The sequence below is a fragment of the Stegostoma tigrinum genome, chromosome 25 (genome assembly GCF_030684315.1).
Source record: "Stegostoma tigrinum isolate sSteTig4 chromosome 25, sSteTig4.hap1, whole genome shotgun sequence".
Classification (NCBI taxonomy): domain Eukaryota; kingdom Metazoa; phylum Chordata; class Chondrichthyes; order Orectolobiformes; family Stegostomatidae; genus Stegostoma; species Stegostoma tigrinum.
In genome coordinates, this window is record NC_081378.1 from 49,580,364 (window position 1) to 49,652,452 (window position 72,089).

At 41.5% G+C, this 72,089-nt stretch overlaps 2 protein-coding genes across 2 annotated transcripts in view; one reads left to right on the top strand and one right to left on the bottom strand.

The window, feature by feature from the left end:
- The first annotated feature begins 4,465 nt into the window (after nucleotides 1-4,465).
- LOC125463347 (diphosphoinositol polyphosphate phosphohydrolase 2-like) lies at nucleotides 4,466-54,506 on the top strand. Its single transcript, XM_048554550.2, has 5 exons — nucleotides 4,466-4,545; nucleotides 39,285-39,395; nucleotides 45,235-45,279; nucleotides 47,445-47,529; nucleotides 52,395-54,506. The coding sequence occupies exons 2-5, from the start codon at nucleotides 39,342-39,344 to the stop codon at nucleotides 52,595-52,597; spliced, it is 387 nt and encodes a 128-aa protein (XP_048410507.1). The 5' UTR covers nucleotides 4,466-4,545; nucleotides 39,285-39,341; the 3' UTR covers nucleotides 52,598-54,506.
- A 6,447-nt stretch (nucleotides 54,507-60,953) lies between these two features.
- The window catches only part of ube2na (ubiquitin-conjugating enzyme E2Na), a 22,556-nt gene continuing 11,420 nt past the window's right edge, over nucleotides 60,954-72,089 (bottom strand). Inside the window, exons 2-4 of the mRNA XM_048554370.2 lie at nucleotides 63,238-63,484; nucleotides 62,987-63,127; nucleotides 60,954-61,719 (exon numbers count right to left, since the gene is read on the bottom strand). Of these exons, the coding sequence (XP_048410327.1) occupies nucleotides 61,670-61,719; nucleotides 62,987-63,127; nucleotides 63,238-63,484 (438 nt within the window). The 3' untranslated portion in view covers nucleotides 60,954-61,669. The remainder of the gene's footprint in view (nucleotides 61,720-62,986; nucleotides 63,128-63,237; nucleotides 63,485-72,089) is intronic.

Below are 72,089 nucleotides of genomic sequence, written 5' to 3' on the forward strand. Positions count from 1 at the left end.
TAAGACTACTGCCCCCCCCCCCCCCCCCCCCCCCCCCCCCCCGCGCACGCACACGCACGCACACAATCCCATCGTCCATATGCTTATCCAAGGACTGTTTAAATGCCCCGAACGTGGCAGAGCTAACTACATTGGCAGGCAGGGTGTTCCACGCCCTTATTACTGAGTAAAGAACCTGCCTCTGACATCTGTCTTAAATCTACCACCCCTTAATTTGTAGCTATGCCCCCTTGTACAAGCTGAAATCATCATCGGAGGAAAAAGACTCTCACTGTCCACTCTATCTAATCCTCTGATCATCTTGTGTGTCTCTATTAAATCCCCTCAGCCTCCTTCTCTCCAATGAGAACAGACCCAAGTCCCTCAGCCTTTCTTCATAAGGCATTCGCTCCAGACCAGGCAACATCCTGGTAGATCTCCTTTGCACCTTTTCCAATGCTTCCACATCCTTCCTGTAATGGGGCGACCAGAACTGCACGCAGTATTCCAAATGAGGCTGCGCTAGCGTTTTGTACAGTTGCAGCATGACGTCATGGCTCCGGAACTCGATCCCTCTACCAGTAAAACCTAACACACTGTAAGCCGCCTTAACAGCACTATCAACCTGGGCGGCAACTTTCAGGGAACTACGTACGTGGGCACCAAGATCCCTCTGCACATCCACACTACCAAGAATCTTTTCATTGACCCAGTATTCTGCCTTCCTATTATCCTTCCCAAAATGAATCGCCTCACACTTATCCGTATTAAACTCCATTTGCCACCTTTTCAGTCCAATTCTGCAGTTTTTCCAAACAGCAGTGGTCCCAAAACAGATCCTTGAGGCTCATCACTAGTAACTGGACTCCAGGCTGAATATTTTCCATCAACCAACACTCGTTGCCTTCTTACAGAAAGCCAGTTTCTAATCCAAACTGCAAAAGCTCCCTCAGTCCCGTGCCTCCGTATTTTCTCTAATAGCCTACCATGTGGAACCTTAGCAAAGGTTTTACTGAAGTCCATGTACACCACGTCAACTGCCCTTCCCTCATCCACGTGCCTGGTCAGCTTCTCAAAAAACTCAGTGAAGTTTGTGAGACACGACCTGCCCTCGACGAATCCATGCTAACTATCTCCAATCAAATTGTTGCTCGCTAGATGATTATAAATCCTATCTCTTATAATCCTTTCCAAAACTCTTCCTACAACAGATGTAAGGCTCGCTGGTCTATAATTACCTGGGTCATCCCTACTGCCCTTCTTGAACAAGGGCACAACATTTGCAATCCTCCAATCCACTGGTACTAAACTTGTAAAAAATAGCCTGTAACTGAGTCTTCTCTACATTATTCTCCCTTTTCCATGACTGAAAACACATGAGAAATATTCATTTCGCACCTCTCCAATCTCCATAGGGTCCACACACAACTTCCCACTTCTGGCTTTGACTGGCCCTATTCCTGCCCTATTCATCCTCTTATTCCTCACATACCTATAGAAAGCTTTAGGGTTCTCCTTTATTCTACCTGCTAATGTCTGCTCAAGTCCCCTCCTTGCTGTAACTCTTTAAATCCTTTCTAGCTAATCTGTAACTCTCCATCGCCTCATCTGAACCATCTCATCCCAACGTCACAAGCCTCCCTCTTCCACTTAACAAGAGATACAATTTCTTTAGTAAACCACGGTTCCCTTACCTTATCACTTCCTGCCTGCCTGACAGGGACATACCTATCAAGGGCATGCAATATCTGTTCCTTAAACCAGCTCCACATTTCGATTGTCCCCATTCTATGCCTCCTAACTCTTGCCTAATTGCATTATAATTGCCCTTCCCCCATCTATAACTCTTGCCCTGTGGCATGTTCCTATCCCTTTCCATCGCTAAACTAAACGTAACCAAATTATGGTCACTCTCTCCAAAGTGCTCACCTACCACTAAATCAAACACCTGGCCTGGTTCATTACCAAGTACCAGATCCAGTATGGCCTCCCCTCTTGTCGGCCCTTTGATATGCTGAGTCGGGAAACCCTCCTGCACACATTGGACAAAAACTGATCCATCTGACATACTAGAGTTACAGCATTTCCAGTCAATGTTAGGGAAGTTAAAGTCTCCCATAATGACAACCCTGTTCCTTTCCTTTCACTCCTGCCCAGAATCGTTTTCCCAATCCTCTCCTCCACATCCCTGGAACTTTTGCAGAGGCCTACTTTTAAAAACAAAACTGGCCTGTCCTGTTTCTGATCTCAGCCCGTACCATCTCAGTAGACAAGTTCTCATCAAAAGTTCTTTTCAGGCACTGTTATACTATCCTTGACTAACAAAGCCACACACACACACCGTCGTGCCCCCCCCTCCCTCCTTTCAATATACCACCTCCCTTGATCTTAATGAAAGATCTTAACCCTGGAACCTGCCACATCCATTCCCGACCCTGCTCTAGCCACTTCTCCGAAATGGCCACAACATCAAAGTCCCAGGTAACTATCCATGCTGCAAGCTCACTTACCTTATTCCGGATACTCCTGGCGTTGAAGTAGACATGCTTCAAACCAGCTTGCTGTCTGCCAGCACACTCCTGTGACAGTGAAATCCTGTCCATGTCCTCCCTACTTTCATCCACCTGTGCACTGGAACTACCCCACAGTTTCCTGTTCCCCGGCTGAGCTAGTTTAAATCCACCCAACCAGCACTAGCAAATTTCCTCCTTCGTGCTTTGGAGTAACTACTTCCCTGTAACTCTTACCTATCACAGACTCTGCCTCCTGCATGATCCAGAGTTCATCCAGCTCCTGCTCTAGTTCCCTAATGTGGTCTTGGAGCAAGATTTGGGTGCACTTCGTGCAGATGTACTTGGATGGGACACTAATGGCATTCCTCATCTCAAACATCATGCAGGAGGAACATTCCTCTATCTGCACTGCCATCCCCACTAGTCCCCTTATCAGCAGGCTTTTAAAAAAAGTTCTAGGTTAGGTTCGTGGGTTTAGGCATCTTCAGGATTCCTACTGATACCCTGAGTGAATATTAAAATTAGGGGATAAGATCGCCATTGACATCACAAGGACCAAAGGAATTAAGTCTTTCATTTGTAGAAATCTTCAAAATGCAGTAGGAGGCCAATTGAAAGAAAAAGGCAAGTGAAGAAAAAAGACTGCCTTTGGGTTCTTAGTCTTGAGGTTGATGTATTTGGGCAGTGAGGTGAATGTGTGTCTTGGTTGTTTGTGTGTCTTGGGGAAATGTGGCCATAATCGTGAATTTGTTACTGCAGTGAAAAAGTCACAGGCAAGTTTTTGACTTGTGAAAGACAAGTTATAGGGCAGTGAGAATAATTTTGGAGAAAAGGTTTACAGTGACTAGTTTGCAGATTTACTGTATTTAATAGATGGGCTGATTATGGTAAAGGCCTGTACGTGATACCTGGGCTTAAGATGAAGACATTTAATGCATAGGAACAAGGAAAATTCCAAGATTGGCTGTTGGAGACTCTAAATTGGTTGTGTTAACAGATTTCCATGTGCTTGAGGAAAAGGAACTGACAAACTGTATGCTTGGGAAGTAGGAGGCCTTTAAGAATGAGGTTGAGTCCAGAGGCAGTATGTTCCGTTATTTTGAAGGGCAAGGCTGGTAGGTGTAGGGAATGCTGGACGGTCAGAGATATGGAGGCTCTGATCAAAAATTACGAGGCATATTATCATGCATGGACAGCTGGGATTGAGTGAAATTCTAGAGAAGTTTAAGGGCAGTGGGAGTATAAAATGCTGCCACGTGGGACTAGGTCACATTGGGATGTCTGGACAGCATAGACACATGGGACCAAAGGACCTGTTTCTGTGCTGTATGACTGTAGCTCTGGTGTTTGGTTATTTGTGGGATGTCACAGGCATTTGCTGCACGTGTATCTGCCCATACAAATCGGTGAGCTGCCAAGCACCACTGCAATATACTTTTTGCTGCTTTACCTCTACATACACATTACTCTTTTGTAGAGTGGTTTGGAAGAATAGTTTGCTAGGGCATTTAAGAACCACTGACTTGAGCAATGCTTCACCACCCATTCCTGGTGTAGGCTGAGTTTGCCAGGGTACGATATGAGTTTTTTTGTTACTTGGTTAGTTTCAGTGACTGTGGAATTGAGCTTTATTTCAAATCCAGTTTTATAAATACATTACTCAACAAAATTTGAACCTGTCCCTTGACGATGGCCTGAATTTCTAAATTGTTCGTACCATGCCCACCCTGAGGAACCTCCCGCTTTGTGTTTGTTTTTTTGAAAAGTGCTGTTCTAACAGAGGAGAAAGTATCAGTAATAAAAAGATTCGTGAAGGAATACGTGTGGGGTTTGGCATGAATGCTGAAGTTGTAATGACATACAAATGCTATTGAGTTCTGAGAATTAATTGGCTCAATGTTTAAAAATAATAGCAAGGGCATGTGGGCACATGCTTGAAGTTGCATTGGATTATGATGGAAGATAGCCCTTGTATTAACACAAGAGGCTCGTAAGCAGTAGAGTCATGTTATAACTTTATCTTTGGAGAGAACTGCCACATTGGTCAGAATAGGTAAGTATTTGGGAAATCATAGTGATTGGGAAGAGTCAGCTTAGTTTTGCTATGAAAGATGAATTATGTGTGATGTATTGTTATGGTCAGTAATCAAGAATGCTCAAATGATCCTGGCATCTTGGAAAATTTCTTGTGTTGGTTTCCTCATTTGAGCTTTTGAGTTTTTAATAACTGATTAAGATTATGTAACATTGTGAATATGTAATGTTCTGGAATACTGTGGTTTTAATAGATTTCTTTTAAAGTGCATTCCTTTATCAATGTGCTGAATTTGTATTAACTCATCTAGTATTTTGTGGGCTGTCTCCCAGGTTCAGGTTTGTTTAATTAACATTTGATCTGGTAGTTTTGATTTTAATAGAAGTGGTGAATGTGTCTCAAAATGGGTGAGGAGCAGAGTTCTGCAGAATATTGGGACCTGAGCTTAGAGCACCATGAGTTCTAGAAGCATTAAGTGTGAGACCCTTTTGGCCTGGAGATCACATAGGAGGAAAGAATGGCTTAGTTTAATTTTTCAGTTACAGCAGAAAATTCCTGGGAGTGTTAATAGCACTGAGGAGGTGTGTAAAAAGATTCCCTCCTTTACCACGAAAGGATGGCTGTTGAAAGGGCTCGAGTTTTGAAAGGTGTTGATGTCACTTGACATAATTTCACTGTAGTATTATCAGAACTCAGTCCCAGATGATCAGTTCCAACCAATTGTCTGTAATCTGAATACAAGCCAAGTTTGTGACCTGAGCCCTTGATGCTTGAAATCCTGTTATTCCAGTAATGCTGAGATAACAAGATGTAGAGCTGGATGAAGACAGCAGGCCAAGCAGCATCAGAGAAGGCTGACTTTTTGGGCCTAGACCCTCCTTCGGGGGGGTGGGGGGAAGAATGCTACTGTCTCCACTTAAAATAAAATCTTTACAATTTCAGAAGGCAACTGTTAGAATCCATGTTTATTATGATCCCTTTAGTCTAAATCACCGTTTGTCTGTACTTTATTCAGAACTGTGCTTTTGGAATTTTTTTAGACCTGAATCTATTCAGTCATTCGGAACTACGGATAGTGTTTTCTATATATCTCAGCATTTGCTCAAGGCATACCAGGAGAGCAACTTCCCTGTACTGTTTGCATTATGCTAAAATACAAGTCTTTAGATATGGCAAATGAGGTACAGGCATGTAAGGACTTATCTAGTTGATGTTTCAATTTTTTTTTGCAACAATGTTCTTTGTTTCCTGTATTTAGCTGAGATGACTTTTTGTACCAGATCAAGATAGCATTGTAATGCTGTTGTTGCTGGCTTGAACTTGACAGTATTGAGGCAAAACTCCTTTGGACATAGTCCAGATTGAGTCTTCCACTGCACAACATAACTGCTAAGAGGCCTGCTTTTCATCTGTTTTAAACATCAATGGCCTCGCATTGCGTTTCTAGTTGCTGATTGGAAAGATTGCACAAGGCTGTTTTAAAGCCCTGTGACTATCATTTGCCATCTATATAACTGCAGCGTGCATGGGTTTGAGGATATAGTTATACTATTTTACATAGTGGTGTAGTATATGGTGTAATAGTTCCCTTGAGGCTGCCAATATAATGACCAGGCTGGCATATCAAATATCACTTGATTAATTGTAAATCCCGTAATGGCTTTTCCCTGATCTTTCCTAACCTTTTAGTGCTATTTGTATGCTTGTCTTATTCTTGACTAACTGTGTAGACAGTTATCAAATCTTCAAACTGAAGCTTGAATGGCAGCAGTTTTTCCAAAAAAACTTACAAAATATTTCTACTTAAATTTGAATAAAATTCAACTTCTCTATACAGCTTATCTCTGGCTCCAAACTATTTTAGTCTTTAGTATTAGCAGTATACACTAAATTTCAAGCAGATGTTTTTCTTTTGTTTTTACCAGCTTCCTTGACAAAGGGAGCTGAGATTTAAAATAAGGTGCAGAAGGTTGAGATGAGACTTTTTTCCTTTCACTCCGAGGGTGCTGGCAGTCTGGAATTCTTCCTGTTAGGGTGGTAGAGGCAGAAACCCTTGATTAGGTGGTATTTGTGATGCCAAGGCATGTGAGGATACAGACCCAAGTATTGAGAAATGGTGTTTAAATAGTATTGTTTTTGAAAAGCACAGACATCCTTGGCCTCTTCTGTTGTGTGCCTGTGCTGTAGACTAAGGCTCAGTGCTGTCTAAGGGGAAAGCATTCAGCTTTTTTAAATCCAGAAAAATGTAATAGAAATCAACGTTTCTCCCTACCCCATACTCACTCCAGTTAGAGATGTTTCAATACAAATTTGTTTCCAACCAATTTTCTTCAAGTCATAAAGCCCCTAGGGTTTTAGAGCCTCCAAGTTTCTTGGAGTATTATGGCTTGAAGACATTGCAAATGTCTATAAGAGAAACGAAGTAGGAAATGTAAATTTGCATGTTTTTGTTGCATGATTATTTGTGTGGGGAAACACCCTTCATAGCTTGGCAGGTACGCAGCCCAGACTTAGTAAATGCATTGCTAATGACACCATTTTTAAGGTTGCCTAATTTTTTGACGTTGAGTGATTTCATTCGTGTTTGGCATCATAGGATGGTCAGTCTTTTAAATGACAATTAAAGTGGGAAACCTAGGAAATCCACTTACACCAGTATAGACTGTCGGGAAACTATCTTGGCAACAATCCCAGTCAGAGGTGTGTAGCACAGAAACAGATCCTTCAGCCCAACTTGTCCATTCTGACCATATCCTAAATTAATTTGGCCCCATTTGCCAGCATTTGGGCCACATCCCTCTCAACCCTTCCAGTTTATGTGCCTATCCAGATGCCTCTTTAAAAGTAATGCCAGTGCTGTGACCTAAACTTGAGACCAATGCAAGTTGGAATGCCATTGAACTTGGGCTTTGGGTGTGCTTGAGGAGAGTTTGTTGACTTGTGATTACCATTAAGAATGGCTGTCTTTGCTAGAACACAGCTGGCAGTAACTGGTGCCAAATTTCCAAACAGGTAAAAGGTGGGTTGCTCTCTGAAGAGGCAGCTGTCTATCCCCAACTTGAGCGAGTCCTAGATAGGCTATGATTTCTTTTTGGGTAACTGGGTGTTTTGTTTCAAAAATAACTTGCCTTGTTATGCAGTCTAAACTGATTTTAAAGTACATGAATGTGGGTAACTTTTATTAAACTAGATATCCAATTCTGGTCTTCCAGTAGAGTAAATGATAACTTCACTTTTTAAAATTATTTTAACTTGCTTTTTTAAGAAATACTTTTTTGGTTTTAGGTTCAAATTGTGGGTTTAAAAAGTTAATCTGTTCTTTTAATCCTCAAAATAGGATATTTGATCAGGAGCCATGGATGATTTCACTTCCAACAACACACTGTTTATTCTGTACCCTGTGGTTTTAACTGTCTAAAGTGGATTCAGTGACATTTTACTGAGATACACTGCCATCATTCTTCTTTATGGTGTACTTCTAAGTTATGTCTTGTAATTTGGAAATTTGAATGCCCTTTATGTAGCTTATTTTGGTTCATAATGTAAGACATGTAGTCTACAACTTTTAAACAGCACCAAATAACAAATGGTTTTTTGACTGATCTGTACTGCTAGTCAAAACTCCACTATACACTTTTAGGATTATACTTTGCAATTAAAACCATGATGGGTACAATATAAATTCTTTGAGATATGAAGAGCTGAGCTTGTTTGCAACCTCACTTACAAATGTTTAAATAAACAGCACAATGCACTGAAATGCAGGTGATTAACTCACTTTTCCAATTTGGTGTCATTTTGGAGTCTGGAGACCTACCTGTCTCTCTTAGTGGTGTTGATTTTATAAGAGAATATGGACAAAATAAGTTTAATTGGCTTAGATAATTGAGCTTTTAGTCTCTAATGTATTTTGACGCAAAGCACAAAGTTCATGTTTGCTATTGTGGCATAAATATTGCTTGCCACTGAAGTGCCAGGCAGTGATCATCATCTTTTATTCATTCTTGGGGTGTGAACATCACTGGTTCAGCCAGCATTTTATCGTCTGTCAAAAAAAGTTGGTGGTGAAGCTCAGCAGGTCTTGCAGCATCCGTGAAGTGGGGGGCGGAAAACATTGTCTGTCTCATGTTACCGTTAAGCTAGTGGTGAGTTGCCTTCTTGAACTGCTGCAATCATGTGGTAGATTCCACAATGCCACTGGAAGGAATTCTGGGAGTTTGACCCAGTGACAGTGAAGGAACAGTGATATATTTCCAAGTCAGGATAGTGGCTTGGGGCACTTTCAGATGGCAGTGTTCCGTGTATCTGCTACCCTTTCCTTCTAGGTGGAAATGTTCATGGCTTGGAAGGTGTTGTCTAAGGATCTTGCTGAATTTCTGCAGTACATACCACGACTTAAGTATTGTGGATGTGGTGCCAATCAAGTGGGCTGCTTTGCCTTGAATGCTGTCAAGCTGCATGTGGTGTTGGAGCTGCACATAACTAGGCTATTGGGGAGGATTCCATCACGCTCCCGATTTTTGTCTTGTAGATGGTAGACAGGCTTTGGGAAGTCTTGAGGTGAGTTTCTTGCCACAGTATTCCCAGGCTCTGCCCTGCTCTAGTAGCCACTTCCTTTGGGTCCTTTTGGAGTTTCTAGTCAATCATCACTCCAAGGATGTTGACTTTAGTGAGGGATACATATCATTTCAATGTTGAGGGGCAGATTAATTTGGTCTGTCTGTCTGACCAAGCATGTGGATGAGGGAAGGGCAGTTGACGTGGTGTACATGGACTTCAGTAAAACCTTTGCTAAGGTTCCACATGGTAGGCTATTAGAGAAAATACGGAGGCACGGGACTGAGGGAGCTTTTGCACTTTGGATTAGAAACTGGCTTTCTGTAAGAAGGCAACGAGTGGTGGTTGATGGAAAATATTCAGCCTGGAGTCCAGTTACTAGTGATGTGCCTCAAGGATCTGTTTTGGGACCACTGCTGTTTGTTGTTTATAAAAATGACTTGGACGCAGGCATAAGTGGATGGGTTAGTAAGTTTGCAGATGACACTAAAGTCGGTGGACAGTGTAGAAGAATGTTGCAGGGCGACTTGGATCAACTGCAGAATTGGGCTGAAAGGTGGCAAATGGAGTTAATACGGATAAATGTGATGTGATTTTCTTTGGGTGGAATACTAGGAAGGCAGGATACTGGGTCAATGAAAAGATTCTTGGTAGTGTGGATGTGCAGAGGGATCTTGGTGTCCATGTACATAGTTCCCTGAAAGTTGCCGCCCAGGTTGATAGTGCTGTTAAGAAGGCTTACGGTGTGTTAGGTTTTATTGGTAGAGGGATTGAGTTCCGGAGCCATGATGTCATGCTGCAACTGTACAAAACGCTAGCGCAGCCTCATTTGGAATATTGCGTGCAGTTCTGGTCGCCCCATTACAGGAAGGATGTGGAAGCATTGGAAAAGGTGCAAAGGAGATCTACCAGGATGTTGCCTGGCCTGGAGCGCAGGCCCTATTAAAGGCTGAGGGACTTGGGTCTGTTCTCATTGGAGAGAAGGAGGCTGAGGGGATTTAATAGAGACATACAAGATGATCAGAGGATTAGATAGGGTGGACAGTGAGAGTCTTTTTCCTCTGATTTCAGCTTGTACAAGGGGGCATAGCTACAAATTGAGGGGTGATAGATTTAAGACAGATGTCAGAAGCAGGTTCTTTACTCGGTGATAAGGGTATGGAACGCCCTGCCTGCCAATGTAGTTAACTCTGCCACATTAGGGGCATTTAAATAGTCCTTGGATAAGCATATGGACAATGATGGGCTAGTGTAGGAGGAGGGGCTTAGATTAGTTCACAGGTTGGCGCAACATCGAGGGCCGAAGGACCTGTTCTGCGCTGTGTTGTTCTATGTTGGAAATTGTCATTGGCTGGTTACCTGTCAGCTGAAGCCTTGTCCAGATCTTGTTAGATTTTTGAACATGGACTGGTTTTAGTATGTTTTGAGCCTGAGGAACTTGTGCAGAGATATTTATGGAGTTGAGATGACAGTTCTGTTTGGAGATCAATCTTAAGCCCCAGGTATGACTCAAACCAGCAGAGTTTTCCCCAGTACCCATATTCCAGTTTTACTTGGGCTTCTTACTTCAGTAATAGGCTAATCAGTAGCATGAAAAGGTATACAGTGAGTGTGGCTAGTAAGTGAAGTCCATCCACATCTGAAGGGAGGTTGAATTTGTTTTGAGGACTTGGATAATTAAAAACTGAATCAACTTTTGGATTTAGTTCAGCGGATTCTGAGGCGAGCAGTAGAGCAAATCACCTTAGCACTTATAGCTCCAATGGCATTTACTTTTGGCATACAATATGAAGTGGTCCTTATTGCATTCAGTAAGATTGACCAGTGAGGCTGTTAGTTTTGTGTATATGCTTGTAAGCATGCATCTGCAGAACCTGGCACCCAAGTGTTTCATAGCCTGTGGAATAACTTTATGTATTCTGCTGTGAATTACAATCTGGGTACCTATTCTTGACCTGTTCTACAGCTGATGTCAGTGCTTACTGCTTTCATGGGTTTTATTTTTGTTTGACTGGCCATTTATTGAGCATCACCTGTCATTCTTCACCTGAGCAGCTGTTTTACTGAGCCACAAGTTTTAAATTGGACTAAGGCTAATTGTGGCAGTATGAGGCAGAACTTGCAGAAGTGGATTGGGAGACCTTCAAAAATGACAGTCCGGAGGAATTGGTAGTCCTTTTTTTTTAGATGCAGGAAAAGCTAGCTGACTAGAGAAATTTTGAAGCTCTTGTCAAGGGGGGTGGAGGGGGAAAGGATACATAAGAGGGAAATCAGGGGAACAAAAATGAGACATGAGATCGCTTTGGCAAATAGTGTTAAGGAAAATCCAGAGAGATTTGACAAATGCATTAAGGATAAGAGTAACTAGAGAAAGAATAGGGCCCCTTTAAAGATTAACAAAGCTACCAATGCATAGAACTACAGGAGATAAGTGACATACTAAATGAGTATTTTGCAAGAGAACTTTATCTCAGTCTCTGTATTACAGATGAGGTGCTGGGGTCTTAATGTATAAACATGGACAAATACCCATGACCTGATCAAGTGTATCCCAGAACTTTATGGGAAGCTAGGAGAGTAATTGCTGGGCTCTGGAAGACTGGAGAGTGGCTAAAGTGGTGCCATTATTTAAGAGGCTGTAAGGAAAAGCCAGGGACCTGCAGACCGGAGAGCCTGACATCAGCAGTAGGTATGTTGTTGGAGGGGTTTCTGAGGGACAGGGCTTACATTTGTTTGGAAAGTCAAGGACTAATAGGGATTGTAGACATGGTTTTGTGCATGATAAGTAGTGTTTCACTAAACATGATTTTGGAGTTTTTTTTGTGGAAGTGACTAAGATTGAAGGGAGAGCAGGAGATGCTGCCTATATAGACTTCAAGGTATTTAAGGTTCTGCAGGGTAGACTGGTTAGATTACATGGAATCTAGGGGGAGAGAGCCATTTGGAGACACAATTGGCTTGAAGGTAGGAGATGGGATGCTGGTGGAGGATTGTTTTCAGGCTGGAGGTCTGTGACCAGCAATGTGCTGCAAAGATCAGTGCTGGGTCCGCTGCTTTGTCATTTTTAAAATATAAAATGACCTGGATGTGAATACAAGAAGGTATGATAACTAAGTTTGCGGCTGGTAACAAAATTTGGGCGTAGTGGGCAGTGATGGCTAACTGACTGCATGGGGAACTTGATCAAATGGGCCAAGGAGTGGTAGATGGAGTTTAATTTAGATAAATGTGAGGTGTTGCATTTTGGTAATGCAAATCGGGTCAGAGCTTATACTATGTGCAATTCCAGTATGAATGATGTTAACTTGAGGGTTCAGAAAAGATTTGCAATGGGGGCCAGGCGTTGAGACTTCGAGAGAAGCTGAATAGGCTGGGGCTGTTTTCCCTGACGTATTGGTCACCCATCAGCCTCCTTTTTTTAGAGGTTTATAAAATGACTGGCAAGGTCCTTTTTCCCTGGGGTGGGGAAGTCCAACACTAGAGGTCTTAAGTTTAAGGTGGGAGGGGTAGTTGCTTTAAAAGGTCCTTCTAAAGGGGAAAAGTGTTTTTTTTTCTCAGGGTGGTGCGTGTGAAATGAGCTGCTAGAGGGACTGTTGGGAGACTGGCACAGTTACAAATTTACAACGCATCTGAATACGTACATGAAGAATAGGGAGGGTTTAAGAGGGAATTGGGCCAAATGCAGGCAAATGGGACCAGATTAATGTAGGATATCTGGTCAGCATGGATAAGTTGGTCCAAAAGGGACTGTTTGCATGCTGTACAGCTGACTCTATATAGTGATGGTGCTTTAACAATTATTTTGGTTGGAAAATTAAAGAATGTTAACCAGTGGCAGTGAAAGAATGACTGACTATATACAGTCAAATATGAAGTGATGCTCCCTGTATTACTGAAAGGGTTGGTATTATCTTGAGTTAAGAGTGGTGCTTCACAGCCTTTTTGAGGTAAAGTCATTGTGTAGTAAGCATCAATGGTAGTGAAAGGTGTTTCTTCAATTTTTAATGGGTACCTGGGTGCCAAGGCAACCTGCTGACTGCATTGAGTTCCATACAGAAATTAGCTATTGAGATTTTAACCAATTATTAATTGTACAAGTTTTGAAGCTTCTTAGATCAATCAAGGATTTTGAATTTAGCTTTGCCTTGAAAGGAGTTTCCCTTTTTTTAGCAAACACCTAGATTGTCACTTAGTGTGCCTATGAATTTATTTGAGGATTGACACGAAGGTTGGTGGAGCTGTCACAGCATAAAGGGCAGTTGTAGGCTGCAACGGGACACTGACAGGATGCAGAGCTGGGAAAAGAAGTGGCAGATGGAATTCAACCCAGTAAAGTGTGAAGTGATTAATTTTGGAAGGTCAAATTTGAATGCAGAATATGGGGTTAATTGCACAATTGGCAGCGTGGGAGGAACAGAGGGATTTGGCATTCACATCTGTAGATCCCTCAAAGTTGCTACCCAAGTTGATAGGGTTGCAAAGAAGGTGTATGGTGTGTTGGCTTTCATTAGCAGGGGAATTGAGTTTACGAGCCAGGCTGATGCTGCAGCTCTTAAAAACCCTGGTTAGACAACACTTGGAATATTGTTTTACTTCTGATCCCTTTTATTATAGGAAGAATATGGAAACTTGAGAGGGTGTCGAGGAGATTTACCAGGATGCTGCCTGGACTGGAGGGCAGGCCTTGAGGAAAGGTTGAGAGAGCTAGGGCTTTTCTCAATGGATTGGCGAAACGTGGGAGGTGACTTGAGAGGTGCTCAAGGTGATGAGAGGCGTAGATAGTGAATAGCCAGAGACACACTTTTTTTTTCTCCCCAGGGCAGAAATGACTACGGGGGAACATAATTTTAAAGTAATTGGAGGAAGGGAAAGGGGAGATGTCAGATGTAGGTTCTTCATGCAATGGTGGGCATATGGACTTCACTGCTGGCAGTGGTAGTGGAGTCAGATTAGGGACTTTCAAGTGACTGTTGGAGAGGCACATGGAGGATAGTAAAATATAGGATATGCAGGGTGGATTGATCTTAATAGGATAATAGGTCAGCGCAACAGAGTGGGCCAAAGGCTCGGTACTGTTTTATACAATTCAAACAAATAGTTGATTTTTAATTAGTATGCTAAAATTAGTCATTGAATGTAAAAATTAAGCTTTAGAATAAATTAATTGTAACAAAACTGAAAGGAGAAAATGCTTTTCTTTATATATAGTGACTTGTGACAGCAGGTTATTGGAAAGATAAGTCACCTGACAACCAATAACTTGATCATCACAGTCTCAGGTTAAGTGAGTGATTAAATATTGGTCAGTACTTCCCCTGTGCCTGGAAATAGTGCCATTAGATCTTACCATGTGCCCAGGTGCTTTGAGCTTTCCAGACAATGTACCATTCCAAGATAGCACTTCCAGGAACAAAAAGAAGTGGCTGGAGAAGTCCAACAGGTCTAGCAGCATCTGTGGAGATTAATCAGTTAATATTTCAGGTCAAGTGACACTTCATCAGAACTGATGGACACCTAGGAAGATGTTGGTTTATATGCAAAAGATAGGGGCTAAGGAGTAAATAATAGGTAGGGGGTGGAGCCTAAAGAGTGAACAGCAGGTCCATAGATGAGTGGATAGCAATCTGGCGAGGAGGGTAAAGTACGATTAATGGGCGCATAGTGGTTAACAGTAGGTTGTGTGGAATAGCAGACTGTGATAACAAGGCCTAATGTGTGGAGATGGGGGTAAGGACATGGGAGAGCTTGATTTGATTGAGCTCATGCCCTAAAGTTGTAGAAATCAATTGGTAGACTCCAAAAGACAGCAGGGTTATCAAAGGGAAAAGTGAAGTGCCTTTCTTCCAGCTTGCACTGACCTTCAGTGGAGCATTGCAGCCTGCCTGAGACGACATGTTGGCCATGGAACAGGGTGGTGTGTTGAAGTGGCAGACAACTGCAAGCTCAGATCTTTGCTTCATTTGTGCACAGAGCATAGAACACCATCACCCAGACTATGCTTCGTTTCTGTGACTACACTGTGAACAGTGCATGCAGTAGACTAGGTCGCGGGAAGTGCAAGTAAAGCGCTGCTTCATCTGGAAGGTATGCTTGGGCCCTTGTGTACAGGAAGGAAGTGTTATGTTTCCTTGCAGGAGAAGGCATTGGGAGTGAAGGAAGTGTTGATTAGGGTGTCCTGGCGGGAACAATCCCTGCAGAAGTGTGACGAGTCTGTGTCTGTGGACAGGATCTCGGAGGTGGCAGAAATGGTGGCTAATGATACTCCTGGATGTGGATGCTGGTGCCTGGTTTGAGAGCATAAGGGCCTCCGTCGTAGATGTAGGAGGGAAGGAATTGGGGCGGGGGGGGTGGATGTTGGCAGTTGAAGTGTGGGAGATGGGTCTGTTCCAGCCAAGGTCCCTGTCAATAACAACAGGACTGGGGAGTCTTCGGATGGCAGAGGTGGATATTTCGGTGCTCCAACAAGGGAGCCGCCTCTAATGCCATAATTGGAGGCTCAGATTTGCTTTTTGTGTTTAAGTTCTGGAAAATGTTTAAACCATAACTTGCTGACCAATTGTGGGGAGCGCTGCCATAATAAAACCAAATACTCCACATGCTGGAAATCTAAAGCAAAGCCATAGGAGAGAAACCCAGCAGATCTGGTAACATCTGATGTGAGAAACGGTTGACATTGAGTTGAGTCCTGTATTATTCTTGGTTCTGAAGAACTCATGTTGGACTCGTTTAATTCAGTTTGTTTCCAACTTTAGCCATACCTGCTTTCTCCAGCAGCTTGAGTGCTATCAATTGAGCCACAGTGAACAGTGACTTCTAATTCATTTCAGTCTGTGGTTTATAAACTCGAATTCATCATACTACAGTAGAATGATGTAGAGCCAATTGTTTGCATTTATTTGGTACCATTTTAACATGGCCAAGCTCAAGAGCGTGGTCAGTGAGCAAATGTTTAGTGTAAAGCAAGTATTTATCTTTTTAAAAGGGGGAAGTGCCAAGGCGCAGAGAAAATCAGTTTAGGGGATACTTGCAACTTATCCTATTTGAGGTTTGGTCAGATAAAATGCTTTTTTTACATATTTTGATCACATTATTGTTTGGTAATAGCTTGTCTGCTGAAGAGTTTATTTTTCTTGACATTTGTGGCCTTATCAACAAGAATGAGACTGTCTTGGAAACAACTGTTTTTGACATGCCGTAGAAAGTTGGATTGTTACATTGGCTGACTGCTCTCTTAACCTGGGATTCCAAACCAACAAGAAATCTGAATTGTGAATAACTCAAACTAAACGGCCTCCATTCTTTTTTGGCTTGATTTCTAATTACATAAGATTTCTTGCCTCTTTGCACCCCAAAATAGCTGTGGTACTTGATTCAGGTACAGACACATTCAGGTTTGGAAGAGATTTTTTTTCATCGAGACTTGTACTTCAACTAAGACATGAATGCTCCAACTGCTATTTGCATATTAAAAGGCCTAAGGGTTGAAGTTGTCTGAAGTAACGGAATTTGCTCTTTTTTTTTGTGGTTTTGCTATTTGTCTTGTTAGAATGTTACTTCGTAGGACAGTTTGGCTCTGGTTTTTGTTTTGGGAGGAAACTGCGGCACCCAGTAGCAACCCATGCAGGCACAGGGAGAATATGTAAACTTCACACAGTTGCCTGAAGGTGGGATCAAATCTGGGTCTCTGGCGAGTAGGGGTGGCACAGTGACTGTGGTTAGGACTGTTGCCTCAGTGCCAGGGACCCAGGTTTGATTCCAGCCTCAGGTGACTGTGTCTGTGTGGACTTTGCACGTTCTCCCCGTGTCTGCGTGGGTTTCCTCCCACAGTCCAAAGATGTGCAGCATAGGTGGATTGGCCGTGCTAAATTACCCTTGGTGTCTAGGGACGTGTAGATTAGGTGGGTTATAGGGGGATGGGTCTGGGTGGGATGCTCTAAGGTTCATTGTGGACTTGTTGGGCTGAAGGGCCTGTTTCCACACTACAGATTCGGTGATTCTGAGACCTACCATGTGAGGTTGATCAGATGCTTCTGCTCTTCAAATCTCTAATACTGCAGTATATAAGTGACTGACTGACTTGCTTCTGACCACACTCTCTTTTTGTATTGTGTGTTCCTGAACTTTTACTCTCCAAGCTATACTTTTTAAAGCAATTTTTGTGGGTCTTCCTTTGTCTGTAGATTCTATAAGGTGTTGTATCATGTGTAGTGTTTTGTTTTATTTTGTGTTTTTAATGTAAGATTTTCCATTGTCCACCCAATGTTCAATGCACACGTAGTAGTTAGTCTTCATTGACTTCATCAAAATCCTTTCAGAGGGTGGTGGGAGACCATTTGGCCCAACAAGTCCACACTGACCCTCTGAAAAGCATCCCCCACCCTATCCCTGCATTTCCCATGGCTAACATACACATCCCTGAATACTATGGGATAACTTAACATGGCCGATACACCAAACTTGCACATTTTTTGGACTGTGGGAGGAAACTGCAGCAGCCAGTACCAACCCATGCAGGTACCAGGAGGATATGTGAACTTTACACAGCCGTATGAAGATGGGATCAAACCTGAGGCTGCAGTGCTAGTCTCCATGCTGCCCATAAACTGTGTCGCTTTTCCTGGGATCAAAAACTGTCAAGGGCCTGAATTCTACACATGCCTCCCCTATGCTGCTGCTGATTTTTATTTTTTTTTGAAGGATAGAATTGAAACAATTTTATTTGCTTTGATTGCTTAGACTTTCACTGTAGAAGAGTGAGATTGAAACAGGATTGACTGCCAATCCCTCTTTGAGACCATAAACCTGGAATGAGTCACTATCCTCAGAAGAGGAGGAAACTGCGGGGGAGCTGCAAAAATTATTAGTCTTTTATCTGGATGTTTTGTTGACAGGATCATAAAGAAAGGGCAGAACCTGGTGACTCATCAGTCAAAAAACATGTTACACAGCTTGTCAAAGGTTGTCTCACCTGGATATTCATACTAGTGTAGCTTTAAATAACATGAATGTTTTCTGGCATCACAATGAATAGCTGATCATTTTGGCAAAGTTTTTGCATGATGACTTCATGAAAGTGATAAGTTTGTGTAGTTAGTTGTCATGGATAGTGTTTTCATATCCTCTCGGCCATTACACTGTCTGTCTGTGCATGTAAGGTATGTTGCCACTGATGTATTATGGTAACTTGTCCCCTATGGTTTTAGGGCTATAAATCATACTGTGTACAAAATGGTTGCTAATTTAGTGATTGCAACACGTGCAAGGATCTTTTTAGTTTTAGGTTATTGCTCATGGGCTAACTTAAATGTGCAAAACATGAGGCATTTTTTAACAAACAAGATGCCAAATGGCCTCTACAGATTTGGGGCAGGAATGGGCGAAGAGAAGGTCAGTTATCAAATTTGGTATAACGTTTGTCCATCGATTTTTGTGAATGAAATTAACTCTTGCTCTTGATATTCCCTGAATTTCATGTCCAGGAATATCACTGATCTGTTCTGAAGCAGCAGAAGTAATACTTGGCTGTCCTGAGAGATGCTTCCTGTAATGCTGTCTTCAGAAATGATCAATGCCTGGCTTTTGGATGATTCAGCCCAAGCCACACAAAACTAAGTTAAAATTAGTGAGATCTGATGACCAAGTGAAGTTGAATCTTGGATCATTGCTGCAGGAGTGGGTGGCTGAAATTGATGCTTGGGTGTATAATGATTAGCTATGATTGTATGTCTTAGCGAGCTAAGATAGAACCCCTAACAAAAGTTCTTGTTTAATGGATGGATTCAGCTATGTCATAGTTGTTGTATATTTTGTTCTGTCCATCCTGTTGATGGTTTTTCTCCGTATTTGCTTGCTTTCCTTCACTTATCCATTTGGATTTGTCTCTTTTTTCCTGTTTTCTGTTTCGGTCAGAAACTGCAAACTTGAGCATGTATTTGCTCCAATGCTGAGCATGGTTCTTTGTTTTAAACAGGTGATTCACTTACCCTTTTTTTGAATTGTTTATTGTGACCTATTTGCATAGTTCCTCCTTTTTTAAAATCCCTTTTTTTTGTGGTGCAGTTACTGCTCTGCTGATGGTCACAATTTAGTGACCAGTTAATCTGCTTCAGTGGTGAAGGTTGAGGGGGAGATTTATTTTTGGTCCATGCTTTGGGTTTTCATCTCCACTGGTACGGTCAAATTAACCTTTTTTTTTTCAGAAAGCGGGAGCATCTGCCAAAACAGCACCTGGTATGGCACTGTTTAGTTTTGGCTTATGTGCTGGAATCCTGGAGTTTGGCTTGAAACACAGTCTAATTATTTGGCTGAAACACGTGATACAAGGAAGAGTTCCTTTTTTTTCTTGTTCCCTTTCCTGTCTAGTGCTGGTAACTTGCATTCCTGAAGAATTGTGAAATATCCTATTGTTCACTCCAAGTCCTTTCATGCTCTCTAATGCAGTTTTAGGAACACTACAAATTAGCCTCAGTTCCTTTGGGTCAATCAAATCAGCCAGGTTCTTGTGTTTTCTCTAAATTGGATGTGGAGCATCATGCATGTTACCAAAGGCTTGTGTAGCAACTTAAGCTACATGTTGGTGTGGGGAGGAGAGTGGGAAATTTTCTGGGGATATCGTTAAACTGGCATTTATCATGCTACAAACCCTTAGTTTTGTCTTAATATCTAAAAGACCTGATTTTTGTGCTGAATTTGAGCAATAGTGAACGGTATGTTTTCCCCCTTAAGATTTTGCATGTACACGCAAACATACAAGTGGTAGGAGCAGATGCAGACTCTGACTCTCCCCTTCAATCCTCCTCTGCCATTCAACAAGATCTTGCTGATCTAAATACTCCACGGCCCTGCCAATCCTCAAACGTCTAATCTGTTTTTAATTCCACCTTGACGACAGTGATTCTTTAGTGCAACATAATTACTCTGGCCCTAAACCTGAACAGTGAAATTAATAAGGTCTTGCATCTGAAAAAAAATGCACTTTTGTAGGCTATTGTGACCAAGATAGGAGGAATGCGTTGTCTCTGTCTTAAGTTACGAGACTCCACATTTCACAACCTGAATGTAATTGTAATTGTTTTAACCACTTCCTATGTGTCTACTGGTATTCTTTCTCTGCGTAAAACCTTTTTTGGCCAGAAAGGATTGTCTTCCATAATTTCTTTAAACACTTAATTATTCTTAGTTACTTCATGATACAGAATTTGTTAGCACTTCGTAATATGATGTATATGTTCACCTCTAACCAAGTGTTTACACTTTTTTAGATTTAGATTCCCTACAGTGTGGAAACAGGCCCTTCTGCCCAACAAATCCACACCGCACCTTGGAGCATCCCACCCAGAGTCATCCCCCTATAACCCACATACCCCTGAACACTACGGGCAATTTAGCATGGCCAACCCACCTAACCTGCACATCTTTGGACAGTCGGAGGAAACCCACGCAGACACGGGGAGAATGAGCAAACTCCACACAGACAGTCGCCCGAGGTGGGAATTGAACCTGGGTCCCTGGTGCTTTGAGGCTGCAGTGCTAACCACTGAGCCACCGTGCCACCCCAAGTAAAGAGAAAATAAATTAATTTCTTTCTGCAGAGATGGCCTTTCTCTCAAAGTGGGTAAAAGCACAGTCATTCAACACAGAAACAGATCCTTTAGTCCAGCCAGCCTGTGCTGACCATCATCTGAAACAAGACTGGTCCCGCACGCCCTTGGCTGTACCTGTATCCACCACTTTTTCTGGAAGTTCATTCCATGCACAAGGCTCTCATGCTCTTCTCCCTGTCTTTCTGCTTTTTCAAATCTTCTCACCTGAAAAATATGCCTCCAGTCCTGAAATTGCCAACCCTAGGGAAAAGACACCTGTCACTCACCTTTTATCTGTGCCCCTCATGATTTCATAAACCTCTAAAGTCACCCCTCCACCTGTTTGTGCTCTAGTAAAAAAGTTCTAGCCTTTCCTTTTATAACTCAAATCCTCCATTCCTGGCGACACCCTGGTAAAAGTTCACTGACCCCTCTCCAGCTTAATATCTGATAACTAACAGGGTGACCAGAACTGGACGCAGTACTCCCAGAGAGGTCTCTCCAACATCCTGTACAGCCTCTATAACATCCCAAGATGTGAGCAATGAACGCAAGTGCGCTAAACCCTTAACCGCCCTATCTATATGTGATGCAAACTTGAAAGAATTACATATCTGAAACCCTAGATCGCTGTTCTACAACAATACCCAAAACTGTACTTCTAATTATGTAAGTCCTGCCCTTTTGTTTATATTACCAAAATTTAATGCCACTCATTCATCCAAATTAAACACCATCTGCCACTAGCCTGTTGACCCAATTAGTCAAAATTTCTTTCTAATCTTCAGATAACAACAACCTTTTTCACTGTCCACTATACCACCCATCTTGGTGTTATCCACAAACTTACTAACCATGCCTTCTATATTCTCATCCAAGCATTTCTATAAATGACAGACTTATGTGGACCCTGTACTGAGTCAAGAAATGTAGAATTGGACAAACACAGCAGGTCAGACAGCATCAGGGAGCAGGAAAGTCAACGTTTCAGGCTAAAACCCTTCAGGACTGGGGAGGGGAGCCCAAAAATAGAGGGTGGGGTGGGGCAGGGGAAAGGTAAGTAGGATGGTGATAGACGGATGCAGATAAGTGTTTATAGTGATTGATCAGGGTGGAGTGTATAGGTGAGTAGGAAGATGGAAGATGGACTTGTTCGGACAGGTCAGGGAGGCAGGGTACGAAAGGACATAAAAAATGGCTAGGGACAGAAGGATCTTTGACACTGATGTCAACATTCAGGCCCTTGGGCTGTAAGCTCCCAAGTGAAATACAGGAGTTGTTCCTCCAGTTTATATTTGGCCTCACTGCTCATGGAGGTAGCCAAGAATGGACGTGTTGCCAGGGGAGCAGGAGCGGACTTTAAAATGGATGGCAACCGGAAGGTCTTGTTGGTTGATGCATGCAGAGCGCAGGTGCTCTGCGAATTGTTCCAGGAGTCTGCATGTGGTTGCCCTGATTATAGAGGAGACCACATACAGCAACAGATGCAAATGATCTGGTTGGATGAGGGGAAGGTGAATCTCTGCCAGATGTGCAAGGGCTGTTTTGGCGCCTGGGATGGGGATGTGGAGGTAAGTGTACCACCCTCCTGCGCTTGCAGGGAAAGGTACCAGGTGTGGTGGAAAAGTTTGTGGGGAGCACAGAGCTGACAAGGGAATTGTGGACAGGGGTGGGGAAGGAAAATCTCTTGGTGATGGGATCAGATTTGTAGGTGGTGAAATGTTGGAGGATAATGCGTTAGATTCGGCGACTGGGGTGGTGCATGAGGACTTACGGGGACTCTATCCTTGTTGGGAGAGTGGGTTTGAGGGCAGAAGTGCAGGAAATGTGGGAGATGCGGTTGAGGGCATCATTTATATAGAGGAAACGATCAGGGAAGTTCTGAAGCAGATAGCTGGAGGATTTGAGTATGGGGTAGATTCTTTGCAGGGTGGGTGAGAGGGATGTAGTCGAGGGAGTTGTGGGAGCCTGTGGATTTGGAAATGGCTATCACTTGTGAGTCAGTTACTGGCGATTTGAGTGGCCCAGGAAAGGGAGGGAGGTGTCAAATAGTCAAGATTAATTCGAGAGCAAGGTGAAAGGTGTTGAAGTTGATGAATTGTTAGCATTCCTCAACGGCACGAGGCAGCACTGATACCTCTCTTCGCTAGTGACGACTGAGAGGGATGGTGCTGGTGTAGTTGTTGGAGAACAGTTCCACGACACCTACAAGAGGTGAGCATAACTGGGGCTTATGTGGGTGCCTGTACCCATCCCTCTTGTGGGAGGTATTGAAGGAAAATTTGAGGGTGTGGACCAGTTCGACCAAGCAAATGAGTGGCAGTGGAGGGGGACTGAGTGTGCTGACAAAATAGGAAGAAGTGGAGGGCTGTTGGGGCATGTGTCAGCTTCAAAATCTCCATTTCCCAATCTGCCCATCTTCCTACTCTTCTATCTGCTTCACCCTCCCCAGTGACCAACCACAATCCACTACCTGCATCCACCTATCTCCACCTCTCATACCCTCCCCAGTCCCAATGAAGCGTTTCTGCCCAAAGCATTGACTTTCCTGTTCCTCTGCTGTATAACCCCCTGTGCTTTTCCAGCTCCACACTTACACGCATATTCAAGCACTATTCAGTATTGGTCTTTTCGTTGCTTCATAAAAGGGCAGTGTGATTCATGCTGGATTGTAACAAGGGTACTTCAGAAACAACTGAGTACTGTCATTTGGGGTTCCCTCTTCTGAAAGCCAGGACCTCCAGTTGTTTGGATAGAGCCTTCCAGGCAAAGTTGTCAAACCAGTCGGGTGACCTGCACGAAACAAATTGAACTGCCAGCTGAAACCGTGCTGAAAGGAATTCCTTTCTTCAAGAAGTTCCAGTGTTTCTGTTCACTAACTTTTTTTCAAAAAAAAATCCAAGTTTCTCCATAGAACTAGAAATTGATCCACTTTACCACAGTCCTTGAATTCAGTTCATTATGTAGCCTTCATGACACCTGTTCCTTGAAATAAACTCTCAAGTTTAAGGCACACGTTCACTCACTTTCTTTCATTCTTTACATATGAGCTATACATTTATCTCAATTCCTTCGTAATTCCAAGTTACATGCTTAGCAAAGCATCAGCAATTGTGCTGTGTCTCCCCACAGTGTGAAGTCTGTAAGCATTAACACAGTACTATCAAACTCCCTACTGAAATAAATGTTGTCCTGCCTTTGTTTTGAATTTTTTCTTTCACAAAGGCTAATGGATATGGGCTTAACTTACTAGTGTCACTGTCACTCTAGGCTATATATAATCTCGAAGAAGAAAGAACAAAGAAAAACTACAGCACTGGAACAGGTTCTCCAAGCCTGCGCTGATCCAGATCCTCTATCTAAACCTGTCGCCTATTTTCTAAGGATCTGTGCCCCTCTTCTCCCTACCTATTCACGTATCTGTCTAGCTACATCTTGAATGATGTTATCGTGACAACCTTTACCACTTCCACTGGCAATGTGTTCCAGGCACTCATCACCTTCCTGTGTAAAGAATGTTTAAGAGCCAGTGGCAGCCTCCTGGGGTTTGTTTTAAGCCACAGAGGAGCTCTTTATTTCAATTGTAACTCCTTGCAGAAGTACTTTACTGGTTTCTCTGTCTGACTCCTTGTTGTGAATTAAAATTTGGTCAAATTAGGGGTCTGACACTAGTTCATTGATCTGAATGATTTTTCAGCACCTCAAACCACTGGGCACTCGCCAGTTTGAATTATCTTGGTTTTCTGTTATATTAATTCTGTCAATGGGGTACTGAAATTGGTTTCTATCAAGTTTGCACCAACATTCCAAAAATCATTTCTCGCTTTGGGGCAGGAGTTTTGCTGTTCTTGGCAGCACCACTTCTCTCACTTCCAGATGCTTTAGGTGAACTGTCCTTCTGCAAAGTGATAATGGAAACTGCAGATGCTGGAGAATCTGAGATAGTGTGGAGCTGGACGAACACAGCAGGCCAAGTAGCATCTTAGGAGCACAAAAGCTGACGTTTCTCCTGTTTGAGCAACATTTATCACCAAATCAGCTGATTTGAACTGGGTCTATTTAATAAAAGATTACCAAACTTATCTTCACCACTGATCTCATTAGTTTTATTGTTGTGACTCTACCAGAACACCACCCCCCCCCCTTCAAAAACAGAGAATATGGGGACCTGTTAGAGAGAAGGTGGTACAGCTATTAGAATTCTATAATTTCCATGGTAGCTATTGCTGCTTCCAAGCATGTCGACCTACTTGTGTTTCCCACCCCTACTTGGGAAGCCCAGTTGTTTTGAGGTGCTGTACTGTGTCTTTGAGCTCTCTTGCAGATTTCTGAGCAGCTACCAGAACACATTTATATTAAAGTCTAGCATGGGTTCATATCTCTGCTTACGAAACTAATGCTGAACTACTTGCAGAGAGGCGCTCTTCTTTTTTTAAACCACTTCAAAAAGAACCAGCACTGGATTCCTTGGTGTGAATGTTGGATGTCAAACAAATATTTTTGTTCCAGTTATGGTATTTATGACCCTCGCCATTTTAAGGGTTTGAGTGCCATTTGAAAGTGCCTTGTGGTTATGGATGCTGGGTTAAAGATCAAAATTTATACTGAGCCTATTCAAACTTGCAAGATTTTGTACATAATTGGAACATTAATCTGACTGGGTTTCTACCAGTAATCAATTATTGAGCAATAACTAGGTTAATTTCTCTGTTAGCAGTAATTCTTGAGGAAATAGCTCTGGGTTATAAAATCTCCAAAATGGTAAGGATATACCTGTGTCCCACAGTCAAATAACTACCTACTAAATGGCACCTGATTTTGTTTGGGAATGAGCGATGCTGGTTCGACTTGCAATTTGTGGTTTTCTATCTATCTAACATGTATGACAATTGTTACAAAACTCATGAATACCTGGCCAAATGAAAATGTTAACTTTGTATGTGTTTGGACCCTCTGGATTCCTGTGAGAATCCTCCCTGCAAAGAATTACCTTGGAGAGGTGCTTGACTAATTCTGCTGTAAATGTAGAATGTGCAGGTGGCTGATGATCTAGTGCATGTAGACAGGTCATTGAACAAGGCATAGATGAGTATGGAGCTGGAGGAACACAGCAGGTCAGGCAGTATCAGAGGAACAGGAAAGTTGACGTTTAAGATCAGGACCCTTTTTCAGAAATGGGATCCCAATCCAAAACGTCAACTTTGCTCCTTTGTTGTGTGGCCTGCTGAGTTCCTCCAGCTCCACACTTGTTTCTGACTTCAGCATCTGCAGTTGTTACTATCCCTCATGAGACAAAGTTGTCTTTGCAGACTAGGTAGACTTTTTTGGTTCAGGCATTACAAGATTTCTTCATTGGTAATCACTCTTCAAGAGGATAGTTGAGATTCACAGTGAGGGAGCTTCAGAAACAGGAGTGCAGACCTAAGCAGCCTACTCTTCTTCCACCTCACGCTTGCTCGCTGAGAAACAGTAACCATTTTTAAATCACCACTTGGCTCAACCATGTGGTTTAGAAGAAATGCCTTCAAAAGTAAATCTCTCCGGAATATAGTAGCCAATGCACTCGGTTACTTGACAAGATCTTATGCTGTTACTATGAATCTTCTCTATTTGGTTAGCAAAACTCATTATTTCTTACAGTTTAACAATGACTTGCCCTTCAAATTTTTTCCCCATTCCTGTTTGATTTTTAAGTTATGACATAATGAATGTTATTTCTCTGTAGACTGGTTTAATAATAGGTAGAAGACTACCCTTTTAAGGTACACACTAACCTTCTAAGATTTTAGAGAACATGATTTTCTAACACTAAGCTAGTAAACGAAACCTACACTTATTGCTATTACCAACTCTGGCAAACTGCCTACCTCCAATCTCAAAAGAATACAGCAGTATCCCGGAGTGATCCTTTGATCTTTATTTATTCCTATAATAAGGTCCATTTTATTTTTTAGCCTTTTTTAACTTCATGCAGAAGGCATTAAAAAAAATGTTCCTATCTACTTTCAAATCTCATTTCAGGATGCAAGATCACACTTATACTACCTAGGTAACTAGCTTGTTGAAAGCCTGTCAGCACTTCCACATGATACATAAGATGGACAGGGGTATGGGATTCATTTAGTTTATGGCTGACCAGTCTAACCACAAGTCAACAGTGAAATCTTTTCGGATAATTTTACTTTGGGCAGCGTGGCAGGGGATTTCTGTCTCTTGTTCTGTGTTTCTTTCAGGCCATGTGTCTTTGTGACGTGAAGAGCTGAGAGCATTTTTAGTTCTGATAGTGTAGTCATTCTGGTTGCCAGCAACTGCTTATGTTATTCCCTTGCTGCTGCTTGTATGTCAGTTGAAATACCCTGTTCCATCAAGTAGATGTTTGAAAACCAGATTCCAGGGCTGTTTGTTTGTTTGCTTAAGATCCTAACTATTTTTTCCGCTTTCTCATTTCAGATCTAGCTTGTTTGCTGTGACATGTAAAATTTACACTGGGAAATCCATCAGTAAAACTGGGTGTGAGCTACATTTTTATGTACTACGTATGGGCACATACGATCTTTCAAATTGGCAAATTTTTTTTCAGCTTTTTGAAAGAAACTTTTTAAAAAAAAAAAATTAGATTTTAAAATATATATCAAGCATTGTTTTAAATGTGTTTGCAACTGCTTGATATAATGCTCCCTGTCCTTGTACTGTGAATGGTACAGCATGGTATGAATTTTTCCCGCCTGTTGGACTTGTGTCCAGTTGCTAATTAGAAGTGGTATTCCAGTGTATGTGTTCCACTGTGTTGAACCAGAGAGTGGAAGTATGTTGTTGCCATGCATGGCTCATGTTGTTAGCACACTGATGTGGGTTTTCATGAAATGTGCTTCTCCATGTAATGCCAAGAGAATATGCTAGGGCATGCTTTTAAAAATCCCCAGTGGGGTACTGTGATGTACCTTAGACCAGAAAGTGGTGTCCCTGCCTGGAAGCTAGGCTTAAAATTATTTTGATTTATTGTAATGTACTGAGATACAATGAAAAGTGTGTGGTGTTGTGTGACACAGCTTTAGAGTAGCTGAACAGTGTGCAGGGGACAATGTCACAAACACAGGTGCAGAGAGATCAGAATTAATGTTTTGAGAGGTCCATTCAAAAGTCTGAGAAAAATGGGGAAGAAGCTGTTCTTCATACATATGAATGGATTCAAGACTTTTAAACCTTGTACCTGACAGAACAGGGTGGAATAAGGCAATATGTTAAATAGTTCTAAAAGCCTGTGAAGCTTTCCTTTTGCAATCTACTTGAAAACCCAGGAAAACTCATCAAGATCACTTGATCCGAATTATGAATCCCATCACTCTGGATAAGAGATAAGTGTGGGACTGGATGAACAGAGCAGACCAAGCAGCATCTTAGGAGCACGAAAGCTGACGTTTCAGGCCTAGACCCTTCATCAGAAAAGCTGGGTGTGAAGATGGTTCTGAAATAGGCGGATCGAAGATGGATGGAGGGGAGACAGACAAGTTAAAGGGGCGAGGATGGACCCTGTAGAGTTGAGTATAGGTAGGGAGGGGATAGGGCAGTCCAGGGAGGACAGATAGGTCAAGGAGGTCGGGATGAGGTTAGAAAGCAAGAAATCGGGGTGCAGCTTGAGGTGGGAAGTGGGGATAGGTGAGTGGAAGAACAAGCCAGGGAGGCGGGGACGAGCTGGGCTGGTTTTGGGATGTAGTGGGAGGAGGGGAGATTTTGAAGCTTGTGAAATCGACATTGATACCATTGGGCTGCAGGGAGCCCAAGCGGAATGAGTTGCTGTTCCTGCAACCTTTGGGTGGCATCGTTGTGGCACTGTAGGAGGCCCGGGATGGACATGTCGCCCAAGGAATGGGAGGGGAAGTTGAAATGGTTTGCGACTGGAAGGTGCTGTTGTTTGTGAACAGAGCATAGGTGTTCCGCAAAGCGGTCCCCAAGCCTCCGCTTGGTTTCCCCAATGTAGAGGAGGCTACACCATGTACAGCGGATGCAGTAGACCACATTGGCAGATCTGCTTGATGTGGAAAGTCTTCTTGGGACCTGGGATGGGGGTAAGGGTGGAGGTAAGGGGCCAAGTGTAGCACTTCCTGCAGTTGCAAGGGAAAGTCTAGATAAGAACTTCTAAAAAAATTCATATGCATCTAATTCAATTGCTGTTGCGCAAGGTCCAGAATTTGGATTCCTGTTATGTTTTCAGCATAATATCCAAGTTTTTGTAGTTGGGAAGGGTGTACCTGCAACACATGGACTGCAGTTCAACAAAGCAGTTCACAATGACGTTCTCAAAGGCAACTAGGGAAGGCGCACACCTCTCAGGAGCTAATTGCTAGAGGTCCTTCTGCCTTTTGAACAGTTGTTTTGTAACCAAATGAAGTAGCCTACTGCACTAGATGTTAGTTATTTTAGATGATGATCATGGTGCTTGTGTGATGGGTTGTGGCCAAACAAGGTGGCTTTGTATCACGATCGTATTATGAGAATGCCATGGACAATCTTGGTGAGATATTTCTGCATGACGTTGGGCAGAAACTCATTTCGAGCAAATGAGTTTTGACTTGAGGGAGTACACCAAGGGCCTTGAAGGCAAAACTAAGATTTGTTTGTTTGGAATCTTGTTTTCTTTTAAGTAAAATGAATTACTAGCATCTGTATGCTACCCTTGTTGCCTGCTGTATGTTATTTAAGAAATGGCCAACCTTGTGTGGAATTCATCCTAATTTCTTGAACAAAAAAGATGACCACATTATTGAGCTTAACTCTGTTTTTTTTATTTATTTAAAGTTATTAAAGCATACAATATTCTTTGGGACAGTATGAGAACCAGGAAGTTTTTGTTTGTAGAGGACGTCAGTTTGATCCCAACTGGAATGTCCAGTTCTGGGCATCACACTTTTAAAGAATTTGAAAGGGTATTGAAAAGATGATACAAGAATGGGGGGAGCTTCAGGCATGAGGACAAATTGGAAAAGCTGTCTCTTTTTTTTTTGGGAAAAGAATGTTGATGTTTAGTAATGATTTCTTCAGACCTCATCTTGATTTTGAATATGGGCACCATGGATAGAGGGGTGGAGAAGCTATTCCTACTTGTAAAAGAATGAGAGGGCACAGATTTTAAGGCTATTGGCTACAGGACCAACAGCAACATGAGGAAAATCTTTTGCAGGCGGCTTGTAACTTGTATCTTGAATGCACTGCCTGCTGTGGTGGAGGCAGGTTGAATTTCAACTTGAGGGGAATTGGGGTTACTGTCTGAAACGTGTAATTCCTAGACCAGTTGCGAGAAAATGGGGGTGTGGCAGGAGGGGAATTGCTCTTTCAGAGCTGGTGGAAATATGACCGTGTGACTTTGTGTTGAAACAACTCTGAACTTATTTGTGGTGTGCTTATTTGCAATGCATAACATACCTCAGCACGTGTGGATTGAAGTGCTGATTGCTGCCTATAAACAGAAATACTATTTTTGTGCATCTTCTGACGCATCCAGTACAGTGGCACAGCTGGTGCAATTAATACTGCTATGCTATAGGTTGCATTCTGTTTCTATTAACCATTGCTAACTTGGTTTCAGTGGTTGAAGGGAGTTTGGTGAAATAAGCAGTGGAATACTGACAATTTGTGACTTGCATGACTGGGATTTCCTCTTGTGGGTATTAGGGCCAGTTTGACTGACTAAACCAGCATGTGCCACTACCTCACTTCCACTAGCCTGCCTTGTCCTCCCTTCCTCCGTCCACTCCTTGCCTGCGTGTTTATTTTCCTCCAAATTTGAAACTAAATTCCAGTGTCTGTAGTTGGGGGCAAAAGTAGCACTGTTTCCTGCAGCAGAGTGAGATATAACAGATGTTTGCTTCTGATACTTTTTTAAGGTTGTGGAAATCCCATCCAGCATTTTGGCAGGACATGTCACCTAAGTTGTGTTGTTTTGTATTTTTTTCTTTGACTTTTTCAACACCAGAGAAATAGAATGAGATTTGAACTTTGTTTGTGGAGGGGTGATTTGTTGGCTGTTCCTCATCTTACTCCCCAAATCCAATCGAAATGTAAATTGGGATTCACTCTTAATCCTGTGTACCTCGATTGTATCCCACTTTGGAAAGTTGAAATTTTAGCCCTGGGAGTGCAGATAATCATGGCAACGCAATTGGAAATGATCCAGTACAAATACTGTTATTAAGGGGGGACATTCTTTTGAGAACCGCAGCGCTTCCCTTTTTTTTAAGCTTTGGTACTCTGCTGTATCCCCAAGTTCACTCTTTTTTTGAGCTTGGCCCCTCCTGGTTAGCATTAGGTGATTTATATCTGATTGAGCTGCAGCCATGTTTGTTCCAGTTGGGTTAAAATTGCCTAGTGTCTAGTAATGTATCAGTTCCTCCTATCAATACTGTCTGAGACTCCTTACTTTGCTGCAAGGTAGCAGAGGTATACATACAGGCAAACCTGAATTGTTAGATGGTTTGTGTTAAGATTATTACTGATCTTAAATTGATGAAAAGACTGGAAAAGATGGCCCTTCTGGCAATCCAGCCAAAACTATGGATAAGCTATGTGGACAACACCTTTGTCGTCATTAAGCAGACCAAACTAGAGGAGACACAAACTTATAACTAATACCCTCACTGGAATAAAATTTGCCAGAGGGGAGGAGAAAGGCAAACAGCTCCCATTCCTGGACATCATGGCAGAGCGCAAGACAAATGGGGAACTCCAAACAAAAGTACACAGAAAAGCCACACACACGGGCCAGGTACTGAACGTCAACAGTGACCATTTTGAAGAGTTTAGATGGAGTGGGTTTTGTCCAATGCATTCAGGAAGGATTCCTGACACAGTATGTAGATAGTGGCCTCTTCTTGTGTTGGTCTTTTGGTTTTGGTGCTCGGCAATGAACCGGGCCAAGTGTTAGACCTGTTGGTGGGAGAGCATTTTGGTAGTAGCAATCATAACTCTGTTACTTTTACAATAGCCACAGAAAAAGATATAGGTATGTACGGCAGAGTAAGGTTTGTAACTAGGGGAAGGGTAGTTACAATTCAGTTAGGCAAGAACTGGGTAACATTAAAATGGGAACAGATACCGTCAAGGAAGAGCACTATAGAAATGTGGAGATTGTTTAAGGAATGCATACTGCATGTGCTCAGATGTTTGTCCCTAGCAGGCGGGGAAGATGCAGTCGAGTGAGGGAGCCTTGGTTCTCAAGAGAAGTCGAATGACTAGTTGAGAGGAAGGAGGACGCTTTTTTATGGTTTAGGAAACAAGGATCAGAAAGGCTGTAGAGAGATACAAGTTATCCAGGAAGGAGCTGAAGAAAGGGCTTAGGAGAGCTACAAGGGGCCATGAGAAAATCTTGCCAGATAGGATCAAGGAAAACCCCAAGGCTTTAGACACATGCGTGAAGAATAAGAGAATAACCAGAGAAAGATTGGGGCCGATCAAGGATCGTGAAGGGAATTTGTGCGTGGAATCTAAAGAGATAGGAGAGGTCCTTAATGAATACTGTTATTGGGTATTTGCAAGTGAGACAGACCTAGTTGCAGAGGAGGACAGTGTGAAGTAGGCTAGAGGAGGTCGATGTTAGTAAGGAAGCAGTGCTAGGAATTTTGAGGAAGTTAAGATAATAGGTCCCCTGGGCCTGATGGGATTTATCCAAGGATTGTATGGGAAGCGAGGGGAAGAGATTGCAGGGCCTTCGGTGATTTGATCTTTACAGCCTCACTGTCCATGGGTATAGTGCTGGACAATTGGAGAGTGGCAAACGTTATTCCCTTGCTCCAAAAAAGGGAATAGGGATAACCCCAGAAATTACAGGCCAGTTGGTCTAACGTCAGTGGTGGGCAAATTATTGGAAAGGGCTCTCAGACAGGAGTTATGATCACTTGGATAGGCACAGTTTGATTCATGATAGTCCACATGTATTTGAGGGGTAGATCATGCCTCAAACCTTACTGAATTCTCTGAAGAGGTGACTGACCACGTGGATGAAGGTAGACCAGTGGATGTGGTATACATGGATTTAAGTAAGGTGTTTGATAAGGTTCCCCATGGTGGGCCCATGCAGAAGGTAAGGAGGCATGGGATAAGGGGAAATGTGGCAGATTGGATCCAGAATTGGCTGACCTTTTTGTCTCCAAAGGGTGATAAGTGGACAGAAAATATTCAACATGTTGCTCAGTTACGAGTGGTGTACTACAAGGATCTGTCTGGGTCCTCTTTGTTTGTGATTTTTGTTTTGTAAATGATTTGGATGAAGGAGTGGAAGGGTGGATTAGTAAATTCGCAGATGATACGAAGGTAGGTCAAGTTGTGGATAGTGCTCAGGGCTGTTCTAGATCACAGGGACATTAATAGGCTGCAGAGCTGGGCTGAGAAGAGGCAGATGGAGTTTAACCCTGAAAAATATGAAGTGATTCATTTTGGAAGGACAAACTTGAAAGCAGAATATAGGATTGACAAAGATTCTTGGCAGTGTGGAGGAGCAGAGGGGTCTTGGGGTTCATGTCCACAGTTCTCTGAAAGCTGCTACCCAGGTGGATAGAGTTGTTAAAGTATATGGTGTGTTAGCTTTCATTAATAGAGGGATTGAGTTCAAGAGCTGTGAAGTTATGCTCCAGCTATACAAAAGCCTGGTTTGGCCACATCTGGAGTACTGTGTCCAGTTCTGGCTGTCTCATTACAGGAATGATCTGGAAGCATTGGAAAAGGTGCAGAGGAGATTTACCTGGATGTTGCCTGGAATGGAGGGAAGGCCTTAGAAGGAAAGGTTGAGAGCTAGGTCTTTTCACTTTAGAATGACGAAGGATGAGAGGGGACTTGATCAGAGGTATAGATAGAATGGACAGCCAGAGACTCTTTCCTAGGGGAGATGTCAGAGGTAGGTTCTTTACTCAGTGGTAGGGCGTGGAATGTATCGCTGGAGCGGATAGTGGAGTTGGCCTCATTAGGGGCATTTAAGTGGCTATTAGACATATGAATGATAGTATAAAGTAGGGGTGGAGGTTAGATAGACCTTAGGATTAGGGTAAAAGTTTGGCACAACATCATGCGCCAAAGGGCCTGTGCTGTGCTGTACTGTTCTATGTTCGATGCTTAACACCCACAACCCAAGCTACAAATCTACTCTCAAATCTTGGAAAGCAAAGCATGTTTTACTGACTTGCCTAATTCAAAGTCATGGATTTTGAAGAGCATTAGAATTGAAGACCAAAAGAAGATATACTTTCTGTAGAGGGAGTGCAGTGAATGTTCACTCACCTTTTATACCAGCACTGCCCTAATGAGGGATTGGTTTGACTGGGCATGTATTCACGAGCATTTGGAAGGACAAGGGGATTTCCTTGAAATTAAAGCTTCAGAGAGAATGTCTTCCCTGGTTGGAGAGCCTAGACCCAAGGGATACAGCAGATCTTTTTTGACCGAGATGAAAAAAAAATCTTCACTTGCAGATTAGCAGACTGTGGCATTCTCTAGCCCAGAAGGCTGTGGAGGTCAGTCAGCAAATATATTCAAAGAAATTCGGATTTTAAAGGCATCAAGAAGTGGGGGGAGAATGTGGGTTAAAGCGGATCAGGCTGAAAGGGTGCAATAGCCTACTACGCTCCCCCCCCCCCCCCTTTAATTTTTGTGGGGTGGTATTGTGCCTGTGTATGTGCATACATTCAAAATGTTCTTGATAAAGTATCTCGTGGAATGAGCTTGTTTCTCAGACTGAAGATTTGAATCCACAGCAACGTCATGGTATACTGAGTTTGGACACTTGCTTTTATGTGTGTTAATGAGCTGGTCTTGGGTGTACAACATGTAATTTGAAAGTTTTCCCAATTTGTTTGTTTTCAAAACTGCGATATAGATAACAGTGAAGAGACTTAATATTTCCCAACTACATAGATGGCTGGAATGAGTAGAGGTGTGGACGGATGAAATATTTAGTGAAGTCTTGTTTTGGGAAGAAGAATGAGGTATGGCGCGCCAAGTTAGAGGGTGCAGGCCATGATACTTGGATAGAGAGAATTGAGTCGTTAAAATTAAAAGCTTGTATTTCATAAAGCTTTTCACCACTATATTGTACAAAATATTCCAGACCTCACTGGATTTCAGGAAGATTCCAGCAGTTTGGAAGATTGCTAATATTGCTCCTATTCTTTAGAAAGTTTTATAGATGAGTTAGCCTAACTTCTGTTGGGAAGATCTACAGATCTAATTAAGGAAGAAATAGAGCATTTAGAGAAACTTAACTCCAACAGTAGGGCACTTTGTGGCTAAGCAGTGTCTTTACTTTTGAGCTTGATGCCCCAGGTTGAAATCTTGCCTATGCCAGTGCTGTCATAAGATGCCTGAACAGGTTGGTGTGCGTGTTTTTTTGAGTAACAAATGGTTGTGTTAAAGTGAAATAATATTTTGACATACTTGGAGTTCTTTTGTGGCTATAAGCATTTGATGATAGGGAAATGTAAGCGAGTGTTGTTTAGATTTCTAGAAGGCATTTGTACAAGATTACCTCCAATCCTGTGCATCGTAGTAGCATGGGTTGAGGATTAATTAACACAACAGTGGCGATTAATGGGTCCCTTTTTCCAAGTTGGGAAGAACTAACTAGTGGAGTGACACAGGGATATTGCCAGCAATTTTTGGCCCATGTCTAAGGAAGTATGTCCTGGCCCTTTTTTTTTTTGAGGGGGCCTAGAAGAATCCTCCTGGAAATGAGGGGCTGGTCACATGCGGAGTGGTTGAGGACTCATGACTGTCCTCTGGAGTTCTGAGAGATATGGGGTGCTTGCTAAAATTGATAGAATACTGAGAGGCCTGTATGAAGTGGGCATGGAGAAGATAATTTCCACAAAAGTAAAGACAACCCAAGGGCTGACATTTCGGGCCTAGACCCTTCATCTGATGAAGGGTCTAGGGCCGAAATGTCAGCTTTTGAGCTCCTAAGATGCTGCTTGGCCTGCAGTGTTCATCCACCTCCACACTTTGTTATCTTGGATTCTCCAGCATCTGCAGTTCCCATTATTTCTGACTAGAACCCAAGGGCACTGCCTCAGTGAAGAATGACCTATTGGATCTGAGATGAGGAATTTCTTCAGCCAGAGATTGGCGCATCTTGGTACTTGTTGCCACAGAAGGCTGTGGACTCAAGTCATTGAGTGTATTTAAGATGTTCTTGATTACTATTGTGATCAAGGGTTATGGAGTGAAAGCAGGAGAATGGGGTTGAGAAACACATCAACCATCGTCAAATGCCAGAGCAGACTTGATGGGCCAAATGACCTAATTCTGTTGCCCAATCTTGTGGCCACAAGGATTGGTCCTAGGGTAAAAGTTATTAATTGTACAATCAGCCATGGTCAGATTGTATGGTATTGCAGGCTCAAAGGCCAAAATGACCTACTCCCCTTAATTCCTATATTTCTAATTAATGACTTGGAGGGGGCAGAGGTGCAATATTTCCATATTTGCTGGTAAAGAAATAAGTGATGGCATGTTGTGACGAGGGCATAAGGAATCTGCAAGAGAATATTGAGTTGGCAGAAACCTGCAGGTAGTGTTTTAAGTTAGGAAAGTATGAGCACTTCACTATGACAAATCAAAATTCAGTCCATTATTTAAATGTAGTGAGACTCCCAAACAAAATGTAGTATGTAGGGATCTGGGTGTTCTTGTGCATGCAGTGCACAAATGTTAACATGCAGGTGCAGCAACTAATGAAGGCAAATGAGATTTTTGGCCCTTTTAATGCTAGGATTTGCAGTTTAAAACTAAGGAAATCTTGTACAGACTTGTGTGGCTGCCCACTTTTGAATGATGTACTGGCACTGAATGCTGTTCGACAGCAGTTCATTTAGCTGATTCATGGGGTTAAGGAGTTGGTTAGTCCTTCCTCCTCATTTTAGAAGGAAGGGTGATTTTATTGAAACATACAAGATTTGAGGGGGTTTGACTGGGTGAATGCAGCGTAGCTCCCACTTGTGGGAGCAGCTAGAACCTGAGTGAAGGCTCACTCAATTAGGGCTGAGGTGAAGGTGGTTTTTCCCAGGAGCAGAATGAATCATGAATTTCTTCAATTCATAGGGGTGTCTAGACTGAGTCATTAAGAATATTCAAGCTGAGAACAACAGCTTTTTTTACATCAGTGAAGGAATCGAGGATTTTTGGGAGGTGGTGGGGGAGACATGAGTGGAGTTGAGGATTATCAGATCAGCTGTGATCTCATTGAATGGTACAGCAGATTAGATGTGTTGAATGACTGACATCTGCTCCTATTTTTCTTGTAGGAAATGTGTGCGCAAACTACCTCCCAAAACAACATGGTTATCACGTTTTAGGAGAAGTATTGAGCAGGGCACTGGAAGAAGCTCCCTCGGTCCAGTGCAACAATGCACTGGGTGTTTTACATCCACTTGAACAAGCAGATGGAGACCCATGCTTTAGTGCACCTTCCAGCCGTACAGTGCTCTCTGTCTTGATTCTTGTGCCTGAGTACTAGACAGGGACTTGAGCATAGGACTCTGTGATTCAAAGTTTGAGTAACTGAGCAGTGTGTGATGTGGCTAATGTGGAGAGACTGAAGGGATGGTTTGCTCCCCTTAGAGTATAGAAGGTTGGAAAATGTTGAAAGAAATGGTGAAATAATTGCACCCAGTAAACAAAATGAAACTGCTTCCAGTGCTACAAAATTGGTACATCTGACAGGGATAAGTTTGTTCCTCCAAAGAACAAGATGAGATATGTGGATGCAAGGAATTCCCATAGAGTTGTGATCTGGAATGCACTGCCTCCGTCTACTGGAAGCAGAATCTGTATCCTTTCGAAGGGGAAAAGTTTTATGGGAGAATAAGGCAAAGGATGGGGGTAGGTGTGGTATATTCCCTCGACCAAACAGCTGGCAGAAGTAGAATGCCTTCATTTCAGTTCAATTGTGCCATATTGTTCTGAATAGTACAAAAGGGTGATCTGAAATATTGATATTCCAATTGATTATTTATCTGCATTACTGTGAGCTTCACCTCAGTTGTGGATTCAAATTAATCTACTCTTGTATTCCTATGAATTGTATGCCTTTGTCTCATTCAATAGTCTAAACTTTTTGCTTTGGTATTTCATGCTGACTTCTCTTATCTTGCCACTGCCCAACTGTCTATAATTCGGCAGCATTCTACAATACTTCAACAGTTTGAAAGCCCCATGAGATCCATAGGCACTGATTTTGCTTGGACAGAATTTGTGGAGAGAAACAGATTTGATGTTTCAGGTCAGTAACCTTTTAATCGACCATAAAGCTGGGTGGGAAAGCAAACTGAAAAGGATGCAGAAATACTTCAACGTGCTTTGGTAAAAGTTGAATGAAATGGCAGATGAAGTATTAGGTGGGTAAGTGAGTTTATCTATTTTGGTAGCCAAAACAGGAAGGCAGATTATTGTCTGAATAGTAATAGACTGGGACAAGACCTAGTGTCCTTTTACACCAGTCAATGAAAATAGCGCACGGGTGAAGGAGGCAAATGGTATGTTGGCTCTCATACTGCAAGGATTTGGGTACGTGAACAAGGTATTTTTGCCTCAATTCTACAGGGGCTTGGTGAGACTACACCTGGAGTATTGTGTATTGATTTTGCTGCCTTTGTGAAGGATGTTCTGGCTGTAGAGGTATTGTGACAAAAAGATCTACCAGACTGATTCTTAGGATTGCCTGTGCGTACCAACCCACAGGAGCTATTGCCACTTTCCTCTTTTTTTAGCTAGTGGCTCCCACATGCAATACTCATTGTTTAGCTGCTTATCTCTGTTGCAACTGTTCTCAAAGTGGAGATTCTTGAGCATCCTGCTGATGTTTGTTTTGGCTACCTTGCCATACTTGTGCTGTGTGCCACCATTCCAAAAAGGCTGGTTGTGTTTGTTTTGACTGCTAACAAACCCGAGCTCTTCCTTTTTTGAGGACCACTGCATTTGTGATTTTTGTCCTGCCAGGATGTGCCTACAGTGTGCCACAGGCAAAAAGATGCAAACTGAGTTGAGCTTAATAGCTGTAAGTTGTCAACATTTCACAGCCATGCAGTCAGGTGCTAATCTCTTCTTTTTCTCCACCCCCCCCCCCCCCCAAAAAAAAAAACCTGAAGGGGCAGCACCTGGAAAGCTTGTGCTTTCAAATCAACCTTTTTGGACTATAACAGAGTATCGTGTGAGTTCTGTCCGAATAATACAGTCCTTCTAAACTGTCGGCTTTTATCCTCCCACCTGGCATGCTAGTAACTAATTCTACTGTTAAACTATCTGCAGTAACCTGTGCATCTAATCCTCCATCTGGCCTAACTTTGTAGGAAGTTGGATAAATGGTCTATTCTTCGGATTCCTGAACTTTTGAGTGTTGGATAACTGAATAGAACACTCATGCAAATTTAGGACCTGTTAAAACATTCTGTACTAGCACACTGTGTTGCTTGGAAATGACATCTTGTGGGAACTGAGCATCAAATGTGTATTAATTTAAACTAAGCATTGAATTTACATTGTTTTTTGACCACTGAAGATTCAGCAAAGCAGTTCCTTTGTATGCACTTCAGTGAAGTGTAGTAGGAGTGTTAAACTTTGACTGAAGTCTTTTTCCCTCTCCAGGTGCTTCTGGTCAGTAGCAGTCGACATCCAGACCAATGGATTGTTCCAGGTGGAGGAATGGAACCTGAAGAGGAGCCGGGTAGTGCAGCAGTGAGGGAAGTGTATGAAGAGGTTCGTATATGATGCATTAGGGCTTTCTGTCTCTAGTATTTCCACTTTTTCTGGTCAATGTATGCATCTTAATTATCCATGGAAACCAGTTGGTGTACACTTTTTTTAGTGCTTTTAAAGCAACCTGTTTTTCTGGTAGAATGGCCTGTGCAGGTATCTTTTGCCTTTTCTTACAGGCCAAGATAAGTAGTGATACATCAACCATTTTTGTGATTTTTTAAAAATTTTTTTTTAGCTTGTGGATTTTAATCCCCTGTTCCATTGTCTGATTTAGTAGCAGTGAAAGGTTTATGTAGTGCTTCACAACTGAATAGATTAACTACCCCACGAGGGCTGTGTGGCTAGTTTTTATTACTTTGTTTTGCTCAGCTGTGTTGTTTTACACTTAACCAGTATTTGACAGCTGCCATGGCTGAGCTAAATGTAAAAGCTTTTTATTTTTGCTTAATCCTTTGACCAACACATTGTTTTGGCACTTGGCTTTTGGGATTTGTCAGAATGACAAGCTTTTAATTTTGCCGCTCGTATGATTCAGTCAGCACCTTTTTTTTAAGCTCTTCATTTTCTCTGCCACCAAAAGCACATTGAAGTGTTCCTTTCACCAGATGCTGTTCTGAAGTTCCTGAAGGGTTAACTTGATTGTTCAAACCCTCATGAATTATCTTCTCAAGATGTTAACTTGAGAGTTACTAGCAAAACTGACAAATCTACAAATCATTTCTGCAGATAAATACACTGTGCCAAGTAGTGATGCTGTCCCTGCCATGATTGAGCTTTTGGGTTTTTGTCCTGGTCTTGCTGTCTTTGGGCACAGACTGCTTCAGTATCAAGGTCTAGGCTTGGGCTTACAGTGGCAGTAGCATTGCCATTGCTGAATTGTTGACTATTAATACTATTACTGTAGTATTAGAAGCTCTGGACTACAACATAAATACTGTGGCTACAAGAGCACATCAAGATTAAGAATCCTGCAGTGAGTGATCTCTCACCTGACTCCCCAAAGCCTGTCCAACATCCACCAGGCACCCACTTGCCTGGATGAGTGCAGCTCCAACAGCACCTGAAGTTTTGACACCACCCAAGTCAAAGTTGCCCACTTGATTGGCACCACATTCACAAGCATCCACTTCCTCCACTATCAATGTTCAGTAGCAGCAGTGTGCACCACCCACAAGCTGTACTGAGGAAATTCAGCGTTTTTTAGTACCTTCCTTCTAAACCCAATTTAGAAAGACAACAGCAGCACATACTTAAACACCACAGCAATAATTCCTTCTCTAAAACATCACCATGGCGTAGTAATTTTATCACTGTTCCTTCATTTGGTGGCAAAATCCTGGAACTCCTCCAAACAGCACTGAGTGGATGTCCCTAAACCAAATGAACTGCAGTGGTTTGAGAAAGTAGCTCACTCTCCCTTCTTTTAAAGGTGCTTGGGGATAGCCGATTATAGTAAGCACTGGCCCACGTCCCGTGACTTTTTTGAGAAGACGAGAGCATGAGAGTTTCTCTGTGGGGTGACTCTAGTGCAACAGTGGCTCATCATAGAATAAAATCCTAGAATTCCTACAGTGCAGATAGAGGCCATTTGGCCTATGATTCTGCATCAACACCAAAGAGCATCCCATCCAAGTCCAACACTCGGCAGGTCTGACAGCGTCCATGGAGAGAAAAGTAGCGTTAATGTTTTTTTAGGGTCCATTGACCCTTCGTCAGAACTTGGCTGTTCCCATAAGACTAGCCTGGCAGGCAGGCAAACAATCTCCATTTTGGTATCTCATCTAGTGGAGATGGCATCAGTGCAGGTCTTACCGTTAAAAGAAGGGAAGCTGCTCAAAGTTACCAAGAAGTGTGTTTTTATAAATGGAGAAAGTTGGATGTAAGATCCATTCTTTTTCCCCACCTCCCCATTTCAAATAGAGGCTCAAGAGAGCAATGGAGACAAAATATGAGACCTTTTGTAAGTTGGAATTGGATGTGAGAGGGTTGAAACTCTGGTTTTGAGGGTAAAATTAAACTTTAATACAGCATGGGTGGAAATGGATATAATCTGGTTCTGCTGAGAAGCCATGCTATGCTAGAAAAGGAACAGTTTAAACATCTGTTGTATCTTGCTATGTTGTAAGTCTTTGAACAATAATTATACCATTCGAGCAGTAAAGTGGAGAGCAATAAAGGGCGATTCTGTGATGTGCTAAGTAACCTCCATACTGGCCAGTGCAACATGAAGATGTGTACCTCCTTTTTAAATTGGTAGTACCACTATATACTGGACTACTGTGCTGATACTAGTATTGCTCTACTTTTAGAAGTGGTAAATTTTAGTCCATTTTTGGGTCAGACTGTGAAAAACAGCTGGACTGTAGCTCCCTCTAAAAGGATCATTGTTCAGATCCCCTTAAGTGATAGCGAAGCAGAAGGATCCAGAGGATATGTGTGGGCTGTGAAGAAACTGTGATTATGGCTACAAATTTTTTATATTCTGAGCAAGAGACATTTTTAAACAAATGTGGCAAATAAATGAATCTGACTTTCTGTAAGTTTTTAAGCAAGGGCACAACAGAATAATCAATTGTTTTTAACCTCTACCATCTTTCTATTGATTTGAAGCAAAGTGGACTTTTTTATTTTAAACCAGGAATCTAGTTTGACAAGTAATTTTGTTTATAGTGCAGGGCAGTTTCCACAACAGGAGGGTGGTGATGGCAATGTAAACATAGCCACCACCCATTCTGAGTCATTCTCCCTTGGTTCCATCCAGCAATGTACTTTTTTTAATGATATGAGGGGATGAGGTTTTTAATGTAACTTTGAAACTGCCCTGTGTACCAAAGTCAAAGCCTCTTCCCCACAACTTAGGGTGTATTTCAGCCTGATTGTGGTCATAAACATTTTTAAACTCTACAATAGCCATACTCTCTCTATTAAAGAGAGATTTGGCTCCAAATTATTGTAGAACTTTAAACATTCAAATTTTTCCTAATTTAAGCAAATTTTACTATTTCTCCATATAATGCCCAGAAGCAACTTCTGATTCCACTGTAAATGGTTTCCATTTGAATCACTGCTGGTATAGTTTGTGGTTTTCAATTCACTTGTTATTCCATTTCTTCAAGTTAGTGATGATGATGAACATTCATACGTGATTGGCTTAATCAAGAAAAGTGACAAAAAATGGGTATAAAGTAAATCTGGCTGTTAATGAACATATTGTAAGCATAACCCTGAATTCTGAAATGGTTGCAGTGGAATGAAAGTAAAGGATACGAGGAAGTTAATAAGCCCTTTATCCTCTGAATAGTCACTGCACATAACACAAGGTAATGCAACAAAAATCTAAACCACATAGAGATAGCAAACATGTGTACACAATAGCATATTGTATTTTGATAATCCGATTTCAGTTGACACAATATTTCTACAATCTTTATGCTGGAGACAGTAAATCCAAGAGGTGCCATTCCAAGACGACATGTTTACGGTGATGAGCACGTAGGATGTAGGATCTGCCTGGACCTGACACCACATGAACCGCATTTTATGGATGTGAACTGAAGCTGTCAAATTGTTAGCTTGTGGTTTGTTTTTATGAAGTTAAATTGAGGATTATTGATGCCTGTCTTAGTAGGAATCCGAATAGGATAACTGTCCCCATGGTTCTTGCTCTGTCCTACTCGTTAGCAATTGCTTTGAGTTTATTTTTGTATTAATGTGTTACAGACAATACCAATGCCTAGTTGCTGCTGCCTTAAAGCACTGCAGCTCCTTTGTGCCTGTTTGGAGAGTTCTAGGAGTTTGAGCCTACAATATTGAAAGATTATTGTTTTCACAAATCAGGATGGGGTCATTTGTAGAGATTTGAGGCTTCTATGTGCAAAGCACCTGCTGCCCTTATACTTCTGTAGCTGGTAGAGCTAATGAATTTGTCAAAGAAGGCTTGGTACGTCCTGCTGACTGGTATACCATGATTGCAGTGAATTTCATTGAGCCATATATCTGTGAACTGAGTGGTGATTTTGAGGTCAGAGGTAAATTGTACCAAAAGCTCTCGATATACTGGTCTGTTCCTGAGTTTCAGTTGGCCAGGCACTTTGATAGCAAGAATGGGAGACAAAATAAATCTGCACTTAACACAAGGGAGATCAGCAACTAAATCCTAGGACCCTCAAGCTAATTAGCTGAAGTGTTTTAATTCTTGTGAGACTTGGGGGAATCTGAGCATGACAATTGTGCTGGTCTTGCATGAAATTTTAGATCTTCCTAAAGTAAGTTTGTCCTGAGCATCTGTGGTGCAGGCCTGTGTGCTAGGTCTGTTCCCTGGGGCACGCACCTGAGACAAACATCAGTGCCTGGAGGACCATCAACTTGGTGAAAGATGCTCTTTGGCCTGGCTGAAACTTTTTGGCCTTCCAAAACAAGGAGTCAACCTTAACTGAGTGCAGACTGGCACATTCCAAGGTCTGGTGCTGCGTGCTGAGGAACACCAAAGCTTGAGGCAGCTGCTGATAAGGTTCACTGGGAAAAGTTCACAGTCTAGGCCTTCCTGCTGAAGCTTATATGGGGGTCCTTTTGGTTATTGGACCCCTGGGACTCCATGTATGTGAATAGTATCCTACCTAAGTAAGAGATGCCTTTTGGTTTTACAACTGCAAAGAATGTCAAATTCTAAAATTGTTTTTCTTTATGTGCAAACACTTCACAGAACTGCTTTAGTTTTTTTTAAGAATAAAGTGTATTTTTGCAACTTTAACAAATGATTTTCACTGGATTTTTTGTTTAGAGCAGAAATAGGCCTTGAATATCAGTCAGATCATGACCACATTTGATTTCAAAGATCCTTGTTGCAGTAAACATTTAGTTGGAGTTTCATGGCAGTTATTGTTGCCTGCTGAGCTCTTGACTGCCCCCCAAGCTCCCAGGAGCCTCACCATTTGAGAAAAGTTGATAGATTTGACGTGGCAGAATTGTCCTGATGCTTCACCGGAGCATTTGGGCAGTGTTGTGGTTCCAGCCAAGCAAGGTTGGCTCAAACAACTTCGATCAGAAGTCTTTATGACCAGTTTGTGCATGCAAATCAATTTGCAAAACAATAACTGGGAATACTGTTGGTTTATGTTCTATAATTGCCCAGTTTGCAATGATATTGAGTCATTTTGGTATTTGATGAAAGAGATTCTGCTATAAACCTTCGTATAAACCTTTTTTTTGTAAAGTGTGAGTGGAATGAGTTATGGAAGGTGCAATATGTGCTCCTTGCTGTAGGATGGAAGAAGCAAAATGCTCCTTCACTGACAGTTGGTCAATAGTTAGGGTTGGAAAATTATTAAAGTTAAATCGGATATCGACAAGATAATGAAAATATAGCATGGTTAATTCCTTGTGAAAATGAGCCTTTTGATTTGTGGGCTATGTCTCAATGAGACCCCATGATGCCCAGCAATGTTGATTGGTGTACATTGAGGTGCCCTCCAGGTTTGGTTGCTGCTGTTCTAATTGATGAAATAAGTGGTGACAAGCATTCACTATCCTTTTCCAATGTCATACATATGTGCAGCAGACGTGCATTTTAAAATTCCTTGTTTTTCCCGTGGTAACTAAAATGCCAAGACCAGTTTCTAGTATATTCACCTGAAGTCATTTAAACAGTAAGCCCCCCAATTGGATGTGACTACATTGGTTGAGCTGATGGTGGGGCCAGAATTGTTCCCCTACCTATGTGAAGCTTTTCTAAACTGGCAACTTTACTATCCGTGTGCAAACCAGTTAAAACTGACCGTCTTGAATGTCTTTCTGGAGAACCTATGCTCTGAATTCAACTCTTTAAAACATTTGTTTGCAGGCTGGTGTGAAAGGAAAGTTGGGAAGATTACTAGGAATATTTGAGGTGAGTTGTTTTTGTTGAAATTTAACCTTCCAGATTTATTGTAGTATGTGATGCAGCATCCCACAGTTTAACTACACTTCAGGGGAGTTTTTACATTTTATAATCTTCACTGCTTGTGTATCTGCTTAGAGAACAGGACCTTTGTGCCTTAAATAGTCTACACATTATTAAATCACCCACCACGTTCAGCTTGACAGCAAACAGCCTTTCTAATGTGGCCACCTCTTTCCTGTGAATTTGAAACGTACGTTCTTCAGGAAACTCCTTTTTTTTTTATTGCCCACCTACTGAGGAACCAAAATCTGCACAAGCATTCACAAACAAATGTCTTAAAATGCCATTCCTTTTTGCCCTATTCGTCACCAATTTTCATTTTATCTGCTGCAAAAAGAAATTGAAGGCTTTGATCTCTTCCTTTCTTCCTGAGTTGCTTCTCCATGCCTATGTTAAACCATATTTGCCTATTCTACTGACCAATGTCCTTCCTATCAATTTGCTGTGATGCCCTCTTTTGGTATTGATAAACTTCAATATTCTTTCCTCTGATTATTTTTTTTTTTAAAAGCCTTGTTTATTTCTGTCACATTTATCCCTGGCCACTTGTTTACAGGTGCTTGTCAGTGAGAATTCCCTTCACTAGTGCCATATGTCTGCACTGCTACCATCTCCATACATTTTATTGTGGCACTTTTTTTTTGTCATAGTGTAAATTTTTCAAGTTTCCTGGGTGATGCAAGCATTCCGCAATTTCACAAACTTTATCCTCCATTTTCATGTCAATTTGCCAATTTTTAACTTTGAAATTCTGTGATCAGGCCAGGTGTGTCCTGTCAGATTATAAAAGTCACAATTACACTCTCTCTATAATGTAGTATAAACCCTTCCATACACTTGAGGTTTGTACTGTCTTAGTGATTCAATATTTTGATTTATGTTTTTGATTTACAGACATTGCTTATTTTATTAAAGTGCTGAGTGTTATTGAAAATTTCTCCCCCTTTTTAGTGAGTGTGATTTAGAGGTTTGCTGTTTTGTTATTTGCTGTTGTCTCTGTTTTGACTCTGATCCATTCGTTAATGTCTTTTCTATTATCCTTCAGCTACTAGTAGCTTCTACAAGGAGATGTTATGTGTCTTTCTGCTGCCCTCCACATCACACTGTAGAAATCTTGCAGACTTCCAGCTGTGGTCAAAATGCTAGTGCTTTCTTTTCTGGAGGTTTTCTTTTTAGAAAGAGTTCTTTTATCTTGCAATTTTTTTTGGTCTTCTGGTCTGTGTATAAATGTCTCCTACATTTTGGCATCCAAACAGGCTTCAGATCTCTGACTTTTTTGTGTACTCTCCAAGTTTGAGAGACACAGGAAAGTGACGATGTGACAGCACAACTACTTCTCTCTCCTCTTCCACCGTGCCCCCCCCCCCCCCCCCCCAACCACTGCCCCCATATCCTTCATGTTCACAAAATAACTTCTGACAATCTGACTCCAGCGTTGCATCTGTCTTTTGTTATCAGCTGTCCTCAGCAGACAAATTTTTTGGCTGTTCAGCCCAGTGTAACACCATTCAGATCTTCCAATGCCTTTTTTGTTTTGTGTTTTCACTGTTTGGACTCAATCCTTATGTGTAAGTTTATATAGATTTTACTTGATCTACAGTACTTTGAACTGTCTCTTCTGAATCTGCAAGCTTGTTAGTGAGTTTTGAGAAGATTTGTAGCTCAGGTTGAGGTTCTGGATGTGAGTTTGCTCGCTGAGCTGGAAGGTTAGTTTTCAGACGTTTCGTCACCATTCTAGGTAACATCATCAGTGAGCCTCCGAAGCGCTGGTGTTATGTCCCGCTTTCTATCTATCTGGTTAGGTTTCCTTGGGTTGGTGATGTCATTTCTGCAAGCTTGTTCGTGCCTCCCGTTTTCATCCCAGAAGCATCTCATTTTCTGCACTCACTAATCCTAGTGCTTTTCCGTAACTGTGTTGTTTAGCAGCAAGTATGATCCTGATGTAACATGATAACGGAAAGTACCCTCTGGTTTCAGATTCCCAAACAGTGACTATAGAGACACCGCTTTTAGATACTCTCTGCCATTTGCCCTCCTAATTTGTAGAATTTTTTTTTTGTTTGCTCCTTCTCAATTTGAACTTATTTTTTTCTTTATTTCTCTTGTAATAGAATCGAGACCGAAAACACAGAACCTACGTGTATGTTCTGATAGTGACAGAAATTCTGGAAGACTGGGAGGATTCTGTTAATATTGGTGAGTTCCAGATACTTTCACTGTTAATGGAACAGGTAGGGAATGCATTCCCTTGCATTCCAGTTGGGTTGTTGCACCTCCAATACAGAAATACATGTTATTGTGATTTAAATTGGGTGGTGCTTTTACGGCTGAATGTTGAGTACAGCTTTCTAAAGTCAATGAAGGATCCTGAGAATTAAAAACTAAATTCTCACTGAATTAAAACTCGAGTAATCAATTTCTTTTTCAGTAGGGTGAAGGGAGGGGATTGAAGGAGTAATAATGCTCTCCTAACAGATATTTCATTGCAAGTGCCTGCAGAGGAGGATAACAGGGCAGGGTGGCTTGTTTTATTTTTTTGTAGCTAGCACAAATGGATTGCTTGGGGCTGACTTTAAAAAAAAATACAGGATTCATGTAAATTCGAGTGCTCTTAGAAACTTTCTTGACAACTGTACATCACTGTCATTTGAAAGGACTGCACTTTTTTATTTCGTGGTAACAGAAAGTACTCAGTCATACTCGGGTCCTCGTGCAGGAGCGTGCCCTGACACAAAGCACTGCCACTGGGGTGTGTGTGCGTTGCATTATTAATACATGCCCACTCAATTCCTTCCGACGGGATGCATGAAGTATTTACAACACTTTTTTTTTTCTATCTGCATCCCTTTTTGAGGAAATTGTAAAATCTTGAATCCACAGCAATGTGTGGAACACCTACAGTGTGGAAACCAGCCCTGCGGCCCAACAAGTCCACACTGACCCTCAGAGAGCGTCCCACCTAAACATCACCTCCCTAAACACTTGGCAATTTGTCCACCTAGCCAGCACATCTTTAGACTGGGAGGAAACCCATGCAGACACGGAGAATGTACAAACTCCGCACACAGTTGTTAGAAGATGGAACCAAACACTGGTCTCTGGTGCTGTGAGGCAGCAGTGCTAATCAATCTGAGCGCCACTGCTGCCCTGTGACAATACAAATAGTACCCCAATGTAAAGTTAGCTTTTTATACTGATTATTTTCTATACTACCAAAGCAAAAGCTATGCCAATCTGAGATAACATGTTGTGAAGCTGGATGAAGACAGCAGGCCAGGCAGCATCAGCGGAGCAGGAAAGCTTGACCTTTTTGGGTCAGGACCCTTCTTCAGAAATGGGGGTGGGGAGGGGGATTCTGAAATAAACATTTCCCACATGTTTGCAGTTCAAATCACTTGCAGCTCCTTGTTCATCCCTAAGAAATTGGATATTCCTAGATTTCAATAATGCCATTTTATCTAAACTTTCTGAACAAATCCAATCAAATCAATCCAATGCTAGTGTGCATCTTTCCCTCAAGCTTTGCGATGACAGTGTCTAATCCCGCTCTGATTTTTGTCTGAATTGAAGGAGCACTCTAGTTCAAACACAAAGCGCAAAGGGATGTTGCTGTTTAACTTGCAGAGACAGTGATGTATCCTAGTGAGGAGGAGGTTGTGCTGTGCTGGTTCAGCACTGTGGTCAGACCCCATTTACAGCACTATGTGTGCAGTTTTGGGCACCACTTCTGAAAGGATTGTACCCCTTCCAGAGGGGAATGAATGTGCACTTTCCAGAATGAAACTGCAGCTAAAAGGCTCGACTTAAGGGCAGGTTGTGTGTTCTTTAGTTTGTATTCACATGAATGTGAAAGATCAAGTGATCTGATCCAGGTGATTTACATTGTTACAAGGATTTGATATTGTAGAAATAACTCTGAACAAGTGCAAATAAGAATGCGTAATCTTCAAAGCAGATAATTGTTATGGTGCAGAAGGAGGCCATTTAACCAATGTCAGCACTGGCTGTCTGAGCATTGGTATCAAGTCATAGTGTCGTACCTTCTCCCTATAAGCTTGCACATTGTTTCCATTTAAATAATCACCCAGTTCTGACTCGAATTCCTCAGCTGAATCTGCCTTCGCACATTTCCAGGCAGTGCATTACAGACCGTAAACATACACTCAACTTATTCTGTCCTCGCTGGTTCTCTTGCAAAATACTGTACCATCTGACTCTTAAATGTCTTGAGCAGGAGTGGTATCTCCCTCCTAGCTTTGTCCAGATCTCGCATGATTTTGAAAACTTCTATTAGATCTTGATTTTTTTTTTGTAGGGGGTTGTGCATAGGAAGCACTTCGCAACACGGGCTGTGAAAGCTGACAGTCAGTTTGAATAGAGATAGTACAAGCAGCACCAGAGAAGCAGGAAAGCTGACGTTTTGGGCCTAGACCCTTCATCAGCACAGTTACTTTGAATAATCAGGTTTGAGTGCATTGAGAGATGTAAAGCTATACAGCAGGGTTGAGTGGTCTATTGTGGTGTCTTTTCAAACTTCATTTTTTTTACCGGATGGGTGTAGTCCTCCCTTGAATTTCACTTCGCAAACAGGCTTTCTCTAACGTCGTTGCTCTTGTTCTGACCTTGCATGAGTTAGCTCTTGCCAGTTTCATTTTCAATTGTTTTAGTTTAATTCTTCCACTTTTACTGAACTATTTTATCTTTGCCTGACTGAGAGAATCTGAGCAATGCATAATGTGAATGACCCAGCATACTCTGGGAGCGTGGACGACGAAAAGAAGGTTCTCATCCTGGATATGCATCTTTTTTCCAAATTTTCTTTCATTCTTGGAATGCCTTGATTCATGGGTCAATTGATTCTTCTGAAAGAAGTTGAATCTGTCAATAAAGTAAATTAATGGAAAGCACTTGTTTGTCTTTTGTCCTATCGCTTTAGTCTTGTCAAATGCCATTCAGTTTTTTGCCAGGGATAGTGAAGTTAGATGGGGACAGAATGCGATCCTCGAGCCAGTTACACCTTCAGAAACCCATGTAATGAAAACTGAATTTACCTTCTTCAGCTCCAGTTAATTTGGGGTCCTGGCTTTACATCATTCTTAAAGGCTTTTTGTAACCAGTATGTTGGCACTTGCTGCAAGCTATTTGTGGCCAGCATTGAGACACTGTATAATTTTAAGCTGGTACACGTGCATGATGGACCCTCCATTCCCCTTCTTGAATTCTTTCCCTGAAGGCAGGGTCCTCCACTAGTGATGCAGGACCTGAATCCATCCCAGCTGGAATGGGGATCAAACCACTTGCAATGTAGGTACCAATCTGATTCATACCGGCCATCCAACCAAGAGTCTGTTGCAGTGGCAGCACACCTATTTTCATGCATGTTGTGGTCCTGAGCTATGAACTGTGAATGGATCACAGGGCTGACCAGGAATATCTCCAGCTCTTATCCCCTGCCATTGGCATATGTTGAATGGATTTACAAGTTGATATTCAGTCTCTGTCTGTATTCCATGGTCATCGAGCCCTAGAGTAGCACGTGAACCTTGTGCTTTTGGTTCAAAGGCAGGGATGTACCCACTGCACTACACGGTGTTTGATCATCAATCCTTGTTTGGGGGAATGCTTAGGATTTAAATATTAAAATTTGTTTGATCCACATGGACACTTCATAACCAATCTTACCAGTACCAGTGGTGTCCTTTACCATAGGATGTCTGCTTGTGCTGGATCTTCCAGCTCATTTAATCTGTTCTGGCTCTTTTGGTAAAGCTGGCCAATAAATGTCACCATGCTACACTTCTTATTTTCTTTCATATTGCTTTAATTTGATCTTTATTTATCTACCACTTTCTTTGAAAGTTGTGATTTGAATTTGCTTCTGTCAATCTTTCAATATATTTCAGATCACAGGCCACTTCTGGAAAACTGTTTCTTCACTTCATTTCCTGATTCTTTGCAATCCCCCTTTGACAGAAGGGTCAGCAAGAGAACACGCTCCCTTGCCTTGATTCATAAAGCCGAAGACACCATATGCTTTTCACAGCCTTCTCAACTTGTCCGTACACTTTCAAACGTTTCTGCAGTTACCTCAAGTTCTTTCTGTTCTTGTCCCCATTTTAACTGTTTATTGTCCTTCCACATTTGTCCTAACAGAGAAATCTTGTATCAGTTAGTATTAATTTGTGTCAAAATCCTAAACTTCTTCCCCTACACCCCAGGGACTAAGACAATTGAGAACAACAAAGATTGCCAATCTTGCTCTGCAGTTGGAATTTACAAATATACTGGACTCTCAATGAGACAACTGCTGTCTTTGTGGTCTGGAGAATGGCTCCAGAAGCTTAAGTATCCACTTAATATTGCCAGTGCCAAACTGAATTGATTTCACTTGAATTTGTGTTTGAACAGTTCAAATCCAATGCAACAGCTCATCACCAGCTTCTCCAGGGCAGTTGGGGATGGGTATTAATTGTTAGACCAGCCACTGGTGCCAACATTCCATTAGCTAATTTTAAAACTTTTTTAAAAATTTGCCTTGAGGCTGCTCACTTCACAAGTCAGCATCTTTCTGAAGCCTCTCTCATTCATTCTTCACCTGTATATGTTTTTGTCATCTGATATTTTTAAATAATGTCCTGTACATACGCCCAGGGCACTGTTAAATATCAACAAGAGGCACAATCCTAATGTGAATCCCTTCTTTTGGAGAACCGCCGTTTTCTGTTTAGATTTCTGTGCACCTTGAGATATGGGCTGATTTTCTTCACCCTGACCCCGACCCCTGGTTTGTCCAATCTGGCCCTCTTCTCTGTCCCCCACTCCGTGCACACTCCCAATGCAATGTATACTCCATTTACTACAGTCTGATAACGACCACTGTCATGCTTGCGCCCCCTTGTTCAATTTTATATCCATGCTGATTGCCTTTCAATCCACAGGCTTTAATTTAGCTGGCAGGTTTTTATTATGTAATGCTTGTTTCAAATGCCTTTTGAAATTCCTGATGGTTGATATCATTAGAAGAAGTTAAGTAGTTTATCTTGTATATTTTGCTTTCACAGGAAGAAAAAGGGAATGGTTTAAAGTTGAAGATGCGATTGAAGTTTTGCAGCGTCACAAACCAGTACATGCTGAATACTTGAAAAAGCTGAAACTGGGCAACTCTAACACAAATGGAAACTCTCTGGTCTCCAATTTGGTTGACACAGCTACTGTTTATGTGACCAGTTCCCAAACTTCAGGGATGTCATCTGACCTCAGATGAAATGTACATTCACATGTGGCCTTCCTGCTCATGTGCAGTCACTTAGTAAATTGCATTCTGCTTAAGGCAGAACAGTCTAGGTTAGATTGTATATGTATAAATACTTTTGCATGAGTACTTGCAGTGTTGATATGAAACTTTTTATGATGTAAAATAGTGTTGAAAACCAAAGCCATACACTGATTTATGTTAGCATTATTTTGTTAGATGCCTTGCAGGCCACTAACTGTTTTAAGTTTGCATTATATAAAAGGATATACTTAATCCTGTTTCAATTTTACCATGAATAGCATGCCATAGATGTGAAAATGACTTTCTATTTTGGTGTTTTACAACGGCAATGTGGTATATGATTTTCCACATCAAAATTAAACTGAATGTTTAGAATGAACATTTGGACATTCTATTAGAAAGTCTGATTGCCCAGCAATCATTTATCATTTAAATGTTGAAATATGAATTGCCCCATACAAATTGTTTGGGTAATTGAATAGAAGATTTTTCAAAATTGATCATTTTAAGTGGTATTAATTAAAATGTTTATATTCTGATTGCTGCATCAGATCACTTTTCGATATCCTGTCTTGAAGAATTACTGACCTGTAGTTAAATATTCCCTAACCCAACCTCACCCACAATGTTCAAAAACTTAATGCTCAAAATTCCCATACCAAATAAAACAGCTGTCAATTTGGCTTTTCTGTTTTTTAATTTATAGATTTTTCTATGCCCTGAACACACTTTTTGTTCCTTTCTTGTCTTGTTTTTTAAACTCAATTTATTGTTCTAGCACTCTTTATGTTTCAAAGTGTCATCCCATACTCTAGTCGCTCTCTGTTGTCTATCTTGCTCTACAGTTGAAGTTTACAAATATATTGGACTCCCACTAAATGAGCTGCTGTCTTTAGTCTGAAGAATGGGTCCAGAAGCTGAATGGTATCTACTTAATATTGTCAGTGCCAAATTGAACTGATTCACTCACTCCAGATTTTGGTGTTTGAACAGTTCAGATCAAATCAATTCACTTCCATGTGTTGGTTGCCTGGATCTATTCTGTTTCCAACTTTTCTGTTTAAATATTTGTATCTTGCTAATGGAGAGAAGATGGATTATTTTTGAATGAAGTAACGCTCCAGGGGACTTCAGTGTGTGACTGCCCCTCAAACTGAAATTTACAAAAGTCAGTTTAGCAGAATTTGTGATTTTTAAAACTGCACTTATCAAGATTGTTTGTTTGCATTTTAAATTTTGGGCAGGAAGTGGAGGTGTGATGTGTTTGTTTTTGCCTAATATGGGTTCAAAGTATCCAGCCCTTTAATCAATCCTTGTTCTGCTGGCTGTAAGAATTCTATGTGAAATGAAAGGATAAATCCTTTTCTTTAAAGACCACAGTGCAAAAATTAATTTGACAGTACCTCTTTGCCAGCATGAAGCCTGCTGTACTGTAACCTGCTGTATTTGGAGGTGTTCCTTCAAGGTTAAAGAATATTGAGGGGTTGTAGACCAAGTAATTGTAATTTTTTTTATATCAAGAATGGAAGTATTCCATTCCAATCTCAATTCCTGCTCAGTGGCCTCTACCCCACCTTGATCAAGAGTTCTGTTTTAAAACAGATGGTTCAGCCTCAATATTGATTGCAGTAGCCTAAAGACTCCTGAGAATAAATCTGCCTTATCCAGCCATGGCATGCTTTATTTAAGAATTCAATATTGCTTCATTTGGTGTCACCTATCTCTCTCTCACTCTCTCTCTATATATATTGTTTTCTAGCTGTGTATGGTTCACCATCTTTAAGCTTTCTGTACAGTCCCAAAGACACCATTCAAGAGAGTCTACTGTATTTGATTTTAAAAAAATCATTTTCTTAATGAGACTAATAGTCTTGAATAAAACTGAATTTTGAACCAAGTGTATTCTATCACTTCATTTTGTAACAGCTTGTTGTGTTTTTATCCCATGTGGGACAGTAGACATATATAGAATCACCAGCTGCCCTTCAAGTCACATTGTCAATTGGTAATATTCATTGGGTCTTTGGATCCAGCAACAAACTTGTACTTATCAGTACTGCAGCTGTATCACAAGGACTGCAACATCTGCTCTTCCACCCTTTTTTTGTAGGATGGGTAATATGCTGACTCTGCCAGTAGTGTCCACATCCTGCCGATGAGAAATTTGTGCATGGAAGTGTGAAATAAGTGTTTAAGAAATGCCCCTGGCCAGAGCTGGTGCAGTCATCGTGAATACTTTTTGATTCTGCCATTGTCAGTGATGTACTGACACTCTCTTTTAAGGGCCCTGTTTATAGTTCACATTGAGCAACTGAACTAGCATGACGATAGACATTTTTGTTTAAAAGGTGGTTCTCCATTTTGTATTGAAAATGTCTGTTTTTCTAAAACTGTTTGTAACCTCTTGTTCTGAAATAAAGTTGAACAGCTCAAATGAATCCAAGCAAAACAGCTCTACCACTGCTATTTTCATCACAGCATATCTTTTTAACCCCCAGTATAGCTGCATAACATGGTGTGATCCTTAAATTAGCACATATGCATTTTACATTTTTTTCAAAAGCTTCTCTGAAAAATTAAATTCTTAATATAAGCTTTATGGGAAATTGTTACTGGTAGATTTTGAGAATGACAAATGCCTTGTAGCCACTTAAATATTTAAGTGTCACAAATGTCAGTAAGGAATAAAGTTACTTTATATGTAGCAAGTTCCCATAAAAAGCAACATGCTGACCAGAATCTGTTGAGCATATTACTTGAATGAATTTTTTTTGTCATTCCCAGGAAAGCTCTAGACAGAGCAGTTTATTTTTTAACATCCCACTTATAAGACAACACCTGCGAACGTGCAGCATTCCCTCTTCTGCACTAGATATGAAAGTTTAGGTCACTGTCAGTTTGGCTTGCTGAGCTGGCTGGTTATTGTAATCGATGTTTCCTAGCATGGTGCTGCCTGATGAAGTGATGTTCCACTCTATTTGGTATTAAATGAGGTCTTGTCTGTTAAGTTGGGTTGTTATTTCTGGTTCTGTTCTGCATGGGTTTGTATATGGGGGTCTAATTCCTTGTGTTTTATCAATTAGCATTACTGGTTGAAATCCAGGCTTCTAGGAATTCCTGTGCTTTGTCTGTGGTTGGCTCAAGCTAGGATGGTCACGCTGTCCCAGTGAAATTGATGGCCTTTGAGTGCAGTTTTGCTGCTGTTCGTGTATCCTCATGGCTAGTTTCCTGCTGGTCTGGCTGATTTTGTTGTAATGCTTGTTGCAGCCATTGCAAAGGTATTTTGTAAACAATGTTGGCCCTGCATGGCATGGGGTCTTTGATCCTTGAGTGTTGTGATGTGGCTGTGTGTACTACCATGATTCCTAGTAGTCACAGCAGCTTTGTCCATTCTGGTGTACTGGGGCATTGAATGAACAGAAAGAGGACAATCTTGTAGGCACCTGGGAATGAAGTTGTTGGGTTATCTGTTATTAGGTGCTGTCCTAACAATGGATAATCTACAGTCTTTCTTGCCCCCCTCCTGCACCAATCTAGTATGTTGCAGTGAGTCATGACCTGTTTGAATTGTTATAAACACTTTGTGGATGATTGCTGTGGAAATTAGGGACTGGTGTTAGGTTGCCTTCCTATACACTGGTTTTGAACTTTCCCTTGCTCACTTGTTCTACCTTTTTGACATGTAGAAACAAATTGATTTGGTATCAAATTGAGGATGAAAACAGTGAAAACCGTTGATCACACCTGTGAGATCATGTCTCTAAGATGACAATGTAGCAGATCCACTGCTTTGGCTGTATGAGGAGGAAGGCAGTGCATTCCAATCTCTGCAACAAGTCCTAAGATAGGTCAGCATTGATTTTTGTGTCCATTTCACTTTTTAAAGATGAAGCATAGCTCCAGTAGTCTGATTTACTGGATGCAGCAGGAATATGGTCAGTGGTCTTTTGGCTAGTAGAACATCTATAGTGCTGTGATGTTAATTGTTTAAATGTTCTTAATGTTTTGTAGGTTTTTTTTGGCCAGTTTGAGATGTTAGCCGCCAATAAAAAAGGAACAAATAGCTGTAATCTTTTAATACCATCCCTGTTTCCAGTCAGTCAGCACTAGCCACTCATGGCCAGTGATCCATTTGACTAAAGGGACCAACTAATACAGAAACTTAAGCCCAAGGTTGTAATGGTCTAGGGAGAACACAAGGAGTGTATGATGAATCTCTGCTCAGCCTGGACTGCTATCAGCTACTGTTTTGAGTGGTAATAGTCTGGTAGCAAGGACACTACACTATGCATTTTCAGATGAAAGCCAGGTGATCTAACTTAGTTGCTTGCTTGGCTTGGCAAATCCTATATTCAAGGCAGGCAATCAAGACTGCAGCTATTTATGGTAATCAAATTCTAATTCAGACCACTGCATTGCTGGGAGGGGCACAAACCTGACTGGAGGGATTTAAGCATATGACAGCAAAGATTGGCATAGATTTTAGGGAAACAAGTTTATGTACACAGATTACAAAATGGACAGAGGGATTAATTGAGTCAGATTAGTGATCATTAAGGATGAAGAGAAAGGTAGTAATATTAGGGAGCAACAGTAAACAAACTCTAATTGCCTTCTAGTGGTGAGCTGCCATCTTGTACTGCTGCATGCAGTAGGAGTTTGTTTACCGAGCGACACGAGGAGCGACACGAGGAGCGACACGAGGAGCGACACGAGGAGCGACACGAGGAGCGACACGAGGAGCGACACGAGGAGCGACACGAGGAGCGACACGAGGAGCGACACGAGGAGCGACACGAGGAGCGACACGAGGAGCGACACGAGGAGCGACACGAGGAGCGACACGAGGAGCGACACGAGGAGCGACACGAGGAGCGACACGAGGAGCGACACGAGGAGCGACACGAGGAGCGACACGAGGAGCGACACGAGGAGCGACACGAGGAGCGACACGAGGAGCGACACGAGGAGCGACACGAGGAGCGACACGAGGAGCGACACGAGGAGCGACACGAGGAGCGACACGAGGAGCGACACGAGGAGCGACACGAGGAGCGACACGAGGAGCGACACGAGGTTCTGTAATTACTTGTGTCGTTTCAAGTACAGGACATCCAAAGTAGGTGGCTGTGAATTGAGTAGTAAGTTTTCTACTAGCTGGAGCAGTTAGATGATGCAAGTGTAGTGACTGAGAGGCTGCAATCACATGGAGGAAAACAAAAGATCATCTTCAAATGAAGAATGGATATCATGGAGGAAGTGGGTGATTGGCAGAGACCAAAGGGAGACACTGAGAAGATAAGCAGTTAGAGCCCTCAACAAAACAATTTCTAGTCACACTGATTCTTCATTATAGCTTTAAGACCAAAAGAATTATCCTGACACTGACCAGAAAAAGCAAACGCAACATCTGAAAGGAAGGCCCTTTAAAGGACTGAAAAGGGACAAGATCACAGAACAATACTGAGCAGAAAAAGGGCACATGACTACCTCTCCAAGGCACAAACACTACTCCCTGATGAATACATAGTGGCAAGTGCAGACAGAACTGACACCACAACAGGGCAACAAGATTCTCGACAGAGACCCAAACAGACTTCCCAAGAATGTTAGTTCCTTCAGGTTTCACTCTCCTGCTTCTACAGCATCCCAAGGTACACAAACCTGAAGTACCCCTCAGACCCAGCATCACAGACTAGCCAAGGAACTATATAGGAGACTATAACACCTTGTCAACAAGTCACCCCACTCAGTCCAGGAGTTCCTCCGTTCCATCAAGGACATAACAGACAACGATAAGACCACAGGATCACTTGGCATTACTGCCCTAGTCACATCAACAGACAAACCACTAGCAAGAGAAACAATGACAACACTACCTCCACAGACGACATGCTGAAGCTACTGGACCTATGCCTGGCCACCCACTTCATCTTCAATGGCCAAACCTATGAATAGATGAACAGGACACTCATAGGATCACTTGTCTCCAGACTAAACAGGTGAAGCAGTGATGATAAAGACTTGAAAGTACAGCCCTTCTAATCTGACCAAAACTATGGATACACAACATGGATGACACTTTTGTCATTATTAAACGGACCAAACTAGAGGAAACACACAAACTAAAACAACACCCTCACTGGGATCAGATTCACTGGAGACGAGAAGAACAAACAGCTCCCATTCCTGGCTGACCTGGTGAATTCCTAACAAAAAGTAGACAGGAAAACCACACACTGATCAAATACTGAATTTCAACAGCGATCACCCTAACACAGACAAAGGTTGTGTGAGAACATTAAATAGGCAACACCAAAAAGGAGTACCTCTTCCAAGTATTCAAAGACAATGGATACCCAAAAAAAAAAACTGGGTCAGAACATGCCCATTAGATCAAAACACCACCAGGAAGATACTACATGCCCTGACACAGTCGTGCCTTCCTGATGTAAGGAAGCAACTGAACTGACTGCTGGACATCACCGTAGCACACAAACCGACACCAACCACTCACCCAGACTAAAGACCCACCATGGACAGGACCAATGTCATGTACAAGATTCCCTGCAGAGACTGTGACAAACAGGAAGAAAATTAACCACAAAAGGTTCACATTAACTGGCAACAACAAAAACAAAACTCTACCAATGCTCACTCATTTCCATCCACATGGATAATAGGGAAAATCATCAATTTGATTGGGACAAGCAGAGGACTTGTTGGTTCTCCATTAAGAAAACCATGAATAAACACGAGCCATACCCCATATATACTCCACTACAAAGGAAAACTCGGAGGGAGGTAATCCAGCTCAACGAACACCAGAGTTTAAATAACAGGCGAGGAAAACAACTGCATTTCATCAGAGGCTGCACTGACTATGTTACCCAGCAGGGTAATGAAACATCTTTGTAAAAACAAGCCAACTGGGTGAGCCAACCAACCACAATATCAACAACCCGAGCTACAAATCTACTCAAACCTTAGAGCTTGCACTTGTGGAGCCAGTGGCAAGTCTCCAAGCAAGCAAAAGGAAAGGCTGGGATGGTCAGACTTCATTGCGAATTGTGGTAGAATATGCAAAACGGGAGAAATCAAAGGAAAGGAGAGAGCAGGAGACAGCTTGGATCCAAAAGTCAATATGCATGGAAGTTCAAGTTACATGTCAATGTCATGACATACATCCTGGTGTAAGTGAAGACAGGACACACTAGGAGTGAGTCCAGAGATAGAAGGAAGAGGCACTATGTTGGAATTGATGCAGATATTGTGTGGAGTCAGTTTGGAACAGCATGCAGGAGATGTTGAACTAGTGATTCCAGAGTTATTTGAAAAGTGAATTAGCATTGAACATATTGGATGTATCACCAATGGAATGGTGAGCCAGATGTACAGAAATGATCTTGAGCAGAACACTGATGCAGCTAGAAGTTGGTGTAAGAGATGGTAGGGAAATATACTTAAAATTGCAGGAAAGTGAACTTCTGACCAGAAACCACACTAAACAAGATTTTTAAAAAACTGCAAGTGAAAAGGAAAGTCAAGTTCAGCAGGAAACACCAGTAGTGGATGCTTAAAATCTTAAGCAATTGAGTAGTTCAAGTGTAAGAGCATAGTTTTGATGACAGAAGGCCAATAACTTGGAAGCCAAATGGCAGCGAAGATCCAATGTTCATTGATTAAAAACAAAAGCATGGTCAAATGAAGAGCAGTGGATAGAAGTAGCTTCAAAACTTGTAACTTAGGATGAAGTCCACCCACTGAGCTAGGGAAATAGAGAGAGAGAGAGAGAGAGAGAGATTGTGGAAGATTAGGCAACAATATTTAAGAATAATTTAGATTGCATCAATTTAACCAATGATCTGAATCTTTCCAAAGGTGAGTAATCTGGACATTTCACAAGAGCGTAAGTTGAAGGGGAAAACCAACATTTAGACTGGAAACGAATAAGAAGCCTACTTGCGAATCACCATCAATGGCTCTACTCAAGTCCACTTATCAACCAAATCAGGACATTCCTTGCATGAGGTATAATGATGATTTTCCCCTAAAATTGATATGTGAAGTGTCCTGATGAAAACAAACAAAAAGCTTCAAAATACTGAATTTTTTCAGCAATCCTCAAATTTAGATTAATTGGATTTATTTTTAAAAATGAATACAGTTTTACCAGTGGTTGCAATGAAAGTTACAAGTGCTTTACTCCCGAGAGAATTACTGAGTTCACTGGGGCAGCATACATGATCTGAACACTTCATGGATTTTGAAAATGAATGAGAGAAACACCTTAGCCTGTCTTTAGAAAGATTGGATGTAGATCATTTTCATTAATGAGCATGGATTCAATCATTAAAACATCAGATTTATTCACCGCATTGCGCTTGTGGAAAGATCAACACCGGTACAACAGTCAAATGGAACAAAAAAAAGTTTACTAAAACAAAGTTTTACAGAAATCTTTCTTCCCCCACAGTCCCCCTCCCACCCCCAGACAAGCCATACACAGTAACAAGCTTTCTCAGGATCTATGTTTGAGTCACAATATTGATGCGCTGCTTTCTTCTCTTCCTTTACTGACTGGACTAACTAATAACCAGCTAAGCTGCTTAATCTAGTGCACCTAAAAAGAAGAAAGGTTACTACTCTTGGCGAAGGGCATGATCTAATGTATACACATTAGCTGCTTTCAAATTTGCTTTTAGCATTGCAAAAAACAAAACCCAGAAAATAAAAAAAAACTTACAACAGAGCAGCTAACTAAGCAGATTTTCATTCACAGTGCTAAGAAAAAAAAACGCCAGTCATTGTAAATAAAGCAGAGGTGCATCGCTGCTTTCAAATTAACTGGGTGGCAGAAGGGGGGGAATAGAAAAGCAAAGTGGTATAGACTCTGCTCATGCTTTAATGGTGAATCTGAACATGACAAATAGTCTCTAATATGCATTTAAACACCAAGAATTTTATTTGTCTGGGTTTATTCAGCAGTTTTCTAAGACTGTTCTTTGAATGCAAGGAGAGAGATCGTGGCAGAACAAGGGTGGTGATGTGCATTCAATTTCATCTGGAATTGCTGTTCCCACTGGCATATAGCCTAGTCCATGTCCTGGCTGCAAGAGAAAAACACATTTAAGCACACAGTTGTCATGTGGAAACAGTACATTGCTACATTCTTCTGTACTGTGTTTGTTGATTGCTTGTTGCTACAAGTTTACCATTTAACCAATTTCAATTCTCACACCCTTAAACAAAACCATCTTTTTACAAGTATAAAAATCAAAAACAATGACATCCAAAGCTGTTCTCCCACACTTCACAATAGGTGGATATTTCTACCTGAAACTTCACTTAGAATATTACTTCATGCAGTTGCACTCTCTGAGACAGGTGGCATCATCCAATTTATACTTAGAATTCCACCTAGGAATGTATCTAGGTACACAGGAAAAGTCAAGTGCTCATTGCAAGCTTAATGGACTACTACTACTTGGCTCCAGTCATTTCCACAAAAGAAAGACTGTATTGCGTGGCCCGAGAGAAGTCCCAGGAAAGAAAATGGCTTAGGCTGGCATTAATCCAAATTTCACCTTGTAAGCAGGCAAGAGCATCTTCAGATGAAGAGGTCAAAAAGGACATACCTTTTTGGTTATTGCCACGATACAACAATTAGATTTAACAGCACAGTACAGGCCCCTCGGCCCTCCATGTTGTGCCGACCTGTCATACCGATCTCAAGCCCATCTAACCTACATTATTCCACGTACGTCCATATGCCTGTCCAATGACGACTTAAACGTACCTAAAGTTGGTGAACCTACTACCATTGCAGGCAAAGCGTTCCATTCCCTTACTACTCTGAGTAAAGAAACTACCTCTGACATCTGTCCTATATCTTTCACCCCTCAATTTAAAGCTATGCCTCCTCGTGCTCGCCGTCACCATCCTAGGAAAAAAAGGCTCTCCCTATCTAACCCTCCGATTATTTTATATGTCTCAATTAAGTCACACCTCAACCTTCTTCTCTAACGAAAACAGCCTCAAGTCCCTCAGCCTTTCCTCGTAAGACCTTCCCTCCATTCCAGGCAACATCCTAGTAAATCTCTTCCCCTTTCCAAAGCTTCCACGTCCTTCTTATAATGCGGTGACCAGAACTGTACACAATACTCCAAGTGCAGCCACACCAGAGTTTTGTACAGCTGCAGCATAACCTCATGGTTCCGGAACTCGATCCCTCTATTAATAAAAGCTAAAACACCATATGCCTTCTTAACAGCCCTGTCAACCTGGGTGGCAACTTAAGGACCTGTGTACATGGATACATGTCACATATGTAGCTAGAGCTGTCCATTTAATTTCTATCAAAAAAATCACAAGTACCTGTTTCTATGGCTTGGGCTTCATTGCTCTTCCACTGTTCGGCTACATCATTCGCTAATGGATCATCTGGATTTGGAGCGCTTAACAATGCCTGGATCGATAGCAGCACTGTACGAATCTGCAAAGCTGGGGACCACTTATCTGTGGAACCAAAACATTACAAGTCATGACATCAACTCTCCAATTAAAACTGCACTGATCACAAGTATACTATAAAATTTAACATGCAGAAACTAGAAAACTTTCACTACCTTTCAGAATATCTAAACAGATTCTGCCCAGCTTGTCTACGTTTGGGTGATATATTTTGGTCATAAAACGAACTTTTGGAGCTGCCATAGGATATTCTTCTGGAAGAAATAGTTCAAGTTTAAAAGTTCCGCCCTCAAATGGGGAATCCTGTGGACCAGCTATAACAACATGAAAGTAACGTGCGTTGAATTCATCCGCTTCTGCCTTGATACCAGGCACCGGCTCTGCATGCAAACGCTGGGTTTCCTGAAAAACAAAGATAAAAAAGGTCAGTTAGTAATGAATCTTCCCAAATATGAAAAGACATTTCCAAACTGAATATTATGCAATAAAGTTCTCAATTGCTGAATCAAGGGAGCCAAAAAAGCATGCAGTTTAAAATATTCCATATTGAATTACAGTACCATGTTTACTGCTGTGCTCCCAACTTCACAGATTTATTCAACAGCACTTGTTACATAACTTGAAGTCCACTTGTGAACATGCTTCCAACTCAGCCAAAACAAACAGCCCTTCTCAAGTGGCAGCCAAGACAGTCACAGGATTTGAACTCCGCCTTGAGTGAGGTGAAAGCCTCACTCCAAAGGCTGAAGTTACAAGGGAAACAGTGATTTACTTGTATTTGCTATTGTTGCTGCTCACAACATGTCTTCCTCTACACTTGGAGACAAAAGCAGCCTGGGTCCCTGCTGTGTCAAACTCAAGTCTGCAAGGACAGCAATCCAGTCACTTACCATGTCAACGCAATCCTACTCTCCGCCTGCTGCAGTGTTCCAGTGAAACCCAATGCAAACTGGAGGAACGGTACCTCTTTTTCCACTTAGGCACTTTATTGCCTTCTGACCTCAACACTGGAGTTCAATAACTTCAGACCATAAACAACAATTTGATTTTTTGCCAAATATTCACCCCCCCCACCATTTTTGCTTCCAGTAATTGCTGACCTTTATTCTACTACAAACCATCGCCTTGTCTCTTCACTACAGCCATTAACATTTCATTTGTCTTTTCTACCACGCCAACTGATTTCTAAAAGGACTGAAATGCACCATCTGAGCACCTAATGGAGACAGGTTTATTCAAATCCCTTTTGATTGAATTGAATGGCTACTTGAGAAGGAAGAATGCACAGAGCAATGGGGAGAGTTGATGAGATGTTCTCTGGAAAGCCAGTGCAGACATCATGGGCTAGTTGGCCTTCCAAACTGTACCAAGTGATTCTGTAAATTCCCATCCATCTAACTTTTTGTTTTACCTATCACTTCCCAATGAAACTAATGACTTTTCCAGGTCTCTTCAGTTCTGAAGCTGTCATACTGGACTTAAAAGGGTTAACCTGGTTTCTCTCTCCACAGATGCATCCAGACCTGCTGAGTTTCTCCAGCCATTTCTACATTAAACAATAATGGTTTAAGTCTCTGTCCCAGTACCAACATTGCTACACTGAAGTGATAGAAACGTGTCAAGTCAAATATGGACTAGATAAGCATATCAATTCTGTGGATGAATCAAGATCTGCAGAGATGATTTCCCCCAAAAAGAAACAGTACTAGATTTCCACTCGTTTTACGTTGTGTTTCTGCGCTCTTGTTCAAGATACCCGCCCACCCCCTCCTTGAGGTGGCTTCTCCCACCCCAAACCCTTTAAAATGTTCTTAATCCACTCAAAACAGATTGTTCCTTGATCCTATAAAATTCGAGGGATATTACACCTAGTCGATGTAACCCATCCTAATTTTAGCCCAGATAACGTTCTGGTCAATCTGCAATTGACCATGTTCAAGGCCAGAACTGTAGATTAAGTGTGTCACTTCGTATGAAGTAATTCAAGATCATTTTGTTTAGACTGTTGTCAATGTTCAAACTAACCCAAATGATTTCACTGAAAATTTCAGATTCTGGAGTGAAAACAGTTTCTGCAAATGCACTCTGCTTTATTGTCTGCACAACTCTCTGGGGGACTCTTGTGGCCAAAACACACATGACAGCAAGATAAGAATGCTCTGCATAGAACAGTCACAATTGCTTCTGTCAGTGTGAAGTGATATCTGCTCTCATTACATATAGGCTTCCTTGCAGGTATCCAAAAGGCCATCAAGGGTTTTACTTTAAATGGGAAGAGGCATTTCAAGTCAGAATCATGGAAATGAACACTTTGGTCCATCTCATCTCTGCTGACCAGATATCCTAAATTAATCTGGTGCCATCGGCAAGCATTTGGCCCATATCCCTCTAAACCCTTGCTATCCATATACCCATCCAAATGTCTTAATTGTTGTAGCTGTATCAGTCTCCATCGCTTCCTCTGGCAGCTTATTACATACATGCAGCCCTGAGAGAAACAGCTGCCCTTTAGGACCCCGATACCAAAGTTTCCCAACATAGGTTTAAAAAGTTTAACCCATCACTGGATTTTTTCAGTTAGTAGGACCGTCAATTTTTAAGTCAGTACTGACCATTCAAATTTTTTTGGGAGGGGGCACGTGAAAACTGTTTTAAAAAAAAGAAATGACAAGACAGTGAAATAGAAAGACAAACAAGAACAAAATGTTGAGCTTTTACAAGTTCATAACATAGCTGTAGTAAATTTAGATTAGCGAGGGAATTACTAACAGGAGAAAAGGAAACAGAAGAGATTTTAAACAAGTATTTTGCATCTGCTTCCATGCTAGGTGACACTAAGGATAGCAGTCCAAGGATTGTAGAAAATCAAGAGGCAAAAACAGGAACTTAAAAACACTCACTAGCAAAGAGTACAGGCAAACTAATGGCTGACAAATTGTCTATCATATTGTCTCAAGAAAAAAGGGCTGTAGAGACAGTGGATGCAGTAGTGGCCATCTAACATTTCTCTGATTCTGGTTCCTGCCATTTGGAAAACCACAATGCATATTCAATAGGAAGGAACAAAAAAAAAGTATTAAACCATAGGCCAGCTTTATGTGTGTGAAAACTCAAGGCTATTCACTTTAGTAGGTGGTTTCAAGAGAAATATAAAATGGTATAAGATTGCAGAAATTAATGTGAAAAAATCTGTTGGTCCTTGTAAATGAATCCCAAAGTCAAAGTAATGAGGAAGGCAAACAGCACATTTGGCCTTTATTGAAAGGAAGATGGGTATGAAAGCAGGCTATAACTGTACAGAACATTTGAGTGCCTACAGCTACAGTATTGCATGTTATTAGTTTCCTCAATTAACTTGCACTGGACTGGAGGCAATTCAGGAAAGATTCATGAACTTGATTCCTGGAATGAGGCGAGGTGGAGCCTGAACTCACCCAAGTTTAGAAGAATGAGGGGATAATGAGGAATTTCTTCCCCCAAATTGGAATTCTGTTCCATAGTGTTGTGAAGGTTGGGTCATTTAATATATTAAGAGCTGAAATCACAATTTTTGAACAATTGATCAATTACTACTGGGAGCAGGCAGGAAAGTTGAACCCATGCCTGGATCAGCCACGATCACCCTGAAAAGCAGAGCAGCCTCGAGAAGCCATATGGCCTACGCCTGTGCTTGCTTATGCTCATATATCAGGTGATGTCTGATTGGTAGGAGTACCATTTCAGGCTAAACGCTGCATCAATTGTCATGAGGCGGCAACAAGAGACAGTACCAAAGCTAGATTGGCTTGAGCTTTCAATCTCCATAATATTACTGTGAAAACAGTGGTATTTCAATTAGTTTATTCAGATGCCTCATAGGTGGTTTGAATTGCGATGCTATGTGCAACCAACAGTATCAAAGAGCATATACATGAATGTGTGTGCGCACACATTCATGTGTATACAGAAAAGGTGATATGGGAATGTCTAGCTTTGCCCTAAAGAAACAATAGCTGGATTTGAAGTTCAGAAGACATCAAGTACATGACTGTACTGATATGCTACCTTTCATATTACAGTCAGCTATGGCTAGGAAAACATCTCAAAACATTAACAGTTCTCTTTCCTTCTTTAAAGAAGTTAACATACATGTCTCTTACTACCCAGTAAGCAGATTGCCAACGACTAGTCAAAAGTTGAAATAGTAGGATTCAAAAGCAGTATTATGTATTTTCTCTTCAAGATAATTCCAAGTGCCTTTTCACAGTAAGAGAAACTATTTTAAAGGTTACTCATAAATCAAATTAGAGATCGCATTCCAGTTTGCAGGAAGGTTGATTGGATGTCTGAGATAGTCATGTTTTGGAAAATCTATTTGTACATTCCAAATGATTACAACTTTGCATTAGGGAATGTCTGAAGCAAATACACTAGACTGTTTAAAACAAAGCCTACAATCTTTCAAACAGCAATTTTTACTTCCCAGCAGGAGTAGTAATTCTTGAATTTCATGTAGTTAATTACTGCAGAACAAATGTCTTGAAAGATGCTGCAATGCAGTACATAAATTAAAGGTTTATAGATTGCAGTCTGTGCGATTAATGGATGCCAACTGCATTTCAACAGTAAAATGCAGGTAGCTCAGATTCAAGGTGCCTTTCTCTAGCCAAGTCACCCTCATTGTTACCACAGATCTGATATCCAAAGTCCAGCATTCTTAGGACTCCAGTGTCAAATTTTAAGTTTCCTCCAATATGAGGCTAGACATCAAATCACATGCCAGATGTGTAACCTCAAAAGCAGTTTAGTAAAGACAGAGACAATTTAACTACAGCCACTGTAAATTATGGCTAGGTGTGGAAGATTAACCAACTGCATAAAAGGAGGAGCACCATAAAGTCAGAGGCTGCCTATTTTTAAGGTAGAGGTAGATGACTTTAAATAATTTAATCAGGGCTAGGTACAAATTGGTCTTGAAATTAGAGATCAGCTATCATCCAATTTGAATGGTGAAACAAGCTTGAGGGGTTAAATGGCCTGCTGCTTCTAACTTTGTATATACGTTCACTTCTGCTATCTGGGATCGTGTTGATCAGCATGACTTAGAAACTGAATGGACGGCTGCTTTAGCACTTTCGCCACACTTGCATTTATTTGCTCGGCTGTCAGGGAGTTCTGACTTTTGTTTTGAAAAGTTCCAGCTTCTAAACATTCATTTTAAGGATGCATTAAGCAGATGGCTGCATTGGCAAGGCCATCATTTATCAAAGTGATGCTCACTTTCCTTAAGTAAAGGGCTGATTCTGTCATCCACGATTAAAATGATGCTGCCTTAATTCAGTTAGATGGTGTCTAATCATTCTGGAGTAGAGATTAGAGCATTGATTGCAATGGAAGTGTGGTACAGCTACTCTATCCCAAATCTGGTATTTTGATATTTTAATTAAATCAGCAATATTTTTGCCCATTTTTCAAGTGCCCAGTTTGGTACTCAGTGCACACATTCCAGGACAACATATAATGCTAGTTTGGGATCAAAGACATACCCAACTCCTGTACCTCAAATACGCAGTGCCATCTTTGCATCTACCACAATTTGTACCTAGCCCTGATTAAATAATTTAGTCATCTACCTCTACCTTAAAAATATTCAAGGACTCAGCATCCACAACCCTTTCCACACAGGAAGTTCCAAGACCTCCAACTTTTACAGGACAATCTAGAACTAACAGCCATAAGAGGAAACATCCTCTTCATATCTACCCTTAAGTTCCCCCCCAGTCACCTTTTAAACTCCTACAAGCTACAAGCCTAGCCTCTTCAATTTCTCTTCTTGAAATACCCTCTTTCATTCCAGGTACACATTCTAGTATTCTCCGAACTGCTTCCAACACACTTACATCCAAGCTTAAACAAAACCAAGAGCATGCAATGTTCCAGACAGAGTCTCAGCCATGTCCTTTATAACTGAAGCAAACCTCCCCGTGTTTCCAGTTGTCGTTACAATAAATTGTAACATTTTACCGGCTTTACTACTTAGTCGCTGTACCTGCATTTTAACCTTTTGCAGTTCATGCACTTGGACATTCCGATTACTGAATCTGAGTGCTCAGCAATCCCTCATTTTAGATAATGGTTCTTTTATTCTACTTGCCAAAGTGAACAATTCACATTTTGCCACATTCAACTGTAAGAAGAAATACTTTTGACAAATCCTTATGTCTGCTTCACAACTTAAAGATGCATAGGAAAAGTGTCATCACCAAAACTGCAACCATTTGTATGTATTCTGGATGTGAGTTTGCTCGCTGAGCTGGAAGGTTAGTTTTCAGACGTTTCGTCACCATTCTAGGTAGCATCATCAGTGAGCCTCCGAAGCGCTGGTGTTACGTCCCACTTTCTATTTATCTAATACGTATTATACCTACAGATACATACATAGATACCATATCCCTACAGAATCCCTACAGTGTGGAAACAGGTCCATCAGCCCAACAAGTCCACACCAGCCCTCGGAGCATCCCATCCAGACCCATCCCTCTATAAACCAACTCCACACGCCCCTGAACACAGGGGCAATTTAGTATGGCCAATCCACCAAACCTGCACTGCTTTGGACTAAGGGAGGAAACCGGAGCACCCAGAGGAAACCCATGCAGACATGGAGAAAATGCGAACTCCACACATAGAACATAGAACAGTACAGCACAGAACAGGCCCTTCAGCCCACAATGTTGTGCCGACTAATCTTTAGTCTTTTCAAGTTAAATTGTTGATAAATTGTAAAACAGCCAAGACTCCAGCATGAATTATATCTAACCAACCTTGAACTCATTTACGTCTATTAATTCCTGTTTGCCAGCCAATATTCTACCCCCTACACCATGAGATTGTATTTTCCACAACAAGCTTTACTGTATAACCTTATCAAATGCCTTCTGAACATCTAAGTACAGTACATTCACTGGTTCCCCTTTATCCACAGCAGTCAAAAGAACTAAGATTGGTCAAACATCATTCCTCCTTCACAACACCATGTTGAATGTGGCAACTAACATAGAAACTATCCAAGCATCCTGCTATAACACTTCTTTAAAAAGCCTCTAACATTTTCTTCATGACAGACATTAAGCTAACTGACCTGTTCTCTCTTGTTTTTATTGCTCTCTCCCATTTTGAACAAAGGGAGTTATATTCACTACCTTCCAATCCAGGGGACCATTCCAAAAGCAAATATGACCTGGAAAATTAAAACCAATGCATCAACTATGTAAAGAACAGTCTAGGCCCAAAACGTCAACCTTCCTGCTCCTCTCGTGCTGCTTGGCCTGCCGTGTTCATTCAGCTCCACACCTTGTTATCTCAGATTCTCCGGCATCTGCAGTTCCCACTATTGCCCATCAACTATCTCACTTGTCACTAAGATACTTGTTTGAAGTGCATCAGAACCCAGGCACTTGTCAGCCTGCAGCTGCAATGTACTCTGTATCACTTCTCTATGACTGTATTTTCCTCAATCTTGCCCTTCCAATTTCGGATTTAATTGCTGCTATTTGGATTCTGTATAATTAAAAAAATGTTCATTGCATCTGCCATCTCAATTCTCATTATTAGTTTAGTGGAGATAAAATTATAAAGGGATGTAAATAGACCGAAAATGGACAAAACTGAGACATGGAGTTCAACATAAGCAAGTGAGATTATCCACTTTGGATTGAAACAGAGTAGATCAGGGTACTTTCTAGATTATATGAAGTTAAATACAACGGATGCCCAAAGTGACTTGTAGGTTCAGCCACACAGGTGCCGAATACTGGAGTATAAGAATGCAGAAGTTATGCCACAGCTGTACAAAACCATGGTTAAAAGCCATCTGGAATAACGTGAGCAGATCTGAGCACCAAACATTAGGAAGGATATGTTGGCTGTGGAGGGAGTACAGCATAGCTATGCAATTACATCTGGACTTCAGGGGTTAAATCATGAGGAGAGATTATACAAATTAGGCCTGTTTTCTCTAGAATTTAGAAGGTTAAGGGGTGATTTCATTGAAGTCTTCAAGATATTAACAGGAAAAGACAAGGCAGGTGAAGGTGAACTATTTCCACTGGTTCGGGATTCTAGAGCTAGGGGCCATAGGCAGAATTAGTGCCAGATCAGTCATGTGAGATGTTAGAAAGTACTTCTGCACGCAAATAGCATTAGATATTCACAGCACTTCTAACATGACAGATGCTGGATCAATTTTTAATTTTAAATCTAGGATAGACTAATTTTTGTTAAGCAAAAGGTATTAAGGGATTTGGGTCATAGGCAGGTTTAGGCCACAGATCAATCACAATCTCACTGGAGGGTGGAATGGGCTCAAGAGGCTGAATGGTCTATTCCTGTTCATATATTCCTAATTATCCATGTCTACAATCTATAGGTCCAACACTTTATTTATGACTACCTTTCTTGCATATTCAAAATACTTACCTCAAAATTGTTTTGGTCATGGATAGCTGATTTTTGTTTTGTCCAGTTGCCCATTTTTGTACAAGTTTATTTTCCTTTTATTTGATATCATCTTTTAAAATTCAACTGAGTAGAAATGTTAAAATTCACTGGAATGTATTTATTCTGAACTAATCCCTCAAAATGTTTGCCACTGCATCTCTTCACCTTTCAGTCTAATTTACCAATTCACTTCAGTTTTATTGAAATTTTTAAGAAAAGCTTCTGAGTCAATCCACTCTCCCTCAAACTGAATGCAAAATTCAAACAAACAGATGATTGTTGCTAGAGATAATGGGAACTGCAGATACTTGAAGGGTCTAGGCCCATAATGTCAGCTTTTGTGCTCCTCAGATGCTGCTTGGCCTGCTGTGTTCATCCAGCTTCGCACTTTGTTATCTTAGATGATTGCTGCTACCTAGGGACACCTTTACTGAGATCATTAATTCTCTCATGCACAATACCAGATGTAGTATAAACTGCTCTCTAGTTGTGTCCAATATGGCTGTTTTAAGGCACCTTTCTGAAAACA

Excerpts from the sequence above, each read along its gene's own strand:
- LOC125463347 (XM_048554550.2), top strand. The coding sequence starts at position 39,342 with ATGGAACCTGAAGAGGAGCCGGGTAGTGCAGCAGTGAGGGAAGTGTAT. Across the intron at positions 45,280-47,444 it reads GATTACTAGGAATATTTGAG|AATCGAGACCGAAAACACAG; the intron begins GTGAGTTGTTTT and ends CTCTTGTAATAG. Across the intron at positions 47,530-52,394 it reads GGAGGATTCTGTTAATATTG|GAAGAAAAAGGGAATGGTTT; the intron begins GTGAGTTCCAGA and ends TTGCTTTCACAG.